Below are 55,748 nucleotides of genomic sequence, written 5' to 3' on the forward strand. Positions count from 1 at the left end.
ACAATTTTGCGACTGGGATTGTTTTAAGCCTTCTGCGTGTGTGTGTGTGTGTGTGTGTGTGTGTGTGTGTGTGTGTGTGTGTGTGTGTTGGGGCTTGATCCTCAGGACCTTGGGTGCTTTTCTGCTCATGGTTGGTGCTCTACCACTTGAACCATGTCTCCGCTTCTGGCTTTTGTGTGATTAATTGGAGATGAGGCTCACAGATTATTTTGCATCAGCTGGTTTCAGTGAGCCTCAGATCTCAGCCTCCTGAGTAGCTACAAATTCAGGCTTAAGCCGCCAGTCCTGGCTCTATAAATACTTTTAGTCTTCATAAACAAGTGGAGGTGTAGCAAAGTGAGTAGAACATTTGTCCAGCATTCTCAAGCCCACAGTTCCCATCCCAGCACTGGGAGGGTGGGCATAGAGAAAGAAATACTCCCCTGATACCTTTTTGTTTTTACTTTCATTATTTTTTATTTGTAGATGAAACACTGAAGTACGAAGAGCAAAAGTAAGGCACAAAGTGACATTTCATGCGAGTAATGAAGCCTAGTTGGAAAGAAATCTGGCTGGCACACAGAGCTCAGCTGAAGAAGGGCTGGGAAGACTGCAATTAGGTTCAACTCATTGCAAGGACCAAAATCTATACTAATGGGTAGGAACCAAAGTTCATTGCCACCTGGGTGATTGGGGTTCAGCTCATGGAGGCTTTTTGGCTTTATTTTTTCATGGTAGTACAGAAAGACCTCAGGTTCAAATTTTAAATCACCTAGCTCTGAGCCTAAGTTTCTCCAGAGAAGTTTTTTTTCCCCCTATCACACGAAGTTGTGAGCATTAAATAAAATTATATTTAAAAGGTAGTGTGGGAAGGGTTGGTTATATATAGAATCTTGTGCAGACTATATATGACCCAGAAAAACACCATATACACTTGTATGAGAGAGCTGGTTGTCATCATAGAGCAGGAAGTTAAAGCACAGTGAGATGTGACTTGGCCACGTCTGGTTACTACTACCCAGGGAACACCCAGGACTCTACATTCTATTGTTTAAGTCACAGCTCTACTCATGATCATGTTAAGTTGCTTTGTCCCTCTAATATCTTGTTTGAAGGTCCTTTTGGAGCCTGAAAGCTGGGGGGAAACCCCTAGTCTGGTGATAGATGGAGAGCCAGTCAAGGACTGATCTGAGTATGGTCCCCTAAGTTCTAGCTTCTCTTGGGTCTCAGGAGAACCGAAATGGCACCTAACTCAGTACAGCTCTTTGTGCCCACTATTTCCTCTGACTTCTCTGGCAAAAGTCAGCCTGCAATTTGGATACAGGTGACTTCCACAGAATCCTATGGTGGAAGGGCCACTGTGTCCCAAGAAGAGCCTAACCCTGACTCCCTCCCCCGGCCCAGAACTCTTGCCTTCACTTGACCTCATCACTTGGAAACAACGAATCATGTAATTGTGAGTTTGAAAACCATCTCTGTCCCCTTTGCACATTGGGACCCTTGGGCAAATCATTTCATCCTTTGCAAAAGGATGCTAGCGATACTGGTGTTGGAAACCCAAGGTGAGGACTGCCCTCTTGAGAAAGTGAGGTCTAGACCAAGAACTGAAGCAGAAGGAACAGAAAAGAATATTAGTAGAGCAAGCTGGGGGACCAAAAAAAAAGATTTTTTTCAGGGGGGAGACCCATTATATCTGCTTGTTTTAAAGTTATAGTGTCCTATAAAGGATTGAATTTGCCTTTCTAGAAAACCTTTTGCATGTAATGTGGAATTGGAATTGGGGTGAGGGGGTGGGAAGGAAAATGGCAGACCAACTCTGGGGCCAGTGCAATGATCAGGAAAGGGAGATTAGCTCTTGCCCTATAGTGTTGGCAGAAGAGAGAAGTAGATGGGATGAAGAGAAAAATGTATGTAAGGTATAAAACCAGCTTTGTAGAAACTCGGTGGTGGAAGGGTGGAAGAGAGGGAAAAAGTCAGAGAAACCCTTGGGTTTCTGGCTATTTGAAATTTGGCCAAAGGTTAGCTGGATAAATATTCCTGTCATTTTAAATGACATCAATATACCATGAATAATAACTTGTGCTTTGTTACACTTCTAATAGATCCAATTAGCTATTGTAATCAAGGATCTCCATGGTGCCTTTTGTGTCAAAACTATGAAGCATAGAATTTATAAGTTTCATTTCTCCTCCTCCTGCTCCTCCTCCTTCTCTTCCTCCTCTTCATTCTCCTCCTCTTCCTCCTGCATCTCAACATTTGTATTGCAAAGGGAATTCCCTTTGCCTTCTAAATTATCCCATTAAGCATACATTTCAAAGTATCCTAGTCACCGAAGAATAAATTTTTCTTAGAACACATCTTACTCCAAATAATAACTATTACCTAAGAAATAAGAATAGTATTGGGTAGATGGTTATTTCTAGAGAAGGTGGGTCTGGAGACCAGGGGGGAGGATTATGCGTTTGGTTTGAGTTCCTTTAATTTAAATACCTTCAAGTGAGTCTGGGGTCTTTCACAAGCATCTATTCAGTGTTCTTCAGCGGGGTGCAAATTCTGACCGTCTAGCAGCAGCAGTTCCTAGTCCCTAAACCCTAGTCCCTAAACCCCTGCCTGGGGCTGGGGGCTCCTGACGTCTACACTCTCTCCCTCCCCTGTTTCCGACAGTGGAAAAACGGAAACTGTGCACTAAGCGGGGCGCCGCCCGAAATAGCATCTGGTGCCTGTCGGTCAGCGCGTTGTCCTAGCGTCCATGAGTGACGCGGCCAGGCCAGGAAATGCCACCCCTCCTCCACCGTCCCCAATCTGGAGCCTCCATAGGTCGGGCCGGAAACCCGGAGCGCCTGGAGGTGGGGGTAGGGGGTGGCGATAGGGGAAGGGAGGTTGGGACCACAGACTGGTAAGTCTGGAGCTTGGGTGGAGAAAGCAGAGGACAGAAGAGCCTGGCTAGGCTTTGGCTGGAGACCTCGCCCCTCACCACCAAATCACCACCACTATGGCAGCCTGGAGTCTCCCCCAACACTCCAAAGCTCAGGCTTTAAAGTTCTTCCAAGTGTTTCTGTCTACCTGGGTACTGACTCTGAGTGCTCTAGGTCCCGAGTTTGTGGTCTGAAAGGATTCCATGACAGTCAGGCAGATGGACTATAATTTATATTGTGGTTTTGATGTGCCTAGTGCCACCCTAAGCTCTTTATATCAATTCTGCTAGTACTGACAGCAAACCAATGAGGTAGGGAGTCTTAAGACCTCCATTCTGTTACTAGCACAGACAGGTAGCTTCCAGAGAATGCCCAGCAAGTAAGTGGCAGAGGCACAGTTCAGACCCAGTACAGTCTGGCTTCAGGCCATGGTGCTTCTGAGCAGCAGAGCAGATTCAATAGACAGGTAGACCTGAGCTCCTATTCCTGCTTCTCCAGCTGGGGGAGTCAAGGCAAGATACTCTTCACCTTTTGATTCCATTTTTCTCATCTATAGAAGGAAGGTGATCATTGTCTATACCTCCTTCAGGGATTAAATTTTTTTTAATAGGGATTATTGTTGAGGATAAAAATGTCAATTTAAGTAGCTGACACTTTTATCTCCATTTTTGTCTCCCTTCTCCTGGCACTATTTGTTCTGAGCAGCAAGTAGTTGTTGAAGGTTTTTCCAAGACAGATCCTTGGTGCAGCTGTACATATCCAGACCTGGACAGGACCCTGGGCCCTGGAAAGGGACTACTAAAGAATTTGAGTTCATGCCTATCTTAGCACTCTAACCTCCAAGGAAGAAGGAGGAACAATGGGCCTGGGCTCTGAAGCTAGATGGCCTGAGTTCAAATCCTTGGGCACATCAACTCCTGAGTCTTCATTGCTCCAAGGGTAATGAAACTCAGGTTAAGGGCCTTTGGAGCCAGATGGCCAGGGCTTAAATCCTGGCTCCTTATATTGGCTGGGTGACCTTAGGACAAATTACTTAATATCCTTGTATCTATTTTCTCAGGGCCTTGGACTTGCTCAGCTAGTGTGGAGCCCTCAGCCGTCCCTGTTTCTATTTTCTCTTCTATAAAATGGAGAATAAAAATAATATCTACCTCTTCCAGCTATAGTGAAGAATATGTGGTGCAGGGTGCTGATGGCTCACACCTGTAATCCTAGCTACCCGAGAGGCTGAGACCTGAGGATCACGGGAAAGTCCATGAGACTCTTATCTCCAATTAACCACCAGAAAATGGGAAGTGGCGCTGTGGTTCAAGTGGTAGAGCATTCACCTTGAGCTGAAGAGCTGAGGGACAGCGCCCAGGCCCAGAGTTCAAGCCCCATGACCAACAACAACAAAAAAGAATGTGTGAGTTAATAACTCATGTGTTCAGCAAAGACTAATTTATTGTTCATGAGTTACGTGATTAAATGAAAGAATGTACACACTAATGCTTTTTCCTATGATCCTATTGGCCTAGATGCAGCAAGCCCTTAGCAGGCCGTTTCTGGTCTTTTTTAAAGGCCTTTGATGATAATCCCATCACCCTCTCAATATTAACTTCTTTCTACTGTCCTGAATCAGAACTTGGGCATTCACTTTCAAAGGTGTTTGTTTCAGCTCACTGTAACTGAATACTACAACATGTCTGTGGTCTGAAGCTGGAGGTTTCCTCTCTTACCATGAAGGACTGCTGTGCAGTGTAAATGAGATAGCAAGCATGACTCTGATCAATGTTAGATGAATATGATTTTGTAATATGTCAGAGTATGCATAAAGGCAGGGTCTAGCCATGCCTTCTTGTTCTTCTTTGTGCTCTCCAAAGACTAGAATCAGGCCTCCAACATAATGGAAGTGTGTAGATCTTTTCCATATAGCTTGTCACTGGATCAAGGGACAATACATGATCCCTGGCCTTGAGGAGCTCCTAGCCAGGGAACACAAAACCAATCAACAAGCTGGTTATAATGAATTCTCACTGTGTGTATGTATGTATGCATGTATATGTTATGTAGATAGGTAGGTAGGTATGTCAGTAGTGGGGCTTGAACTCAGGAACTGGGTGGTTTCCCTGAGCTTCTTTGCTCAAGGCCAGCATTCTACCATTTGAGCCAAACCTCTCTTTGCTGGTTAACTGGAGACAGGAGTCTTATTTTCATACCTGGGCTGGCTTGCTTAAACTTCAAACTCAGATCACTTGAATAGCTATAATTACATACATGAGCCATGGGTGTCTAGCTTTATAATAAATTCTTTATGAGGGCAAAAAGATCAGAGAGAATGCTATGGCATTTCAAAGTAGGAAAATATCACTTCCACTTGAGGATTCCAGGATTCTTGCTGATTGGGGAGAGGATATTGGGGGGGGGGGGCGGGGGGAGAGGGGATGGGAACGTGTAAGCTGAGTTTTGAAGGGTACATTCACCTTTGAACTGGTAGAGAGTTTAGAGGCAATGGAAACAATAGGAGCAAAGATGAAACTTCACTGAATTTTTGTTCCCTTTGTAGCATGACTGAGGGGCCAGAGAGGACCTGGGTTTGAATTCCTAACTTACCAAGTCAAATCTCATGGCAGATGGCATACTCTAGGAGGTTGGAGGCCTGAGCTGCAGTCCCACCTCTGTAGGCACTGCACTCTATGAAGTGGAGCAGGACCCATCTCCCCTTATACAATGAGGATCAAGTGATTTCTAAGGGTCCTGAAGCTCTGACACCTTTGGATACCTGATGTCATCTTTTCCATTACATTTTTAATTAGCACCTCCTGCCTCCTGGCCCAGACCTCCCATGGAGAGGCAGGACAACAGAGCTCTCACTAAATCCATCCTTTTCCTGGATTTTACCTTCCAACCAGGAAGCGGAAAAGCAGGATTTCCTGTTGAGGATGTTCTCTATAACCCAGACAGTTCCTGCTAGGGGAATGGAGGGGGGTGATGGGGTGATAGAGAGCATCTGGCCTTCATACCCTCCAACACCCTTTTTGTGAGTTTTATACTTTATTGACAAGTTCTTTAAAAAATGGGGCAAGTCCAAGAAATGGAATCATGGATTTTTATCGGTGGTGGTGGTGGTGCTTTTTTTTTTTTTTGGGCGGGGGTAATAAGGGGAGCATACAGAAAGGGAGAGGGGAAGGGCTAACAAATAAAATCATGCTATTTAGTATATACTATGTGGAAAATGACATGCAACTTGTGGGCAGGAGAGGGAAGCTGGAATAGAGTGAAGGGGTGAGATCCAAAAAAAAGAAATGTACTCATTACCTGACTTATAAAATGGTAACCCCTCTGTACAACATCTTTAATAACAAAATTATATTTTTAAATATGGAGAATGCCTAATTCAGAGCTGGAGAAAGATTTGCTGCAGGGATATATCCCTTCAGGCGAACAGGATTACTCAATGTTATAATGGAGGAAATGGAATTCCCTTTTTCCCTTCTCCATGGTGAAGTATGCTAACCATTATAAAAAGGAAGGAAAAGTTTTCCTCACTTACACACCTGTGAAAAACTTTCAAGATCTTTAATAGTATAACTCTAACACTGTCTCCTGCCGGAAATCCTTTCTCCTCCTGGACTTTCAAGCCTTTGCTCATGCTCTATTTCTTAACATTATGTACAATCACAGTGCATCAGAGTCACACAGGAGTAACCCTTTACCTCCAAGAGTAGGAAACTAAAGCCAGTGACTTGTCCTAATTCCTAAATTAATAGTCCTTTCTACTAGCATATTTTTGTTCCCAATCTTGGTTCCCTGCTCTATCAACTTTACCAGATCTCCATGCTTTCACAGCTCTTCCTTTAATCAATAATATATCCTGATCCCCTTCTCTTTCCTATTGCTTCCAAGGATTCAGGAAAAAATGTGACCATGTTTCTAGAACATTCTCAAAATAATTTCCTCCCCAATTCCTCTTATACTCTTACATCTTACCTGACTGTATTGCATATTTTTTCCAACTTTAGGTTGAGTTCCTATAAAGCATGGTTATTTCCCTTATGTCCAACATCTAGTTCAGGGCCTAGCTTGCTCAACATGATACAACTGTTGAATAACAAGGTTATAATAATGTGCTGAGGTGAGGAGCTAAGGTGAAAGGAGTGGTTGCCACTGGGACAGACCCTGTGGAAGGTGGGACACACTGCTGGTGTACTGGTGAACAGTTGTGCTTGACTTTGGCTTGGTGATAACATGGTATTTTCTTTACCTGTAAAGTCTGCTATGAATTTCAGTAGGGATTTGCTGTGAGAACTGTACGAACAAGTATGTAGGAAAGCACTTTGAGAAGTGTGCAACAATCTATAAGTCTAACTTATACTGCAGGTGTAAAGGCTACTCACATCACCTCAAGGGCTAGGAAAAGTTCTGCCCTTATAAACAATGCCTAGTGAAGGTGCAGAAACTGTTCCTCTAGCTTCCTGGAGTCCTTAAGTCAGTGTGTTTGCTACCAGGTAGTCATTGAAGTAAACCCTTGAATACTATCTGGGGGGTGGGGGTGCAGGGGTGGCTCCTTCAGGATGCATGAGCAAATAATGAAAGTACATCTGTGAATAATGATAACAAAATGCAACTCATTGAAAGCTATTGGGTAAAAGGGGCAGTGGGGCAGTACTATAAATGAAGGTGTGAAATACCTTTGAATAATTAGCAAATGTTAAAAACAATAAATGACAGGGAAGTTATACAGGTCCTTGTGTAGGATATAGGAATTAGAGGCAGTAAGGGCAAATGGAGAGGGTAAAGGTCAAAATATTCGATGTACATGTGTGAAGACAAAACAAATAGAGGCAGATGAGGTTGGTTTAGGAAGACGAGCATGATGGGAAGTGTCTGATCAAGGTACACTGTACATATGTATAGACATGTCAAAATTAAACAACTGATAGTAATTTAAAAATGTGAGGCAATGACAGGTGCCAGTGGCTCATGCCTGTAATCCTAGCTACTCAGGAGGCTGAGATCTGAAGATCGCAGTTCGAAGCCAGTCCGGGCAGGAAAGTCCACAAGACTTTTATCTCCAATTAACCACCAGAAAATCAGAAGTGACACTGTGGCTCAAGTGGTAGAAACGCTTGCCTTGAGCCAAAGAGCTGAGGGACAGCACCCAGGCCCAGAGTTCAAGCCCCACAACCAATTAAAAAAAAAGTGACACAAAAGGAGAGTAGTTGTGTGACTGTAAGGTGGTAAAATTTCACATATATGTAAAAGTGATGAATGTAAAAACTTGTGAGCAGAGGACCTACCACAGTGTAAATGTGCAAGGCTCTTGGGTTCAATCTCCAGCCTTCTGCAAGATGCTTGCTAATGTCAATTTCTTGGTTTTGAAATGTACTATATTGTGTAAAGTATTATCAGGGAAGGCACTGTGTAAAGAGCATACCTGAACCAGCTAGAGGAGTGCATGTGTCTGTACTCCCCACATTCAGGAGGCAGAAGCAGAGGATCTCAAGTTTGGAGCCAGCCTGGGCTATGTAATGAGATCAACCTTGAACTCAGTGGTAGCTCAGTAGTAGAGCACTTATTTAGCATGCATAAGGCCCTGGGTTTAATCTTCAGCATCAGAGAAGAGTGTATGAACTTATATATATATACACACACACACACACACACACACACACATATATATATATATATATTAATCTTTGTGGCAGCTGAAAAAAAGGATAAATTATAGCAGAGGAAAAAAACGACGAGTCCATGTAGATATTTTTATTCAGTTCTATTAAAAAAAAATAAGACATTTGAAAAAAACATTTACAAAAGGTACTTTAATTCAATTATTTTCCTATTCTGTGACAGTTAGTGCTATAGGTTCAAGATGTTACATTAACATCAACACATCAGACTGAAAAAATTTTATTTCCACAGAGTTTAACACTACACATCCTAATTAAGAGGAAACTCTTCCATCAAGGTCTCAAGTTATTTTAAAAAATAACTTTCCCCTTACACTCAAGAAGGATTGATTTTGCTAATTCAGCTGAGATCATGATAACTTGGTGTTGTGTTACTGGTACAGGGTAGATCCAGAGATGCAAGAAGCTAGCAAAGCAGACTTCTTAAAACACAGCATAAAATAATACTTCAGATTCAGACTAAGAGCTGAGTAGCATCTGTTTACCTTCATATGCTTAAATAACTGATCTTGAGAGCTTTTATTTTTTTTTCAGGTTTCAGTGATGCTGAGAAGCCCTACTTGAACAAGAACTTGGCTTTCCTATAAGCCAGTCATCCTACATCAAGTCACTTGTTCAGCAATTTGTAGTTGACTGCTGCCAAGAACAGATGGACTCCTTCAATGATTAGGGATCCCCAAGCTACAAGGCTTTGTCTTCAGGTATAGAGATATCCAATCCTCATCAGTAGGGAGGAGTCAAAGATTTAAAATAATTTTGGCAATTGCCTAAGACGCTTTACATCTAAAAAGGTGCCTACTGAATTTATGCTATTCATTTGCTTCAAAGTTTCAGAGGGTTGCAAGCTTTCAGGAAAAACAAGACCGTCCTTTTCATTTTCTTTCTCAGGATGTTGAGTAAACTCTGCTTTTCCAGATCGTAAGTTCACTGCAGGGCTTAGTTTAAGGTTCTTTAATAAGAAAGCTGGGTTTCCATTTAAATGCTGTGTTCCTTTTGGCCGTACAACTTCATTTGTAATATTTCTCAACACTGTATGTGTATCCTCGAATTCACAGTCATAACAATTAGGTATTTCATGGGCATTCCTAGGAGGGTCTTTCTGATAACCAATTTGTATAGGTATGGATGCAGCATTCTGAGCTGATAAATGGTCGCCCTTGCTGTCTATGTGGTTGGAAGGCTCCTCTTCGTCCTCACTATTGTCACTGCTTTGTATTAGTCCATATCGCTTCATGTATTTTTTTGTTGCAAATGACATGTTGTTTGGTGAAATTAAGCTAAGACCCACAGTGCTTCTGTCTGCATTAATATGTAGAAGGCTAAAAGATGAGTCACAGTTATTTGGGTTTGATCGAGTGAGAGACAGTTGTGAGAGCTGATTTTCATTTAAATATTTCAGAGCTATAGCATTTGCCTCCATGCTCAAATCCACCCCAGTGGGGCTTACACCACTCATGCCAACATTAGCAAATGACATGTAGTTTAATCCAGAGATCACTGCTTCTGGGCTGATGCATGCCAGCACACTGAAAGACACAAATTAGTAAATCATCTTTTATCTTATTCTGAGTAATAAGAATTTCATTCTAAATATGTTTCATTCTGTGAAGGTAACAAAGGGTTTCAGCCTTAAGCTCATGGTGCTTCTTATCTGAGTACTCAGACATTAAAGTCTTGATGATCCAGATATAAATTCAAGGAATAAGTAGAATAATGTGGAAGGCAATCTATGATTCACAGATTGAAAGTGAAATACAAACCTATTTGCATATACATATATATATATATACACACACACACACGCATATATGGTTTATAAACAAATACAATGCTCCAACTCTCAGGCATTTAATACTACTGTGTCACTTAATTTTCAACTATTAATCCTGAAACAGCATAATATTTCAATGTAAAGTAAAATCAATCACAAAAAACATCTAATGATCCAAAAGTATAAGCACTGGTAAACTGCACAGAAAATGATACCATAATTATGATTCCAGCACGTGGAGGTTAGGGTCAGGAGGATTTTGACTCCAGGCTACCCTGAGCGGATAGCTACACCTTGTCTTGAGCTCTACCTCTAGCCCAGACATTGTCATTAAATAAAAGATTAAAAAAAAAATTTCTTGTGTTGGTGTAAGAACAGAAGGAAAGATATTATATGAAAAAATAAATTAAAAAAAGACCATGTGTCCAAACAACCGATCAATCAAAGTAATTGTTCATAGTTGAAGAGATTTCATTTGTAATAATGAAAGGCCTGCGCGTGCATGTGCACATGTGCACACACAGCCCATTTTGGCTGATTTGTCTTTTCCTTTATGTCATGTATAAATTCACAACAGCTGCCAGTTCTCATTGAGTCCTTACATGTGCCAGTCATTCTGCTAAAGCTGTATGTGCATTAGTGTACTTCTTCCTTACAGTAAGCTTTCTCAAAGAAGTACGGCCTATCTATTTTGACCTTATTGCCTCCACCACTTCGGTTTAGTCTCCTCATTCTTTTCTTCAACACTTCCTATTCCCTTCCCCTTATTTTTCCTTAGCATTGATTGCTATCTATATATCCAGTACACATGTCTAATTCCCTCCTACGAGCCAAACAAGGAAGGACGTCTATCTGCTTTCCCCTATTGAATTATCTTCAGTGCCTGCCACACAATAGGCATGTATTTGGTAAATATTGAAAAAAAAGTGAGTACAATTATTATTTTTAAGTTGAGGAGACTGAGGAATAGATTTTAACCATTTCTCCAAAGATGAAGAGTAGTAAGTGGCCAGCAGAAACTGAGCCTACACCTGCCATCTTGCTGGGGGTTCTGTAACCACTCTGTATTTAGCATATTACATTTTGCAAGATGCAGAGTCTTTCGTGACTACTTGTGACATTATATTCTAGTCAAAGAATATTCTATGATTTTCTATATCATACCATAAAGAGCCTGAGCTATTTTACATGTACTATCAACAGCCTACATCTAAAGCCCCACAAAAAAGTTCAATACATACCAGTTATTTTCATTCTTATGAACACCTGAAATTTGGAAGAAGAAATTCCCAACAATTACTCTCTCCTGATACCAAATAATCCAAAAGTGTGCTCAATAGTATTAGGTTTTGTATGTAGTTCCTTTAATCTTCTTGGTACTTAATGGCTTGGGGACTACTTCAGATGTTCCCAATTTAGGTAGCCATTATTATTATTTTTTTTTAGTTTTAATTTTTTGTGAACATACTGTACAGAGGGGTTACAATTACATGGGCAAGATACTCATCCAGCATGTATTTATTGATCACCTATTATGTGGCAGAGCCTGTGTCAAGCGAGGGTGATCTACATGGCACTTGCTCTGAACTTAGAGAACTGTACATTTGAAGAAAAGACCGATAAATCATTAACATAATAACAGGTTTTAGTTAATATCATAATTTCTGATTATGTTACCATAACATGGGAAATTATAGAACAATATTGTTAGAGCAATGATATAAATATACCAGCAGGAAGATTTGAGGATCAAGGAATCAGAAAGGGAAAGTCTGAGCTAAAAGGTAGTGAAAGCAGTGAAATTCCTGAAGGAGCCAGGTGCTGGTGACTCACACCTGTAATCCTAGTTACTCAGGAGGCTGAGATCTGAGTCTATGTGATATCCTACCAGTCTAGCTAGCCTGCAGTAAGCATTGCTTTAGATTGGTTTAGCTAGCGTCTTCCTCACCCCCAGTGTCTTGTAAATACCAGCTCCATGGCTAATAGGTAGCCATTATTTTTAAAAATAATGTTATTATTATTTTTTGGCAATACTGAGCCTCAACATTGCTAAGGTAGGTGATTTGCCACTTGGGCATTTTTTGCTTTCATTACTTTTTTTTGGAAAAGGTCTTTCATTTTTGCCAGGGATGCCCCTAAAGTGAAATCTGCCTACCTATGCTGCCTAAGTAGTTGGAATACAGTTGTGTAAAACCACACCTGGTTTATTTGTTGAGATAGGGTCTTGGGAACTTTTTGTCCAGGCTGGCCTAGACCTGTGATCTACCTGATCTCTGCCTCCCAAGTAGTTGGCTTGTACTACCATGCCGAGCCATTTTTTGTTGTTGTTGTCTAAAGGATTTGACAAAACAGTATCAATCAAATTACTTCTTGTAAGTAACTTTCTACCTTAACTAAAAGAATCTAAAATGTGGAGATGATCTTATATTCATCCCATATATACTAGGCCCTATATAAATCATAATCAAATAATCTGAGGTACAAATTTATGCCTTTTCCCAGGAGCTTTCTACAATTTATCTAAAATCTATTCACTTTTTTTTTTTTTGGTCAGCTGGGGGCTTGACCTCAGGACCTGGGCTGTTCCTGAGTGCTTTTGTTCAAGGCTCCTGCTTTACCACTTTGAGCCACAGTGACACTTCCTTTTTTCTAGTGGTTAGTTGGAAGAGTCTCATGAACTTTACACCCCAGGTTGCCTTTGAATCATGATTCCAAGGTCTCAGCCTCCTGAGTAACTAGGATTACAGGCATGAGCCATCAGCACCTGGCTTCTATTCATTTTTGAAGCAAAATTTAACATTACCTGGCATGATCTACTTTATGTGCATTTTTCTTCACTTTAGTGGGAGAATCAATTTTTACTCCCAGGCTTCTTAGTTGTTTAAGAGTTGCATTAAGAACACAATCTTTGTCCACCAATCCTGAATTGTGATTCTTTGCATGATAAACATTTGGGGTTTTGGTACATTCATGGCTGATAACCACTGCTTTAGGAGATGGCTGCTCATTTTCATTTGAGGAGTTACTCAGTAAGTGGTTCACTTGACCCTGAGAAAAAGACAAAGGACATGTTTAAAAATCATTATCAATCTTAGGATAAACTGTTACATAATATACCATAATGAAGGGCTAGAGAAAGTAATGAGGTATTATCATCTCAATTTCACAAAATACATTTGCAAGTTTTTTTTTTCCTTTTTTCAAAGGATCACAGTTTGAGGTCAGTTCAGGCAAATCCTCAAAACTCCATCTCCAAAATAACTATCAAAAAGCAAGGCTTGAGTCATGGCTCAAATGACAGGAGGCCAGCTGATAGAACAAGCCAGCTGAACAATCTTGAGGCCCTGAGTTTAAATCCTGGTACCAAAACAGAGAAACAAACAAACAACACATTTTAACAGGCACAGTCATGGGCACATGTAATCCCAGATATTGAGAACTTGAGGCAAGAGAATTGTGAATTCACGGTTGGTCTGGGCTACATAATAAGACCCTGTTTCAAAAACAAGAGACAAAAAAAATTGCAAAACAAAAACCAAACCCAAATAACAAAATAGAACACCTATAAACTACAAACATCATGTTTAAAATTGTTTGAGTAATATTCCAAGTGTTTGCAAGGACTTATGCTAAGTTCCTTAAAAAGAAAAGTTTTGGAGTTTTTTGCCGGTTGGTCCTGGGGTTTGAACTTGGCTTGGGCACTGCTCCTGAGCTTCTTTGTGCTCAAGGCTAGTGCCACTTGAGTCACAGCAACATTTCGGCTTTTTCAGAATAGTTTATTGGAGATAAGAGTCTCAGATACTTTCCTGCCCTGGCTAGCTTTGAACTGTGAGCCTCAGATCTCAGCGTCCTGAGTAGCTAGGATTATAGGTATGAGCCACCAGTGCCTAGCTAAAAACTGAAGTTTTAAACTATGATTTTAGTCACAAAATGGCAGCTAAATGTTAGACCTTCATGGGGCTAGGAATGTGCTTTAGTAGTAAAGTGCTTGCCTAGCATGTATGAAGCCCTAGGTTCATTCCTCAGTACCACAGAAACAGAAAATGCTGGAAGTGACGCTGTAGCTCAAGTAGTAGAGTGCTAGCCTTGAGTAAAAGAAGTTCAGGGACAGTGCCCAAGCCCTGAGTTCAAGCCCCAGGACTGGCAAAAAAAAGTAAAATAAATAAATAAATAAATAAAAATTAGACCCTTAGGTTAGTTTTAGGATTTGACTCCTTCCTCTGTTCATTTTCTAAAAATCAGAATGACCTGTGATACTGTGTGATACTGTCTGTGTGTTCCTGAGACTAGAGTGCATTTTACTCAGTGAGCATATAGGACTAACCCCTGTCTAGGACCCAACAGGCAAATAATAAATAAATATGGGTTCACTGGTGACTTGAAAGGACCTTACAATGAAGGATGTTTAATCAATACAAATAGGGAAACCCAGTATTCCAAAACCAACAATTTGGACAGAAGCGACAATCAGCATCATTTCAACCTTCAAACTCCAGCTTAAATTCTAAGTTTTCCAAGGCCAAATACTTGTACAACTACTCCTTCTAGAATAATGGAATAATTAATGCTTGCCCTGAAATAGCACATAGAAGATCTGGCCTGAATGTTTATTAATAGACAACTGGGGTTTGATATATCATATATGGGTAGAACAGAACATTACGCATAGAATTCATTCTGTGCTCTTTGTGTTATGTGCTTCACCTGTCAAATGCTGGCTAGTCTTGCCTGTGTTATTTCCCTCCTCCCCCACCTCATGGTATCATACTCCGAGATTATATATTCATCCTTACATTATTTACTTAGTCCCCTTTTTTAAGACTAAATTAAATTTTAATAAATACCTGCATACCTGAAAATAAAATGACCAAATAGTACCAAAAACATCCTACTACTTTCCAATTTTAAAACTTTAAATAAATTGTTGCTGGCTTCTTTCTGTATAAATGTCAGTATAAATGTGATGTAATACCAGCATTTATATTCTAAAATTAAAGCTGATTTATTCTGGCAGAGTACCTGATGACTGGCAGGTATACAGTAAACGACTAAATTTATCACAGTTTATGAAAACCTAAAGGAAATAAATGATTGTTAACTAGTTAAAAAAATCTTCCTACCTCTAATTTGTATCCCCTATATTAAATAACCATTTCGCAAAAGATGACATGCTCTGCATTTCTTACCAACAAGTCCTGGTAAATTTTCTGGTTATCTGTTAGTTGTGGAGGCAATGTATGCATCACCTGCTCACTTTTCGGTCTCCCCAACATTGCAGTTGCAGTGTTGTCGCTGGCACCCTCTGCTGGTCCAGTGTGTAAGCACATGCTCACGCTCTCAGCCAGCAAAGCATTTGGGAAGAATACAGGCACATCGGGTTCTTTGGTTACCTCTGAAGAGCTGCTTAGAAGAATTTAAAAAGTAAATGTTAACTGTGTATTTTTTTTTTTTTTTGGGTCTGGTCATGGGGCTTGAACTCTGGACCTGGGTGCTGTCCTTAAGCTCTTCAGCTCAAGGTAAGTGCTCTACCACTTGAGAGCCACAGTGCCACTTCAGGTTTTCTGAGTGGTTTATTGGAGATGAGTCTCACGGACTTCTTCCTGCCCGGCTGGCTTTGAACTGGGTCCTCAGATCTCAGCCTTCTGAGTAGCTAGAATTACAGGAGTGAGCCACCGGCGCCCGGCTTTTAACTGTGTATTTTTAACACATCTTTCAAATGTAACTTTCAAAGAAAGGGCTAAGACTCAAGCAGCATATGGTTTCTATTTCAGTTCTTCCGTTTTGTTTTTTTTTACCTCTAAATAGCTGTACAAACAGGTTTCAATTCAACATGTCAGCTTATGAGTATGATGCCTCTGATTAGTGTTACCCCTTCTTTCGTTCTTCCCCAACTCTCCCACCCCCACCTACCCTCTTTGTTGCCAAGTTTCATTTTCATATATGAACACTGAATATTTGATTGTTTTCACCTATTCTTCCTCTCTCCATTAGTCTGGCCTTCCCTCCTCTTGACTCTACCTCCCCCCAACACATATGCCAGTTTCCTGGTTATTTTCAGTTCTTGAGTGATGTATATAAATATATCATCTTGATAGGAAGCATATAACTGTTTTTTGTAGGATGATGGGCTTGAATTAAGGGCCTGAGTATTGTCCCTGAGCTTTTTTTGTTCAAGGATAATGGTCTACCACTTTGAGCCACAGCTCCACTTCCATTTTTTTAGTTAACTGGTTAAGAGTCTCACAGACTTTCCTGCCTGGGCTACCTTTGAACTTCGATCCTCCTGAGTAGTTAGGATTACCGGTGTAAGCCACCAGAAACTTAGCTCACTGTTTTTAATATGTTTAAGAAAAGTATCTTTAAAGGTTGGAGAACAACCTATTTCTTCTAAACCTGATGTAATGAAAACATTTAAAACTTAAAATATATTATTTGTTTACCTCAAGTTTTAAAATAATAAAGATCCTTATCAAATAAAAGTTCAGAAGGTGCTATTTATAACTATGTTTTACACGTGGTGGTATTTCTTTTCTTCTTTATCCTTTGATGTATTCCTTTCAATTTTATACAATGAGCATTTATTACTTTAAAAAATTTTAAATACATATTTAAAAATAACTAGGGAAAGTATTTCCTTTTAAACATTTTTATTAGCATACACTAATTGTACAAAGGGGTTTCACTGTGGTATTTTCATACATGATATAATGTGCTTTGAAAAAAAACATTATTTCTTGAGGCTGGGTAGAGCACTTGCCTAGTATGTACAAGTACCAGGGTTTGATCCCTAACAATACAAAACAAAACAAATCTCTTATTAGAACAGTAATCTTTGGCTACTGTAGGAACCTCTTTGTACAAATAATACATCTTAAAAAAAAGCAAAAACAAAAAGGACAGAATCATAAATAATTAAAACAGGCTATGGTAGGGGGCAGGTGCCAGCAGGATGGGTGAGGGGCAATGAGAAGGATGACTATAGTTGAAGTACAAACTTGTAATTATTTTAAGAAAGTGGGAGAAGCAGCCAGGTGCTGGTGGCTCATACCTGTAATCCTAGCTACTCAGGAGGCTGAGATCTGAGGATCATGGTTCAATGCCAGCCCAGGCAGGAAAGTCCATGAGACTCTTATCTGTAATTAACCCCCAGAAAACCAGAAGTAGAGCTGTGGCTAAAAGTGGTAGAGTGCTAGCCTTGAAAGAGCTCAGGGACAGTACCCAGGCCCTAAGTTCAAGTCCCACAATAGGCCAAACCAAAAAGAAGAAGAAGAAAAAAAAAAAGAAAGTGGGAGAAGGAAGAGAGAGAGAGGTAGGGGTAAGAAATGCAGTTTCCAAGCCAGGTGTGATAATGTGTATAATCTGGCATTTAGGAGGCTGAGGAGGATTGAGAGTTCAAAGCTACCCCATCTCAAAAAGGGGGGAAAAAGTGAGAAAAGCAATAATAAGTATTGGTAGAAGTGTTATTATGGGCTAGGCATTGTTTCATCTTACATGAGATAGATTTACTATTCCCATTTGACATATAGAAACATTGAGTCACAAGAGTAGCTAACTAATATGCACCAAGTTATAGCAAACTTGAAGAAAATAAGTTACAGACAATTTAATATCTAACATTTTTCTTCTGATTTTATCAGTTTTAGAATCTGCTTTTCAAAACCTAATATTATATCCTATCTTCTCATTTTACTAAATATACTTTTATATATATATATATATATATATATATATATATATATATATATATAAATATAGACTAAATATGCATTTCTTTTGTTGGTGTTATTTTTTGATACAGAACTGAATTTGAATGCAGATCCTCAGGATTGTTAATTAGTCTTCAGGTAATGTGTTTTTGCCTGGCCTACTTTGGACTGCAGTTCTCCTATACCTATAACCTCACTTAAGATGGGACCATAGATATGTGTGATCACACTCTTATATCACTACACCCAGCTTTTTAAATGAGATAAGGTCTTGCTAACTTATCTAAGTTGGTCATGAACTGTGGATCCTTCAGATCCCTGCCTATGTACCAATGATTACACAGGCATGAGCTACTGGGCCTATCCAAAAACAAGTTTTAATCATTATATAGTATTTCCTTGTATAGTTACAGGATCATTTTTCTAACCGCAACTCTTTTTTGATTATTTCTAACATCGTATTTTGTTGTTCTGTTTTTGGTGCTGCACTTGGGGCTTGAACTTAGGGCCTAAGCTCTACTTCGAACATTTTGGTGGCTAATTGGAGATAAGTCTCACAGACTTTCTTGCCCAGGCTAACTACAAACAGTGATCCTCAGATCTCAGCCTCTGAGTAAGCTAGGCTTATAGGCATGAGCCATCATGACCAACGAATGAACTTTAAACATTTTGACCTCAAAAAGATTTCAACTGTGAAGTGCTAAAGTAGTTGATCAGCTTGATTTAATTACTCTATACTATAAATATACAAACATATAAAAATTACATTCTATTTCATAAACAATTATTATTTGTCAATTTAAAACAAAATGTAAAAAAAGGACTCAAAGACATCTTACTTGGATTCAGAAAGTGGCTCATTAAGTTCTTCTTCTATAGCAACACTGCTCTCTTCAAAACTGGGAATGTCAACTGCTTTTAGTGAAGATGCATTATCTGGAAGATTTGTGTCTTCATTAATCATATCAACAGAAAAATTCATATCCTCACTGGAAATCTTGGTATCATCTTGCTTCAGCCGAGAGTGTGGCTCTTGACCATCATCTGCTGCATTCCAAAATAAGCTAGCACCTGGGAATTAAATGATGTAACACACAAACAAAGGAGGAGGCTGCAATGCTTGGTAAGAAATGTATGCATTATCCTGACCATGTAATTGTAACCCCTCTGTACAGTATGTTCTCAAATAAAATAAAATAAAATTAAAAAAAAAATGATGTAACACACACTGAAACAAACATTCACCTATGAAAATAATAAACATGAAAACTACTAAAGCCAGCTATATGAGCAGCTATTCTATTTTAACACAATTGCTTATAACTGTTTTCATATTTTCCTCAGAAATGTCACAAACAGGTAGTGTAACAGACAAAACCTGGGGCACAGGGAATGGGTTCATTCTGAGTCCTGCTTCTTTAAGAGGAGTCTCTGATTTATATTTTAAGGTCCTGACAGCCAGGTATGGTGGTACACTTGAACTCCCAGCATTCATAAAGCTAGGCAAGAGGATTGAGAGTACAAGGCTAGCTTGGGCTATATATGGATTTCAATGGAAGTCCAAGCTACACAGCAAGACCATGTCTCAAAACAAAACAAAACAAAGGAGTAGAAAAAAATATACCAAGTAACAAGTCCCTAGGTTCTCTGGTTTTTATCTTAAAATGCTACATTAAAAAAACTATATTAGAGATGCACCAAATATGTCAGGTAAGTATTTATGAAATGTTTCAGCAGGGTGCCCAGTGGCTCACATTTATAATTCTTTTTTTTTTTTTTTAATTTTATTTTATTTTATTTGAGAACATACTGTACAGAGGGGTTACAATTACATGGGCAGGCACATTTATAATTCTAGCTAGTCAGGAGGCAGAGATCTGAGAATTGTAATTTGAAGCCATTCTGACTAGGAAAGACTGTGAAACTCGTTTCCACTAAACTCAAAAAAGCCAGAAGTGTCACTGTGTCTCAAATGGTAAAGTGCTACCCTTGAGCAAAAGCAGCTCAGGAATAGCGCTCAGATCCTGAGTTCAAGTCCCAGCGCGCACACACACACACACAGAAATGATTCCCAAACTTTATGGACTATTTGTACATATTTATAGGCCTTTCTTATATATTAGTTGCTTACTTTTTTTCATTAAATTATTATTATTATTATTATTTTGTTGGTCATGGAGTCTGAACTCTGGGCCTGGGCCCTGTCCCTCAGCTCTTCGCTCAAGGCTAGCGCTCTACCACTTGAGCCACAGTGCCATTTCCAGCTTTTTCTTATTATGTGGTGCTGAGGAATTGAACCCAGGGCCTCATGCATGCAAAGCAAGCACTCTACCACTGAGCTACCTTCCCAGCTCTCTCTCTTTTTTTTTTGTTGGTCATAGGGCTTGAACTCTGGGCCTGAGCTCTATCCCTAAGCTCTTCAATCAAGGTGAATGCTCTACCACTTGAGCCATAGCGCCACTTCCGGCTTTCTGGTGGTTAATTGGAGATAAAAGTCTCATAGACTTTTCCTGCCCGGGCAGGAAAAAGATAAAAACCAGAGAACCTAGGGACTTGTTACTTGGTATATTTTTTTGAACTGAGACCCTCAGATCTCAGCCTCCTGAGTAGCTAGGATTACAGGCGTGTGCCACCAGCACCTGGCTAAATTAATTCGTTTTATTTTTACCTTATCTGATCCTTCTTTGTGAAATCATAGACTTGATATTACCCCAAATTCTCTTTTGAACCATGAGTTATCTGCATGCTATACTTTGGGAAATAATAGTATATACATAATTGTTGAAAGAAATGGTTAAAAATGTTTTTAAAGCTTCTTTTATTTCTTTTTTCTTTTCTTCACCCTTGCCCTTGGGACAGGGTCCTAGGCTACAAATCCTCAAACTTCCTGCCTCAGTCTCCTGAATGCAGAGATTATAAGTATGTGGTATGCACCATACCAGCCTTTTAAACAATTGTTTATACTTTGGAGATTTACTTTTGTGAATTTATTTTTAAAAAATTAATGAAAGCAAGATTTAACTTTGTATTTATTATTTTTTCTTTCTTTTTTTTTTTTTGGGTCCGGTCGTGGGGCCTGAACTCTGGGCCTGGGCGCTGTCCCTCAGCTCTTCAGCTCAAGGCTAGTGCTCTACCACTTGAGCCGTAACGCCACTTCCGGCTTTTTTCTTTTTGCTTATGTGGTGCTGAGGAATTGAACCCAGGGCCTCTAGCATGCAAGGCAAGTGCTCTACCACTGAGCCACCTTCCCAGCCCTATTATTTTTTCTTAAAAAACAAATTTGAAAAGTTACATTGGTCCTGCCTACTATTCCTGACTTTCTTTGTATATATACATACAGATACATACATTTATGGAGACAAGAATATGTAGAACTGATGTACTTCTCTAATAAACATTATTTCAAGTAACTATTAATTTTTACTGGGATGCTACTGAATTATGCCTATAATCCTAGCTATTCAGGAAGGTGAGACCTGGAAGATTGAGTTTTGAAGCTGGCCCCAGCAGTAAAATCCAAAAGACTCTATCTCCACTAACCAACAAAATGCTAGACTAGCAAGAAAGCCAAGAAAGAGCTCTGGGCCCTGAGTTCAAGCCTAGGGACTAGCACCAAAAGAAATCTGAACAAATAAAAAAATAATTTTTATATGAACAACTCTGAATGTTAATAGACAACATTTTCAAATTTTTAAACTCTGTATTTGTTTGAAACCTTGTCCTCAATCTCAGAATATCATTCAAACATGAGTCAACACCTTTGGTGTATGAGTAAGCCAGAATCCAGATCTCAAAATCTTATAGTCTCGTGATGGACATGTATGAGAAAGTTTAATACAGTAAACACAGAATTAAAAAATTTTTAATGGGTGGTCTGGGAAGGTGGCTCAGTGGTAGAGCGCTTGCCTTGCATGCCTGAGACCCTGGGCTTGATTCCTCAGTACCACATAAGCAAAAAGAAAAAAGCCGGAAGTGGCACTGTGGCTCAAGTGGTAGAGCACTAGCCTTGAGCTGAAGAGCTGAGGGACAGTGCACAGACCCAGAGTTCAGGCCCCACAACTGGACCCCCCCCCAAAAAAATTTTTTTTAATGGCACACAGAAAAATACTCCACTTTTTGTATGTTTACTTAGCTCACAGTACCCACAAGTTCCTGTAATACTACCTCTCCAAAACACAAATGCATGCAGGCATAGTTTCCCTAAGAACTGTTGCCTTTGCAATGAACAAAGATGGGACTCTAACAGATAAATTCCTGTTTCTCAATATCCTTTCCACTAAACCAGTGGTAATCTAACATGCAAACTCTAGGTCTGCCACATTTTAAAATATATAGCAGTGAAGCCAGATTACAGATAAAAATGGGTGAAAAAGCCAAGTAGAGTCCTACTGGTAGCATAATTTCTAGCTGTACTCTTTTCCTAATGTCCTATGTTATTTACAGTCAAAGAATTTTCACTAATACTAAATAGTACCCGTGACTTAAAAATAGGCATCTCTCCCTTGTTGCTCCCCTCAATATAATAGCTTAGGAAACAAGTAGGTTCAAGACCAGTAGAAATTTTTGTTCTTATATTCTCTCTTAAATGTTTATTCTGGGGGTTAGAGGTGTGGCTCCGTTGATGAGAATTCCAGCCAATAAGGGAAAGCATCAGGCACTGAGTACTCAGATAAAAACAAAGCTTATTCTGTCACTTCAATTCATCATTTGTTGTTTCTGCCAGTCCTTTATCAATCATCTCACACTCCATTTCATGACTTTTAAGAATAATGACATTTCCCATAGTAGCCCAGTCTCTGGATTTTTAAAATTGATCTCCATATTCTCTTCTGTACTTCTCTAACTTCTTTTTAACGCTACTAGCATTAGTCAACTTAATTTTGGAATAATTCTAGACTTACAATAAAGAATAAAGTTCCTGTACACCCTAACCTAATTTTCCTTGTTGTTAACATCTTTTTTTTTGGTTGGTCATGGGGCTTGAACTCTGGACCTGGGTACTGTCCCTCTGCACTTCAGCTCAAGGTTAGTGCTCTACCACTTAAGCCATAGTGCCTCTTCCTGTTGTTAACATATTACCAATATCTATATTTGCCAAAATTAAGAAGCTAACATTGGTACATTACTATCAAATTAAAACTCCAAGCTTTATTTGGATTCCATCAATTTTTCAACTAATGACCTTTTCCTTTTTCAGGATCCAATCTAGGCCATCACATTGTGTTCTGCCAGAATAATTTTTCAGTTCTCAATCTTCAATTGCTTCATCCAATTAGTTATCAAATCTTATCAGTGGCTTACATGGCCTTTTATACTACATGATTTTTCCTCCTAATTCTTCTCCTAATTCCTTTCCTCCTCTCCTTCTCTTTTCTGTCAGTCACATTTTAAAATATAAAGCAGTGAAGCCAGACTCAAGAAAAAGCATATTTACAAACATGAAATACTCATCTGTATACTATTTCAAATTCCCTGCTCTTTTCTCCTCACCTCCACTCCTCACTTTTTTTGGTGGTACTGGAATTGAACTCAGTGCCTTCACTTGCTAGGCAAACACTCCATCACTTACTTCAGCGATGCCCCCAGTTCTTTTGCTTTTGTTTAGCAGATAAGACTCTCATGAACTTTTGCACGGGCTGCCTTGAACCAAGACCCCTCATCTATGTCTTCTGAGTAGCTTGGGATACAGCTGTGAACCACACACTTGGCCCTCCTTTCCATTCTTAGCCCTACCATAGCTACAGCTAAGAGCCCTGTGTCTTCTTAGTGAGCCTGTCTTACGATTCCTCAATTTCTTTCAAGATCCAGACTCACTAACAATATGGAGATGAAACCTTTCCTTCATCCTTCAAACCACAGACGTTTCTCTTATTAGAACTCTGTTCAACCCAGGAAAGTAATAAAGCCCAACTATATGTCATGTGATAAAGTTTTGTGTCTGCTTTCAGGTGCAAATTTATTTAATAAAGAATAAAATTACAAGGAAGAAAAGCTGTGGCTTTTGCCTTCAGCAAAAGAACCTCAGGGATAGTGCCCAATCCCTGAGTTCAAGCCTCAGGACCTGCACCCTCCAATAAACAAACAAAAACAAATCAAGAAGAAAATTACAGCCAAGTGCTGGAGGCTCACACCTGTAATCCTAGCTACTCAGGTGGCTGAGATCTGAACATCCCAGTTCAAAGCCTGGGCAGGCAAGTCTGTGAGACTCTTATCTCCAATTAATCACAGAAAAAGCCAGAAGCAGAGCTGTGGCTCAACTAGTACAGCACTAGCCTTGAGCAAAAGAAGCTCAGGGTCAGTGCCCAGGCCGAGAATTCAAGCCCCAGGACCAAAAAAAAGAAAGAAAGAAAAAGAATTACACACTTACACATTTAAAACAAGTTACACTCTTATCAGCTCTGTTTTAGATCTACTGTATTGTAAACCAATGAATTAAAAACAAACAAACAAACAAACATTACCTGTGCTCACAGCAATGCTTACACTTTTTCTCAAGTTTATGCCAGGTGAGTCAGAGGGTGTTTCCATGGATACCAGCTCGACTTGTCTTGCATCTTCACCAGCAGCTGTCTTAGAAGAGCCAGCCTTCAGAGACTGTGCTTCCAATAAACGCTGAATCTGTATCAATCACAAACATGCTTTTAACAATGAAGTGGTCAACAAAATTGATAGCAGAGTTTAACAACAAATTACAAAGTGACAAGTTATAAAGAACACACTTTTAGCTATTTTATCACATTACAATTAGATCATACCATGAAACTTCAATATAGAGAGCCATTATCATTAGTTATTAAGAAGCACTTAAAGTCAAGTATAAATTAAAAAGTGAAGTATAAAGATTGTCATTTATGTAGAAAAGTGTAAATGCCAATATTTCAAATTGACATTCCTACTGCCCTATAAAGCAAGTAAGAATGGAGTAAACTCAGACTCTGCATACCAAAGGCTGAACACTACAGATTGTTTTTATAAAGGTTAATTGGAACTGCCCATATATGGCTATGCTGAAACTAGAAGTATTAATAAACAATAGCTAATAATTACTGAGTTGTTTCTTGTTTGTAAGACACTATACCACAAGCTATTTTTTTTTTGGGGGGGGGGGGGGTGTCAGTCGTGGGGCTCCAGTCTAGGTGGTGCTGTCCATGAGTTTTTACTCAAGGCTAGTGATCTACCACTTTGAGCTATGGCTCCACTTCCAGCTTTTGAGCAGTTAACTGGAGATAAAAGTGTCACAGGGACTTTTCTGCCTGGACTGGCTTCAAACTTTAATCCTCAGATCCCAGCCTCCTGAGTAGCTAGGATTACAGGTGTGAGCCACCGGTGCCCAGCTTCCACAAGCTTTCATGAATGATTTTTGTTTTTTTATAATTCCATGAAGAGTGTATTGCTATTACAAAGATAAGAAAACAAGAGGTACTCAAAGTTACTTGTTCAGGTAGCATACATAACTAACAGAACAGTAGCAAAACTTAGATTCAAACGTCAAAGTCTCCCACTCTTCTTTTATAATTGAGATATGTTACATACCCATTGCTAATTCAGTAGTTCTTATTACATTCACGAAATGCGCAACCATCGTCACCACAAATAATTCCAGAATACTTATATCAAACTTCAAAGACTCTATTACCCATGAAGCACTCACTCCTCATTATCCTTCTCCCCAGGACCTAGCTTCCACTTACCTACCTACCTCTATGAATTTGCCTATTCTGGATATTTTATTTAAATAGAACCATGTGGCTGGCTTTTTCAATCAGACTAACACTTTCAAAGGTTTAACTATGTCATAGATTACCTACTTTCTTTTTTATTGTCGGTCGTGGGACTTGAACTCTGGGCTTGGGCGCTGTCCCTGCACTCTTCAGCTCAAAGCGAGTGCTCTACCACTGGAGCCACAGTGCCACTTCTGGTTTTCTAGTGGTTTACTGGAGATAAGAGTCTCTCGAACTTTCCTGCCCAGGCTGGCTTTGTACTGTGATCCTCAGATCTCAGCCTCCTGCGTAGCTAGGATTACAGGCGTGAGCCACCAGCACTTGGCCTTATCTGTACTTTTAATAGCTAAAAATTCCATTGTATGGATATATCACATTGTATTTATCCATTCATCAGCTGATTGACAACTATGTTGTTTACAGTTTGGGCTCATGTGAAAAATGTTGCTATGGACATTTATATATAAGGTTTTGTGTGGATATATTTTTTCATTTCTTTTGGATATATACTAAAGCCACCCTTTTTACATACTGTTATCTTCTACTTCCTATTAATGATATTATTATACTTAACTTCTCATTATTTTTAGATTAATGTAAGTACTATCAATATATTATGGTCAGTAGAAATACACATAAAATCAATATAACATGTATTTATAGTATTTTGTAGTACAGATTTTGGTGTTACGAAAATGTACGTCTAAATCTTACGCTGCTACATTTTGGATAAGCTAATTAACCATTGTAAGCTTTAAGTAAAACGTAATATGTGATAATGAAGGAGAATATTGAAAGAGATGAATTGGGTATACTATTTATGAATATTGCACATGTATTTGTACAGTTAGAGGATCATGGAAAAAATATGGAGAATACATTTCAAATTATTTCCACTGGTTTGGGATAATATACAGAGGAAAGATTCTAATGAGGAAAGAAAAAGAAAAGACTAAAACAGCCAAAAATGCCCAGCAAAGACATATTAAGACACTAAAAGCCTCAAAGAAAGAAAACATTTCAGAACCAAGCAAATGAAACAAATCTACTACACACATGGAGAGGTTCTGGATTATTTAAGGTGCAGTGGACTAAGAGTTAGTATGAATACTAAAGGGTTGTCAAACTAGAGCTATGTTAGCATTTGCATTTAGTCATATATAAGGGTTTAGCAAATTACATAAGCAATAAAAGCAAATGATTTTATAGGTTAGGGTATGTACAGATAAAGAAAAAGAAGTCTTGCTTTCTAGTCTTAATATGCTTTCTAGTTTTAATATGCATAGAAAAGTGGCATGAGGTAAATTATTCTCTGAAATCCTCATTTTATTTATTGGTAAAATAAGAACCAGATTTCAGTTTTTAAAGTCTTTCTACCTTCTGATATTCTGCAGTTCTATGCTCTGATATGTAATTCTATGAAATATAGTCACTGCAAGTTTTAGTTTTTTAAGAAATCACTTCAAGTGGGGTGCCAGTGGCTCACGCCTATAATCCTAGCTACTCAGGAGGGTGAAATCTGAGGATTGTGGTTGAAAGCCAGCTCGGGCAGGAAAGTCTGTGAGACTCTGATCTCCACTAAACCACCAGAAAAACAGGAAATGGTGCTGTGGCTCAAGTGGTAGATTGCTAGCCTTGACCTGAAGGGCTGAGGTACAGTACCTAGGCCCAGAGTTCAAGTACCACTACTGACAAAAAAAGAAAAGAAATCACATCAATTCTAAGAATTTGACAAAACAGAAAGTTCCAGGCAAACCTGGGCCTGAAGTAGTCTCAGCTGTCTGTCTTGCTCTGTGACAAACCGATATGCATCTGGTGATAGCCCCATCATTCCATTATCCGAACCAGTCTTGGGTGTGTGCATGCATACTGGACAAGGCTGTGGGTTACATGAGTCAGCATGTGGAGGTCCTGCCACTGGAGATGGTTCTACATTGTTGTGAGGAGAACAAATGCCCATGCTTCCTTGAGGTCTTGAGGTGATAGGACTACTTGAAGAATAGACTGCATTGTGGTACAGAGCTGGGCCTCCAGTTGGGTGAAATAAAGAATGCTTTTGAAGGGCTGCAGACTGGAGGTCTTGAATAGATCCTGCTGTATTTATTCCTTGCCAAGAATTGATTGTACTGTACTGAACATGGCCATGATGCTGACAGCAACTGCAAACATTTGTGGGATAGAAAGATGGTAGGGAGGGAGAAGGTATCTGAAGTTCCATTGGTCTTCCTGAATTAGGTGGTGAGAACATAAAATTGTGTGGGTGAGACTGTGGGGCAAGAGAAGACTGCCTAGAATTAAATGTGGATGCTCTTCCGGGATAGTCTTCTTTTTGTTTATTCCCAGCAGAAACTGCTTGAAGCTTCTCAGATATATCAGGAGGTAGCACAGTGTGAGAAGATGGTTTGGTACTGTTGTTCCTGAAATAGGGGTTTCCTTTCATATAGGGAGATGAGTCTCTTACTTGGCAATGTCTCAAACAAGCAATGCCCTCGTTTAACTGATTGGGAATCCCTTTCAACGAAGGCTCTCCAGCTTCAACTTCTGGGCTATGTTTCTCATCATAAAGCTCAGGTTGCAATGGCTTCAAGTGTTCAGAGTGGTTCACCAGCAAGGGAAGATTTTCAGTGTTTGGCATTTTCAGTGGATTAGACAGGTGATTTGACTCTATGTAATTGCCATCCAACACAAGAGAAAGTTCAGGAACTGATGGTTGGATCTTAGAAATCTACAAAAGGGGAAAAGAAGAAAATTTTAGAGAAATATACATACTTTACTTTCTTAGGCCAGTATTTCCCAAATATTCTACTTCGTTAAAAAATTATTCATTACTAGTCCTAAGTACTCAGGATGGTGAGATCTAGAGGATCATGGTTTGGGACCAAATGGGGCAGAAGAATCCATGCAACTCCATCTCCAACATAACCAGCAAATGCCAGGTTGTAGAGTGGCTCAAGTAGCAGAGCACTAGCTGAGCAAGCAAATCCTAGTACCATAAAAAGCAAACAAATCCAAACCTAGTAATTTCCCAGATTTACTTAATAGTGAGATTGACCCCTAAGCCAAAGCTTTGTGAAAAATCTTGAATTTATGGGGAGGGAAGGTGGGAAAGTGTGTACCTAGCTGTCCTTTCCCTGAAGAAGACTAAAGTCTCTATGGGCTTTCATGATCCCAGCTATGGGGGTATTTTATTTCATAATTGATTTTGCTGTATCTCAGTATTTCCTTTCCCATTTTCAAATCTTTGTTTTTTGGTAATACTTGCTGACTCTTCCCTTCCCTACTTATTGATATTCAAAAAAAAGGAGGAGGGATTTCTTCAATAGAACATTAATTGACATTGTTTAAATCGCAGAGTGCAATATAGGAAGCTGTTTTATGTAAGTTTTTACCCTTACTCTGCCAAAAATAATTATTTCATGTAGAATATTCCAACAGATCTAGATCCAAATGTTGATGCAACTCAAATAACCAGGGATTCTTCAGAAAATGATTTAGAATATTTTTCTACTAAGTGAAGTTAGTCATTTCTTCTAATATCAACTAAAATGAATGGAAATTTGCTTCACCGTCATATTAATTTTTAAAAATTGTTATTTTATATGTGAGTTTGCTGGTACTAAGGCTTGAACTTGGGGCCTGGATGCTATCCCTGCTGTCCCTGAGCTTTTTTGTTCAAGGCTGGTGCTCTACCATTTGAGCTACTTTGTTTTTTTGTGATAATTAACTGGAGATGAGTCTCATGAACTTTCCTACCCAGGCTGGTTTTGAACTGTAATCCTCAGATTTCAGTCTCCTTAGTAGATAGGAATATAGGCATGAGAAACTGGCCCTGGTTTCCTATTCCTTTTCTTTGGAAGTAATAGAGTTTGAACTCAGGGTCTCATGTACTCTATCAATTTTAGCTGTGCCCCAACTATTTTTTTTTTGCTCTGCTTCAGTTATTTTTTGAACACGATCTCCCATTTTTGGCCAAGACCAGCCTCTGGCCTCAATCTTCCTACCTACTCATGAGAAATTGGAACCATAAACACACATATCTGGTTTGTTGGTTGAGATGAGGTCTTAAGTTTTTGCCCGGGCTGGCCTGGAATGGCAATCCTCTTGATCTTCATCTCCTGAGTAAGTAGGATTAGAGGGATGTACCTCAAGTGTGTATACACTCAGCCTTCCATTCATTTTTCTTCTAAAAAGATAACCAGTTCAGTTAAGATAAACAACAATTCTAAAATAACCCACTGGTTTGCAGTAATTGAAAAAATACAACAGTGGTTATTAGCAACTCACATCTGAATACAAGTAGATGTTTCCTCAGAAAATAGTAATAAAATTAATGTCAGGTGGCTTTGGTAATAGTATAGATAAAAGATTCTAAAACAAAATCACACTAATCAGAATCTCAGGTTCACTACTCACCAGTTACGTGATTTTGGACAGGGAAATAAATCTATGCCTTAGTTTTCTCTAGAAATAATAATTATATGTATCTAAGGAATGTACCCTTGTATATAGATCCAAATAGCTAGAATAATGATATATTTTATTTATTTATTTATTTATTTATTTAGGTTGGTAGGTTGTGGGTTCTGAACTCTGGGCCTGGGAGCTGTCCCTCAGCACTTCAGCTCAAGGCAAGCACTCTACCACTTCAGCTACAGTGCCACTTCTGGTTTCCTGATGGTTTAATGGAGATAAGAGTCTCATGTCCTTTCCTGCCTGGGCTGGCTTTGAACTATGATCCTCAGATCTCAGCCTCCTGGGTAGATAGAATTACAGGCGTGAGCCACCAGTGCCCGGCTTTAGAATGAAAGTTAAGTAAGTTTTAGTAGTATTACTGCTATAACATGAAGAGACTTTCAGGCCTCTCACCACAAAAGTAATTCATTAGAGGATCAGTGATACCTTCTGACTCACTGGATGAGGACTAGGAATTGGTCTTGGAGAAAAATCTTCATCTTCAACACCAGAGTCATGATCATTTATTGGTATTTTCCCAGGAGGTAATTTTTGGGAAGACCTAAAGAATAGAAGAAGAAAAAAGGAAAATGTTCAAGCTGAACATAGTCACACATACCTATAGTCCCCCAGCACTCAAGAGACAGAAGCAGCAAAATTGTGAGTACCCTGGAATACATGACAAGACTCTATTTCCAAAAACAAAACAGAGCAAAACAAAATTTTCTTTCTTCCTTTTTGAAACTGAATAACGTCCTTTAATCAGTAGTATTTTGAACGTCTAGTTTCGTACCTAAAGGCACAGATTATTTTTTAGGTCAACATAAGTTTATCAGGAAAGCTAATCTACTCCAACTCCTGCTTACCTATTATCTTTTGCCTAATTGTGATAAGCTTAATCTTTAATGTGAGAATAAATCAACAGTCACTGAGACCCTTCTGGCTGACCACACTGAGGAATATAGAAAGAAGACGTGGTACTTACTATAAAAAGCTTATAATGTGGGGATAGACATGTATACTTACTATATTAAATATACTATATTAAACATTGACTGTGCCACTAAAGAATTACATTTTCCTATATACTTATATGTGTAGTGGGAAAATACTCAGACACAGAGGCATCACCTCCAATTTAGTCACTGTATCATAAATGGTAGGCTGCAGCTGAAAATTTTTGACAGGCCTGGAGATGTAACTCAACGGAATAGCACTTGCATAACAAATGCAAGACCCAGGATCAATCCCTAGCACTGCAAAAAAGAAAAATGTTGAGTGTTATATAAATGTCAAAAGCTGAAATTAGGAAATGGAGCTGTGGTTCAAGTGGTAAAGCCCTAGCCTTGAACAAAAAAGCTCAGGGACAGTAAACATAGTCCTGGGGTTCAAGCCCCTCCATACCACACACACACACACACCACATACACACACACCCCTCCCTCCATAACACACACAAACACACACACACCCCTCCCTCCATAACACACACACCACACACACACACACACACACACACACACCCCTCCCTCCATAACACACACACACACACACACACACACACACACACACACACACGGACAGTAAACATAGTCCTGGGGTTCAAGCCCCTCCATAACACACACACACACACACACACACACCACACACACACACACCACACACACACACCCCACACACACACACCACACACACACACCCCTCCCTCCATAACACACACACACACACACACACCCCTGAAATTAGAGTTTAAGATTTCTAAAATGTGATGTTTCTGTGCATCCTAAGTTAGATGAAGTGTCAATAAGATGCTGCAAGGAAAAGATAAACCAAAAGTAAACTAAGAAAACAGAATTAATGAGGCTCTAAGAAAGCATCTTATTTCATACAAGTTGAATTCTTCCTAGAAGTTGTCCTTCTAGAACAACAAGAAATCTCAAAGCAGATTTAAATCTCTGACAGTAGAGATTTGTAGACCAAATCTTGGTTTTCTCTAGAGACACAAAAATCTTCCTGTATAGGGTAGTGCAATGAAGCAATGAGAAGGTGTGTGTGGTATATTGAAGCAGATGGATCGGGTCTGCATCAGTTCTACAAGGTACGAGAAGGACAGGGAAAATATAGAGTAGTATCTCATGTGCTCAGTGCATCATGGCCATGACACAGAAAGCCAATGATCTGAATAGGGTTATAACAGTAACCTGCACAAACCTCTGAAAGACAGAGATGCAAACGTGTCAGCAGATGGATGAGAATTCTATCATTCTTCTCATCAGTTCTGGTAATACTGTTAGTCCCCTCCACATTACACATAACTCTAGCAGAAAAGGGGTTAAAAAAAAAAACCTTTGAATTGACTGAAATTTATTTCTATAACCCAGTAGAATGAACATGGGTTCTAAATACTATAGGGCTAGAACACAGTACCCAGACATTAGTCAAACACTACATGAAATGTCTCCATGGAAATATTTTTTATGAGACTAACGTTTAAATCAGGAAACTCTGAGTAAAGCTTTATTCTTTATAATATGGATAAGTGTCATTCAATCAATTGAACATCTTAAAAGAAAACCAATAACTTCTCTGAGGGGATAGGGAATTTTGCAAGCAGATGGCCTTTATTCTCAAAATATAACTTTTCCTTGAGTCTTCAGCCTGCTAGCCAACCTTGCAGATTTTGGACTTGCCAAATCTCCCAAATTTACAGGAGCCAATTCCTTAAAATAAATATATGACTCTACCTACAATCCTACTACTTCTGTTACTCTGGTGAAGCTTTAGTAATATGAATGAGTACCTTCTTTACCACAAAGGTAGACTATAATGACTATAATGACCCAAAAGTCACAAGACCTTATTTAAGATTCTCCAAATGTATGTCATTTAAAAGTTTCTAAACAAACTTGTTCTTTTTTAGGTAAAGGAGTTATTTTTATGGTGGTTTATCTGATAGACCCATGATTAAAACTACAAGAAAGGAAAAAACAAAGAAAAGACACTAAATTTAAAAAAAAAAAAAAAAGTATTTCTTTTCTTTTTTTCTTTTTCTTTTTTTTTTTGGTGCTAGAACTCAGGGCCTAGAAACTATTGTTGAGTTTTTGTGCTCAGGGTTAGTACTCTACCACTAGAGCCACAGCTCCATTGTGATTAATGGGGGATAAGAGTCTCCTAGCCTACCCACCTGGGGTGGCTTTGAAACCTTAGCCTCTGTAGTAGTATTATGGGTGATAAGCCACCAGTGCCTGGCAAGAGAGATACTTCTTTTTTTTTTGGGTCCGGTCGTGGGGCATGAACTCTAGGCCTGGGCACTGTCCCTCAGCTCTTCAGCTCATGGCTAGTGCTCTACCACTTGAGACACAGTGCCACTTCCGGCTTTTTTCTTTTTGCTTATGTGGTGCTGAAGAATCGAACCCAGGGCCTCAGGCATGCAAGGCAAGTGCTCTACCACTGAGCCACCTTCCCAGCCCCAGAGAGGTACTTCTTAAGCCAGGTAATTTCTTTTTCTTTTTTGTCCGTCATGGGGCTTGAACTCTGGGCCCGAGCACTGTCCTTCAGCTCTTTAGCTCAAGCTAGCACTCTACCACTTGAGCTACAGAGCCACTTCTGGTTTTCTAGTGGTTAATTGGAGATAAGTTTCACGGACTTTCCTGCCCGGGCTGGCTTTGAACCGCGATCCTCAGATCTCAGCCTCCTGAGAGCTAGGATTACAGGTGTGAGCCACTGGCACCCGGCTCCAGGTAATTTCTTGACTAATACCTTTTGGCTTTCTTGTACAATAAATCAACTCACATGAAGACAATATCAGAGTTGTCATTTCATCAAAACTGCCACCAACAACACGGTGGATTAAAAAACATTCATTTAAAGCAAAGGCACTTAGGGTCATAGATTTATTTTTTTTTTACCGTTTTTTTAAAATGTCTATTTTATTGTAAAGGTGATGTACAGAAGGGTTATAGTTATGTAAGTAAGGTAATGAGTATATTTCTTTTTGAAGTGTTACCCCCAGGGTCATAGATTTATAAACAGTTTTAGCAGAAATAGAGAGCTATTTCACTACCAATGAGTACATTTAAAAGAAAAAAAAGTACACATTATAATAAAGAGTAATTTTTTTTTACCTTTTAATGGAAATACCCTTGGAAATCTTGCTGAAAAACTCTGTTTCTACATCTTGGCTTTCAGCACTCAGTTCGAAATGGATTGGATTTCTGTCAGAAGGCTCAACATTCTGAAATGAAGTTAAGTCATACTTTGAGATCTCATGTAAATTAAAATACCAAGAAACTATAGTTAGACGAAAAGTAGCTCTGAAGCATGAAGGAGGGTACTTCTAATTTCTGTAACTGTAACCTCTTTTAGAAAATGTCCACTTCCCTGAATTTTAAGTAAAAACTTAATCACCTGACTAAGGATTCAATAAATTTGACAAGTATAAAGATACCATCTAAAGAACGAAATGATAAATGATGTCTCAAAAATAGAAATAATTGTCATTTAAGATGATTAAAATTAAAATTTTATTCCTGAACAAATGTAACCAATAAAGGAACTCAAGAAAAATGTTAAGATGGGGCTGGGAAGGTGGCTCAGTGGTAGAGCGCTTGCCTTACATTCCAGAGGCCCTGGGTTCGATTCCTCAGCACCACATAAGCAAAAAAAAAATAAAACATTAAAAAAAAAAAAAAAAAGAAAAATGTTAAGATAAGATCTGGGTGGATGGAGCTGGTGGAGCTGGGAAGATGGCTCAGTGGTAGAGCGCTTGCCTTGCATGCATGAGGTCCTAGGTTCAATTCCTCAGCACCACATAAGCAAAAAGAAAAAAGCTGGAAGTGGCACTGTGGCTCAAGTGCTAGAGCGCTAGCCTTGAGCTGAAAAGCTGAGGGACAGTGCCCAGGCCCAGAGTTCAGGTCCCACTACCGGACCCCCGCCCCCCCCCCCCCAAAAAAAAAAAAGATCTGAGTGGAAACACAAGTTTTTTTAGAAGCAGTTAGTGTTTTTATAATAAGAGGTGTATTTTTCTTATTGGTATAACATCTAAGATATAATTTTATTAAATAATAATAATCTTAAAAAATAATAATCTTAAAAAATAGTATTTAGCCAGGCACTGGTGGCTCCTGCCTATAATTCTAGCTACTCAGGAGGCTGAGATCTGAGGATTGCAGTTTGAAGCCAACCAGAACAGAAAAGGCCCTAAGACTTTGATTTTCAATTAACCACCAGAAAACTGGAAATGGTGCTGTGGCTCACAGTGGTAGAGCATCAATTTTGAGCAAAAGAGTTCAGAGCTCAGGGACATACCCAGGCCTAGGAGTTCAAGCCCTATGACTGACCAAAAAAAAAAAAAAAAGTGATCTTTAAGATTTGGGTACCAGGGGCTCATGTCTGTAATTTTAGCTGCTTAGGAGGCTGAGATCTGAGGATCGTGGTTCCAACCAAGTCCATGACACTCTTATCTTCTTTTTTTTTGTCAGTTATGGGGCCTGAGCTCTGGGCCTGGGCGCTGTCCCTCAGCTCTTCAGCTCAAGGCTAGCACTCTACCACTTGAGCCACGGTGCTACTTCTGTTTTTTTTTTTTTTGTTTCTTTGTTTATGTGGTGCTAAGGAATTGAACCCAAGGCCTCATACATGCAAGGCAAGCACTCTACCACTGAGCCATCTTCCCAGCCCCATTCTTATCTTCACTTAACCACTGAAAAGCTAAAAGCAGAGTTGTGGCTCAAGTGGTAGACAGAGCACCAGCCTTGAGCAAAAAAAGTCAGAGACAGTGCCTAGGCCCTGAGTCTAAGCCCTGGACTGGCACATAAAAGTAATCTTTAAGCTAGAAGTAGTAGCATGAATACTAGTACTGCTCTAGGCTGAGGCAGAAGTACAAGGTAGTAAGACTGCCCCTTGTCAAAAAAAAAGAAGTTATCTTTAAATTTAGATATTTCTAGTTTCAAAGATGTACTTTTTCTGTGGTCATTATGGACACAATTTTATATATTTTATTAGATAAAGCAACAACTTATTTAGATTCTTTGAATTATACTGTATAAATACTGACTTTGAAGTGTGAAAAATTTTACATACTATTCAAAAAGATAATATAGTTATGAGAAAGAAAACACCAAAATCATGAGATCCTCAGGAGCAGAAATTGATACAACTATAAACTATATATAATTTTCAAAGATTTCAGAATAACATGGATAAGTTATTCTGTGATAACCTTTAGTCTATGGCCTAAGATCTACTAAAGAAAAACTAGCCATAAGTAAATAAATCTACTATTCAATAAATAAGTAAAGCTTAACAATTTAAATTAATATTTTTAAGGATAAAGGACAATGAATTTCAACAGTCCAAATGTAACCCATAATAGTCATAATATATTGGAGACGTAGGTCACTTACATTGAAAACACGTAATGTTTCCTTGCTGGATAGTAAGTGAAATTGAAGGTCAGAGGTCCTTCCATCGCATGGGAGGCATTCATAAAACTCAGGTTCCTTATGTGTCAACGAATAAAGAACTATGACAAAATGTCCAGATTCTGAAAAAACCCTGCATAAAAAATATTGTTTAAATGTTAGAACTTTAAAACTTAATGAAGATAGCAAGATTATACTGAAATAACTCCTATGTAAGTCTCCAAATAGATCAAATAAACAGTATAAGTTTTGGAAGAAAACTGGAAAGCAAGTCTATGTTTTCTTTTTAATTTATTTTTTATTTACTTATTTTTTTGTCAGTCATGGGGCCTGAACTCTGTGCCTGGGCCCTGTCCCTCAGCTCTTCAGCTCAAGGCTAGCGCTCTACCACTTGAGCCATAGCACCACTTCCAGCCTTTTCTGCTTACGTGGTGCTGAGGAATTGAATCCAGGGCCTCATGCATACAAGGCAAGCACTCTACCACTGAGCCACCTTCCCAGCCCCCTTTTTAATTTAAAAAATGCATTTCATTATGTAAAATGTATAGGAATGTATAAAATGGAAAGTGAAAAAGACACTCTTCACTCTCCTATTTAGTGGAAGTACTTCCAGAATTCAGGCATGGTAGCACACATCTGCAGTCAATGCCTACATGGGAGGCTGAGGCAGAAGATCATGTAAGCTAATAAGTTGAAGACCCAATTGAACAACATACCAAGACCATCTCATCTTAAAACATTTCCCTGAGTATCAACACAAAAATAAAAAAAAATATTGTCTCATGCTTCAGACTGAACACAGAATGAGAGATAGAGTGCTTCAAAATTCATTTTACTGAACATTTACTGTCAATAGTAACTTACAACAAAATCAATATTAATGATAAAACTATACTAAATCATAGCAAAGAATCAATAACATTTACCTTGTCTTGGTTTTATCAGTAAGTAACACTTAACTTTTTTTTTTTAATCAGTTGTGGGGCTTGAACTCAGGACCTGGGCACTGTCCCTAAGCTCTTTCATTCACAGCTAGTATTCTACCATAGATTCACTTCTCATTTTTTGGTAGTTAATTGGATGTAAGAGTCTCACAGAGTTTCCTACCCTGGCTGGCTGTGATTCTTAGATCTCAACCTCCTGAGTAGCTAGGATTACAGGTGTGAGCCACTGGCTGCCTGGAACATTTAACCATTTTATTTGTTTTAAGATCTTGTAACCTAATCAAGGCTGGGCTAGAACCATGTATGTAGCCAAAACTATCCTTAAAGTTAAAATCCTCTGTCTCCCAAATGCTGGGATTATAGGCATGTACCACTGTCCTGAAAAATAAAACTATTTTGCAAAAGATGAAATAAAATGTAAAAAAATCTAACTACGAAACCAGCTATAGCACCAGGCATGGTGGCACAAACCTATAATTCTAGCACTCAGGAACTGAGGCAGGAGGATCTTGAGTTTGAGGCCAACCTCCAGGACAGCCTGAATTCTACATTAAGACTCTAAGCTGGCCTTAGTAGCATATGTCTGTAACCCTAGAAATGAAGGAGGTTGAGATCTAAGGATCAAGGTTGGAAGCCAACCTGGGCAGAAAAGTCCAAGAGACTTTATTTCCAATTAACCAGCAAAATGCTGAACTAGAGAAATGACTCAAATTGTACAGCACCAGCCATGAGCAGAAAAAACTGAACAAGAAGGCACTGAGTTCAAGCTCCAGTACCAATATTAAAAAAAGTATTTGAAGAAAATATAAAAAAAATACAAAAGATACTTTACTCAGTAATACTTCTAAAATAGGAAAATCTTTTCTAAGTAAGACAGAAAAAATGATTTATGGCCTGGGGATGTAACTCAGAGGTAAAGTGCTTGCCTCACATGTACAAGCCTTTTTATGTGAGCTCCCAGCAGGGAAAATAAATAATAAATAAATAAAAATATTATATAAATTTTAAGTGAAACCAATATAAGATAAATGGGTAAAGACAAAAATAAAATACGTAATAAAATAATATTACTTGCCTTTCTTGAATAGAAGAATTGAATACATATCTCAAACAGCAAGCCCATACCTGAGGACTATAGATGTGTATAATTCCAGACAGCCAACTAAAAGAAAAAATGGAAATTAAAATCTATGGTAAAGTTGGATATGGTGGGCTGGGAAGGTGGCTCAGTGGTAGAGCGCTTGCCTTGCATGCATGAGGCCCTGGGTTTGATTCCTCAGCACCACATAAGCAGAAAAAAAAAAAAGCCGGAAGTGGCGCTGTGGCTAAAGTGGTAGAGCGCTAGCCTTGAGCTGAAGAGCTCATGGACAGCGCCCAGACCCAGAGTTCAGGCCCCACTACTGGACCCAAAAAAAAAAAAAAAAAAAAAAGTTGGATATGGTGACATACACTTGTAATCTAAGCACTAGGAGCTCAGGCAGGAAGAGTTTGAGATCTTTCCTCAAAATAATGAACACAAAACAAAACAATATAGTCATTTAAAGATGAACATTTTAGATTAGGTATTTCTCATTATGTATTGGAAGATCTTTGATATTTGCCAGCAATATATTGAAAAGTCCTCTCAAATAAGGAATCTATCAGCATTAGAGGGATAACCTATAGACATCTAGTATAGTATCAATATAAATAAATAGTATCTACATACAGAAAAAACAAGTATGTGTTTCTTTCTCTCTATCCTCTTCCACCTGAGATGTAAAAGAGAAAATGGTGCAGAGGTGAGAGTAGAATGCCAGAATGAATTAGCTTGGACTGTAAAGATTGGGAACTAGAGGAGCCTGAGTTGTAGATATGATTCAATGCTGTAACATACAGAGATGGCCTGAAATACAAGAGGGTCTTAATGTTTACTTAGTAATCAATAAGCCACGGATAATACCAGAACTACAGCACAAGACTACTAACAGATTTCACAGTGTAGCGAACCCATATCCATTTTCATTAGCTTTGTAATGCCATTTCCTAACATGGATTCCCTTTCCTGTCAATCCAATCTATGCAAGGTCCAGCTCAAGTTTATTGTCTATAAGAAAATGTCCATTATTGCTCTATTACAAATACTAACAGTGTTCATTTTCTACAGTGCTCACTTCACAGTAACTTGATCATTTATTTTTCTATGTGAATATTTTATCATTTCACTTTTGATTATAAATTCCTTGAGAAGGAGCTTCAAACAAAACATAATACCAAGCAATAATGTTAAGCATGTGGAAAACACTAAATAAATACTGAATAAATATAAATTCTTGAATAATATGTCTAAATGCCATTAGCCACTAACTAAAAAGAAAGCTAATGGAAATTTCTGCAAGATTGCCTGCAGTACATTTTAAGTAGCATTATTTTGACTACTGGGCTCTTCAGTGTAACTACTTATAAGACAAGAGGTAATGTCAGAATAATGCAGGTTCTAAGACTTTAACTTCAACGATAAGGATTTAGTTTTGTCTGTTTTACATATAGGAGTTCATTCTAAATCTGGGTCAAAATCTTATTTTAGCTGATTCAAAATCCCTATTAAAATAAGAAAGCTGCCTCATGCCTATAATCCTACATTTGGCTAAAAAGGCTTTCATGAACAATATAGTACTTACATTCCCACTAGTGGTAGAGAACAAACCTTGGGATCTGATTCCAGTAAAAGTAACAATTTTCGGGTTTCATCCATGGTAAGATACCTAAACAGAAGATATTTAAGTAAAAATAATTTTAGCTATGTATTTTTGACCTTGAAGAGGTAATGTCAGAAATGGAGTATAATTTAGGTAGGGGATATAATTCAAAAGAGTAGTCTCAGATACATGTAAACACAAAGAAGAATTCAACGCACTTAACTCTAACAGAGGATTCTAGTAAGAAAGGATTAAAGAGATTTAATTTAAAATTCTACCTACCTATTAATAGGTTTTGGGTTTGTTTTTTTGTTTTTGTCAGTAATGGGGCTCAAACTTAGGGCCTGGACACTGTCACTGAGTTCTTTCGCTCAAGGCTAGCATTCTACCACTTTGAGCCAGAACATTACTTCCTATACTATCTATTAAAATGATCATTAAAGATATACTTTTAAAAACGTTTTATTCCTTAATTTTACTTACAACTTACTTTAACCTGAGTGTAAACATCAAAGTAGGCAGTATCAGAACTAATTAGGTTACATGGGGAAAACTGAATTTTTTGCTCCAGGAAGTGTTTTAGCATCTAGGTAATTTGCCAAGACTTCACACTGAAAGTGCCTGAGTTAGGAGAAGTATTAACCAAGTATTTATGTGCCATATTCCTCCAACTTCTCCCAAAGGGTATGATAAGAAAACCCAACACTTATTTTCCCAAAAGGACAATATACTATATTTATACTTAGTTATAACAATTGACAGTAGGTTTTAAGTATATGAAAAATCTGGATGGGGTACAATACTGTACATTGGCATGCCCAAGGGCTACAGATCAATAATTCAAAGAAAGGAAATTTTCTGCTGCATAGGTACAAAGGGAAACTAATTTTGTGGTTCACGTTAATAATAAAAAAATTCCCAGTTAAAAAGCACTTCATTATTCCAAAAGAATTAAGTGTTCTTTCAAATACTTTTTTGAATATCAGGTCTTTGACCATTCCCTGATTATGGAATACAAAATTATTTCTTTTGTGTTCCTCTAACTAGCAACTACCACTCTGCTCAGATTCTGGGATTGAAAATGAGAGTTGCTTGCTACTACAGGGAGAAATTCTTTTCTTTTTTTCATCCTCTTTTAAAGGATAAGACTTGGAGTTGAGTGTACCTTGGCGAGCACTTCTCAGGCCTCGTGAGACTTAACAGGAACTGAGGCGGAGTCAGTGGGACAGGAAGCCAGAAAGGTAGTGAATGCCAGAGCTGCTACTTGTTAAACTTTAAAGCACAAGGTGCTTGTATTGTTCAACAGATAATTGATAAAGCAGATGAAGATTCAGGGAAGCAGCCCTGCTGAGAACTAGAATGCATGCATTTTGACTACATTTCCTAAGGAACTAAGGGATAACAAGCTGGAGAGGACTCTACTGGAGCTATGTAAGGAAATCACCCTCAAGTAGCTGGCAAGTTGGTATGTAAGAGTATTACAAACTTTTAATGATCTCCTTTCTCTGCATATTATACATGAAACATTCAGCTTCTCTTAGGTTCAATTAGTCAGATTGTAGTTAAAAAAAGAAAACAAAGGCAAAGATGACCTAAAACCTAAGAAAACCCATCAATTTTAGTAATTTTACCTAGTTAAAGAAAACTTTATTCTGAAATCAGCTGGATTGTGGTTCAGTGGTAGGTGTGTACATATATGTGAGACACTAGGTTCACTTCGCAGCACACACACACACAAAAACCAAAACAAATCTTTTTTTTTAAACATTCCCCTAGTTATTAATCAAATAATCAGATCCCTGATATATAAACTGGTTACACAATTGTCTCATATTACATTATTCAAAAAATACACCAATGGAACCAACTTAAAAAGTTTACATTAACGTAAACTTACCCATATTTATAGGTACCTTGAACTTGAGAAATATTCAGATTACTAGCCAAGTTTCTTGCCAGGGCTGTTGGGATAATAGGAATGGGCTTCACGGGTGTGCATTTAAACTTATTTGCTGGAGTTACTGCTGCCCAATGCAAGTCAAACTCCACAGTGTCCAAATCCTCTCTGGAAGTGATCTGAGCTCTGAGAGAAAGCAGCTTACCACAGTCCAAGGAATCTTTGCTACACACGTGGTGTTGTATGGCCTGAGGATCAATATTATACAATTATTTTAGATTTGACATGTGTGCATGTCTTTTTTTGTTTGTTTGTTTTTTTGGTTTGGTCGTGGGGCCTGAACTCTGGGCCTGGGCGCTGTCCCTCAGCTCTTCAGCTCAAGGCTAGTGCTCTACCACTTGAGCCACAGTGCCACTTCCAGCTTTTTTTTTTTTTTTTTTCTGCTTATGTGGTGCTGAGGAATCGAACCCAGGGCCTCAGGCATGCAAGGCAAGCGCTCTACCACTGAGCCACCTTCCCAGCCCATGTGTGCATGTCTTTAAGGTTATTTAACACTAGTACCTATACACATATGTCTTGTGTTAACAAAATTAAATTAGTTCTGATTTCTGTCAGATATTTCTTCCATGCAATGAAATGGTTGTATGAATTATTACATGAAGGCAAATTAAGAATTCTGTTCCAAGCTCCAAAACATACTTCCAAATAAGTTGTCCTAATAGCACTTCCAATTCCTTATGGTGGTATTGGGATTTGAACTCAGGACCTCATGTTTGTTTGGTAGGCACTCTGCCTCCAGTCCTTTTTAGTACTGGCTATTTTTGAGATAGACTCTGACTTGGTGCCCAGGCATAAGCCTAGGTTATGATCTGAAATCTATTTTAGGCTTCCTGTATAGCTGTGATGACAAACACACATCACCATGCCTAACTTCCTACACTGAGATAAAATCTTGTGAACTTTTCTGCTTGGGTTGACCCAGAACCTAGATCCTCTCAATCTCAGCCTCATATGTATTTAGGATGACAAGTATATGCTACTATGCCCAGCTATTGGTTGAGAAAAGGTGTCATGTGTATGCCTATACTGGCCTCAAACTATAATTCTCCTGATCTCAGTCTCCTAAGCAGTTAGGATTATAGCCACCAGCATCCAGCTAGTACTTCAAATTCTTATGTTATCCCTTATAAATATTAACCACATAAGAAAAAAAGGATATAAATTCTGAATTCAGCTTCAGAGAATCTCACAATTCTTTTTTTTTTTTTTGGTTGGTTGTGGGGCTTGAACTCTAGGCCTAGGCACTGTCCCTCAGCTCTTCAGCTCAAGGCTAGTACTCTACCACTTGAGCCATAGGGCCACTTCTGGTTTTCTGAGTGGTTTATTGGAGATAGAGTCTCACCAAGTTTCTTGCCCCAACTAGCTCTGAATTTTGATCCTCACATCTCAGCCTCCTTCGCAGCTAGAATTACAGGCATGAGTCAGTGCCCAGCTACTCTTCCTTTTTTGATTTCTTTCTTGTTACAGCAATTTGCCAAGCATTTACTATGTCCATGGTATCATTTAAAGTTTTAGTGCCACTATTCTACTGTAGGCTAACACATCCTCTTTAACACTAATCTCACTACTGAACCAGCCTAACTTCAGATAGCCTGCTCTACCAGATTAACTGTTTCTGATTGATTTGATAATATTTTCCTCTTTTCAGAAACCTTAATGAGCCCAGCAAGGTGGTTCACACCTTAGTCCCTCTACACTGCAGACAAAGACACAAAGACATTAAGATTATAATGAGGTAGCCCTGGGCTATAAAGGGAAGCACTGTCTCTAACATAAGCAAACCCCAGGGGACTAGCCACCTGAGGCAGAATACTTTCTGGCCTCCTAACTACGTGTTTCATCCCCGTACTGAAAGAAAATTTTAAAGGCTACATGGCCCCTATAACATAGTTCAAATTCCTTAGACTAATACTCAAGGTTCTCTATAGTCTGGCCAAACTAATATTCCAGCTTGAGCTAACACAATTCCACACCCTTATAGTTACCCCCTCAGTACAGCTTGAACTTTCCTGTCTTGGTCACACGGCTTCTTTTTCTGGAATGTTATGCATACTAGGATCTCTACCTTCAGAAACTAATATATTGGATTTCAGATCCACAATAATTCAATAAAAAAATTACTGAGTACCTCTCAAATATGAACTTATTAAAATAATTTTTACTATATATGATTCTTCTGTGGATTTAATAAAGTTATCAATGAGTTTTCACCTTAAAAGCTGAACTGAAGTCATCTGCATTGTGAACTGCTACTTCTCTTGAACAAAGTCCTTGAGTACGAACTTTGCAGTTGACCAAAAAGTCCCCAGGAAGAGAAGCAGTAGGAGTTCTTTCTAAGCATTCAGGCACTTCTCGCCCAGGATCAAAGCGATCTACTGCCAATGTCACACCTTCTTCATCTAAAGAACAAGAATAATAACTATTACTTAGCATGCTAATTAAAAACATAAATTAACAAAGCAAGACAAAATTTTAGCAAAACCCTTTGTTCATTCCAACAGTGTACTATAAAATCGTACTTTGAAAAGTGGTTTGGAGCTGGGGATGTAGCTCAATTGGCAGGGGGTTTGCCTAGCAAGATTCTGGGTTCAATACTCAGAACCAAAACCTAACCAAACAAAACCAAACCAAACCAAAGTTTGCTTCTATATTCTTTTACCTGACTATATTGTGAAGTTTGTGATGGGTAGTTTTACTTATTTTTGTATCTTTGGTACATAGTAAAGAAAATTAGCACAAAGCACATACAATAGCTGGCTGAATCAACAAAAATGCATTGTATTATGGTCACAGAAGTAATTCTTTAAAGTACACTACCTTCATCCACTGTGAAAGAACCAATTAAAAAGCACGGCGTATTTTTTTTATTCTGCTTAGCATGACGATAAGCAAGTCGGATGATCTTTTCAGTCACCATAAGTTTTGGATTTCTGAAAAATAACATTAGTCTTTTATGAATGTTGTGAATTGGATTTTCTAAAAAATATTCATGTTATGAAATGTCACCTAGAATATAGCACATAACTTTTACAGTGTGCACAAAGATCATTGTCAGGAAATCCCAAGGTCAAAGGCAAGGAGTAAAGAAGGCCACTTGGAAACTAGAATGGCAATAGCTCATCCAAAGCAATAATTATCCTGGCACTTGCCTAACTTTAGGAACCAGAGCATGAATTGATAAACTATGCAGACCATTTGCTTTCGTAAAAAAAGTTTGATTGTAATAATCAGATCCATATGTTTACACATTATTTAAGAACTTCAGCATTAGTGCATAAAGAATATAAATAAACTTGATTAAAATGTTTAAAGATAGGGCTGGGATGTAGCTCAGTGGCAAAGCGCTTGCCTAGCAAGTGCAATGTCATGGGTTTGATCCCCGGTACCAAAAAAGAAAAGACAAAAAAAAATTTAAATGTTTAAAGAACTATAATCAAAATATGTGCAAGAAATAAGAAACTAAAAAAAAAGAAGAGCCAGGTGCAAGTGGCTCACGCCTGTAATCCTAGTTACTCAGGAGGCTGAGATCTGAGAATCGCAGTTCAAAGCCAGCCCAGGCAGGAAAGTCCATGAGACTCTTATTTCCAATTAACCACCAGAAAACTGGAAGTAGAGCTGTGGCTCAAAGTGGTAAAGCACTAGTTTTGAGTAAAAGAGCTTAGGGAAAGAACCCAGGGCTGGGAAGGTGGCTCAGTGGTAGAGCACTTGCCTTGCATGCATGAGGCCCTGGGTTCGATTCCTCAGCACCACATAAGCAAAAAGAAAAAAAGCCGGAAGTGGTGCTGTGGCTCAAGTGGTAGAGCGCTAGCCTTGAGCTGAAGAGATGAGGGACAGCGCCTGGGCCCAGAGTTCAGGCCCCATTACCGGACCCCTCCCTCTTAAAAAAAAAGAACCCAGGCCCCTGAGTTCAAACCTCACCATTAACGCCATTGCCATTATCATCTCCATCACCATCAACACCACCACCACCAAGAACAACAACAACAATGAAACCACAAAAAGGCATACATTTGAAAAGAAGCATTTGGAACTTACAGAGATTTAAAAAAATACACTATCAATTAAAAATTCAAAACATTATATAATCAATTGGAGACATGTACATGGGTATTATTTTATAAATGAAGCATACTTATGATGAATATTCTTTCACACAACACATACACACATACATATACATACATATATATATATATATATGTATATATATGGAGTATGTACTTCTTTTCTTTTTGGTAGTGGGGCTTGAACTCCGGGCCTGTGCTGTCCCTGAGCTCTTCAGCTCAAGGCTAGCACTCTACCACTTGAGCCACAGCACCACTTCTGGTTTTCTGGTGGTTAATTGGAGATAAGAGTCTCACGGACTTTTCTGTCTGGGCTGACTTTGAACCATGATCCTCAGATCTCAGCCTCCTGAGTATCTAGGAGTATAGGCTTGAGCCACCAGCACCTGGCTTGAATATGTACTTCTATATTTAATAAACCCAATCCGGGGATATGGTTTAGGTACAGTATCTAGAATTCTTAAATCAGGACTTGCTTATGCAAGTTGTGGGGTAAAAAGCAGGGGTTCCATCCCCAGCACCATACCCCCCAAAAATAATACTATGAAATGGGTATTATTACTGAACCTTGGACCCTCTTTTAGGTCATATAAATAAGAAGTTGTAAAATCTGAACTTACCACTCTAGATTGTCTAACTCCATTTAAACTACCTGAAACCAATGTAGCAAAAATCTATGTGACTTATCTCATAGTTTAATCTATGAGCCATTTCCAGGCTGCAGGTGTGGCTCAAGTGGTAAAGCACTAGCCCAGCAAACATTAAGGCCCTCAGTTCAAACCCAAGAACTGACCAAACAAAACCATGCATCATCTCATTGTTAACTGTCTCTAGGCCTTCCTACTATTTCCATCCTTCATAGAATACTTTCAGCAAGTCTTCATACAGAAAATCTCAATGGATCTATTTTGTATTACTTTAAGTCTTAAATGTCTCTCTTCTGTGTCTAAGACCCAGATATTTTATATTCCTTCTAGTTCAATCTACTCAAAAATGGGTAGAGCTCAGTGGCTCATGCCTATAATCCTAGCTACTCAAGGAAGCTGAGATATAAGGACCCAGGTTCAGAGCCAGCCTGGGCAGAAAAAGTTCCCATGAAACTCTTATCTCCAATTTACCACTCAAAAACCATAAGTAGGAAGTGGCACTGTGGCTCAAGTGATAGAGCACTCGCCTTGAGCTGAAGAGTTCAGGGACTGCCTAGGCCCAGAGTTCAAGCCCCACGACCAACAAAAGAAAAAAAAAGAAAAAGAAAAACTGGAAGTAGAGCTGTGGCTCAAAGTGGCAGAGCACTAGCCTTGAGCAAAAGAGCTCAGGGACAGTACCCAGGTCCTAAGTTCAATCTCTGCAACCATTCAAAAAAAAAAAAAAAAAAATCAGTTCAAGCTTCCTAATGTTCTACATGTTTAAGCATGATGAGAACCTTTCAGGTTTTATTTTGAATATGGTAATGCTCAGAACTTTAGATGTTCAGAATTTTCCCATGAAACTGAAATTCTCATTTTGTTTAAGGGAATTTCATGGAAAAAGTAAACAAATAGGGACACAGGTTGAACGCCTTTTATCTGAAATATTTGAGACCAAAAGTGTTTTGATCTTGGGATATTTGCATATTTAGTGAGATATGCTTGTTGATGGGACCCAAATCTAAACATGAAACAAATTTATGTTTCATACATATAGCTTGAAGGTAATCCTATACACCTGTGTGTTGTACATCTTCATTCTTCATCTTCTCTCTCACTGGTATCTGTGCCACAATGTTGCCATCAAACACATTTTAATTTTTGGAGATATCAGATTTCAGATTTGGAAATTAGGGATCCTCAACCTGTAATTGGTCATGGTACTCAATTTTGCCTTAAACATCCTTTTATGACTTAGGTTTATACTAGCTTGGTTTGAAAAAAGAAAAGTTCTTATACCTGTAGTAATTAAGATGCAAACAGACAAAATCTCCAATTGGTGTTGGGTTCCAAAGGGCTAACTTGGATGGAGGAAAGTGGAAAGGTACCATCTTGCTTGAAGGAAGCCTTTAAAAGAAAATTTAAAATTAAAGTACAAGGAAAAGAAAATTGGTAGAGATTTTGTATTAAATAGTTAATTATCTTTGTCAGGCCAGGTTGTATTCACCCACTTATTTAGGAGGGCAAGGCAAATAGATGGCTTGAGCCCAGGAGTTTTTTTTTTTTTGGCAAAAGATTTGAACAAAGATGAACAAATGTTGCTATAGATGTGGAGAAATGAGAGCACTTATACATTGTTGGTGGAACTATAAATATGTACAGGCATTATAGGAAATAGCATGGAGTTCCTTGAAAAAATTAAAAATAGAAGTATCACAATTCTGAAATATACTCAAACGAAAACATCAGAAAATGCTGTATTCCATAGTCACTGCAACACTATTCACAATAGCACAGATATGCAATCAATCTATGTGTCATGCTCAGAGAAATAAGATACAGTATATATGTACATATATATATATATATAATATAGCTCTAAAGAATATTTTACAGAATAAAATCCTGTCATTTGTGCCAACACGGAGGACATATGGTACACAATTTTAACTGAAATAAGCCAGACAAAGAGCCAAATATCTCACTCTGATGTGGAATTTGAAAAGCTGATCTTATAGAAGTACAAAGACCAATGGTTATCAGAGGCAAGGCAGGGTAGCGGGACAAGGATGATGAAGAGACTGGTCAATGGGCGCAAAATTAGTTAGAATAAGTAATAGTGTTCTATAGCACAGTAGGGTAGCTAGTCAACAATAGTATAGTACATAGTTCAAAAAGTGAGGAGAGGATTATGAAGGTTCTTGACAAAAAGAAATAGTAAGTGTTTGAGGTACTAGGTATACTAACTAAATACTGGGATTTGATGGTTGCATCATGTACACATTAATCAAAACCACACTGATTGCAGTAGTTTAAGTCTATAATCCTAACTAATCAATCTGATAATAAAATTTTAAAGAGAATATACTGAACTTGTTACACAACTATACTTCCCAAAGGACAGAAGGTGACAATTTTTCAAATAACAGATGGCACAGGTGAGATGAAGCACACCTGTAATTCAGCTTTCATAAGGTGGGGCCAGGAAGATCTCCAGTTCCAAACCAGCTTGAGCTATAGATCAACATCTTCTCTTTAAAAAACAAAACAAAAGTTAGGAACATAGCTCAAGTTGGCAGAGTGCTTGCTTAGCAGGCATGAGGCTCTAGGTTCAATTTTCACTACCACCAAAAAAATATACATATACATACATATATATATATATATATAAATTAAAACTTTTTAAGAAGAGGTGGAGTATAACAGATGGGACAAAATTAAAGTAACAGAAACATGATAGCCTCGTTGGGCCGTGTTTCCCATTGTCTTCATTAAGAACATCTGGTGCAAAGGAAGACAGATAATAAAGAGAAAATACTGACACCCCATGGGTGCAATTCTAGTTTTTAAGAACAACAAAATCCACATGTCAACATTAATTGTCCTTCCCTAGGGGAAAATGGAACAATACATGATCCAAAGAACCAAATAACACAAGCCAGTCTGCCTGGTCCCCAAAGTAATAACAGACTGAGTAAATCAGGAGGCAGGTAGGAAGCTCCTCCTTCTTATTCCACTTAATAGGAAAGGTTAGGAACATTTGAGGAAACTTGGTATACCTAATGTGGATTACCACTAATGAATCAGTGCTTAGAAAGAAAGAACCCAGTTACTTTTGCAATCTTCTAAATGTAAATAAACACCTATGTAGATTTTAGTCTCAGGACTTCAGATACTATTACCCTTGATTAAAAAAAAAAGATCTCCTATGCAATTAAAATAAGTGAAGGAAGAAATGGAACTAATATTTGCAAGTGCTTACTAGTATAAGTAGATCCTTTAGCATAATAATCCTATTTAACCTTTCACAGTAATCTGTAAAATAGAGACTTCCATCCCTGTTTTACATGAGGAACTGAAGCTTATTAATTAAGTTGATTAGGGAATCCCACCTTATATATGGAAGAACTGGCATATGTGCAATAATTTTCTTGATTCTGAAGACTATATTCTTTCCTCTCTTCCAAAGTACCTTTGCAAGTTAAAGTGAGTAGCTGTGAAAAAAATTATACAAGTATTTCTATGCTGCTGTGATGTCATGTGCCAGTCCTAGCCTTTGAGGGTTAGGTGAGAGGATAACTTGAGTCTACAAGTTTGAGTCCAGCTGGGGCAACATAGTGAAAACTAGTATTGAAGGAGAAATAATTCTATACCTGGTTTTCATCTGGGCCTTCCCAAGAGGATATACAGGTTGCATGGTATTTGGTGAATGATTTATGCAACTTAAATCCTCAATGTCCTAGAGAAATAAGAAAATATTACTAATGACAAAAAAACCGTTGAAACATGATTTAACCACATATTAATAAAATTACAGGCAAAATTAGATTAGTTATATTTGATGTGACAAGAGGTTAATAAAATTAAATGCTTGTGGTGCTGATCATTTTCACATGTTAGAGTCATTCTTCCTAAAAACGAATGTTGATTTCACGCAGTGAAATCTTTCAGTATATCTCTATTAATTAAGGAAAGTCCAGATTTTTTTTTAATGATAGGCTAATGTTTAATGTTCAGTAAATTGGACTTTACCTTAATATGTTTGTTGGAGTACATTCCCCGGAGAGGCTGAATATATACACACAAACACATAATTGCGTGCGTGCACACACACACACATACCAATGGCACATTAACAAAAGTTAATACAGTTATACAAAAGAAGAGGTATCCAAATTAAGCAAACTGAACAATTACAAATGTATCTGAATTCACCCCCAAGAAATCTAACACAGTTGTAAATCAAAGTAGAAACACAAGAAATGGGAAAGCACAGATTTTTATCTTACCATCTATCAATTTTAACTTCGTGAGCTCAGCAAGACATATAACAGTTCACAATCCTTATGATCCTCTTCCCCACATAAATGTGCTTCCCATGACACCACCTTAGCTGAATTCAGCAAGCCCTCAAAGAAGTCACTGAAATGTTCCCCAGAACAGCTAGACAAATCTGATCAAGTTATTCTCGAGATCCAGAGTCAAAGACCTCTATGATTCGATTCCTTTTTAGCCTTCCAACCATCCCCCCTACCTACTCACGCCAAAGGGAACTACTTGCAGTCGTCCGGGTCCAGTTAGCACAGGCTGGCCCTTTACTTGGCCTGTCCTGGTAAATGTCCATCCTCCTTCCCCATCCAACCCGAAGGTCCGTACCTCCTACCCAGGTTCACAGGATAGTGATCCGCCTCGCAGCTGACACCGTACTTCCAGGGACCTCTCCCCTCAACTTCAAAACACCATGCCAGGCACTGTAAGGCGATTCAGGATGTAAGTTCCCAGATTTCCACCGCGAAAAACTTTAAATGGCAGGTGCCCGACGGCTAACTCTTCCATACAACTCAATACACATAATGCCGAATGAGTGTGGGGTCCACTTACTGTCACCCACTAGCTCTCCATCTGTTCTCCGCCCCCGGGAGGAATGAAGTCAACCCACTACAGGGCCCCGAACATTTTACCCGCCGACCTTCCTCCGGTCCCACAAACGTCCTACTCACCGTTACCTCGCCCATATGGGGTGTGTTTGTTGGATCAAAACAGAGGTCGGCTCCTAAGGAGCAGCTCAGGTGGCCCGGGCCCCGCCTCAGATACGTTGGGGTCGCGGGAACCAAGGCGGCAAACACCGGCTCGAGAAACCGAAGGGCGCGCCGCCCCTCCTGACTGGTTGGAATCCCCGCCAGTCAGGAAGCAAGGGCGGAGCTAAAGGCGTCTCGTCAAGTCACCACAACGTGCTACTATGACAGCCAATCAGAGCTCTTCATAAGTTCCGCGCTCTACCAATCCCAAGGTTCTTAGGAGAGGTGAGGAGTTCCTGAATCAGTGTTCCGAGGATTTAAAACCTCATTGCGTCAACGGTTAAGTTCCGGGGTAAGGCGGGCTTTGCGCGCGTAGTACAAAGCCCAGCAGGCTGGATCAGGAGGGAAAGGAGGAAGTGCTGGCTGCACCGGTGCTCCCCGGACACGAGAGCTCGCGTTCTGGAGACGTTTCCGCAGCAGCTTTCCCACCCTCGCCTGCTCCGCAAGTCAGTGGTGCTTTTCCTCTCCGCTTTCTATTTCTCCCCACTGTTGCCTGTTATACTGAAGTAGGTCCTTTAAATACAGATAACATGAGCAGCTCGCCGGGCGCCAGTGGCCCACGCCTGTAATCCTGGCTACCCGAGGGGCTGAGGCTTTAGGATGTGGTTCGGTGACAGTCTGAGCTGGACAGTTCGTGAGACTCTATCTCCAATTAAGCGCCAAAAAGCTGGACAGCGCCCAGGCTCTTGAGTTCAAGCCCCAGGACCTGTACGAAATAATAAACAAAAAACAAACTGTCCCTGAACCCTTAAAAATGCCTTATAGTTGCTCGCTTCCCTTAAAGCCCTCTGCTTGTAATTCAAGTGGCAGTGTGACTGCTTACCTAGCCGGAGGTCCTGAGTTCAAACCCCCATACCGCCGGAAGGAAGGAAGGAGGAAGGGAAGGAAGAGAGGGGGTAGTGTTGCTGGTGGCTCACACCTGGATCCAAGTTTGAAGCCAGCCCAAGCAGATAAATACACTATTATCTCGCTGGAGGTAGCGTGAAAAAGCCAAATGAGAGCATGAGGTCCTGAGTGCAAGCCCCAAAGCTGGCACCAAAAATAAATGTAAAATGAAACGATTATTTTTATTTCTGAGTAAGAAGTGAGAAAGTGTCCTAAGGAAAAAGTGTGACTTACATTTTTAAACTACATTTACCTATCCTCTGTGTGTGTGTGTGTGTGTATGCACGTGTATGCACGTGCGCACACGGGCTGGTTCCGGGGCTTGGGCACTGTCCCTGAGGTTTTTTTTTGTTTTTTTTTTTGCTCAAGGCTAGCACTCCACCACACTCCTTCCGTCTATTTTGGTAGTTAATAGGCCACAAGAGACTCTGAGTAGCTACGATTACAGGCATGAGCCACCAGCATCCAGCTAGTGCTATATACTTAAATATCTTATACTTACCATGTACTTATACAATATGGAATATGTAGTATTGATATTTTGTGTGAATAATATATTGATATCAGTATGATCATTTGTAATTATCTTAATAGCTAATGTCGGTTTTGCTTTTGCTTTGTTTTTATTTTTTACTGAGACAGTCTTGCTATACAGCTCTGGCTGAACTTAAGATGGTCTTAAAATTGGAGTATTTGAATATAATCTATGCACAACTTTCACATATACTTTAAATAATTACTTACAATGACAAGTACAATGCAAATGGATACTGTATCATTTAGGAAATCATGACAAGGTTGGTTGAATGTGCATACTGCACCCTGAGGTTTCAAAGAACTAACTTATATAACTTATACTCAACAGGCAAATAGGCAAGTAGTTATTATTCTTATTTAACAAAAGATAAAAGGTCAAAGATCTCACAAGTTGTGTTGCATCCGAATTCTAAATGCCACTTACTTTGGTAAACACTCTATTTTTGTTCATTTCCTGAGCAATATGAGACTATCTTATAGTCTGTGCTGTGTTGTAGTATGACCTATTTGGAATAGGTGTCCCCTCTTGAAAGAGTGAAAATATACAAAAAAAAAGTCAAACTAGCCAAGAAAGATGTACTCTATAGACTATCATTCTCTTTCCTGGAAAATTTCTGAAATCTAGGAGAACCCCCCCCCCCTTTTTTTATTTTTGGTCAGTCGTTGGGCCTGAGCTCTGGGCCTGGGTGCTGTCCCTCAGCTCTTCAGCTCAAGGCTAGGGCTCTACCACTGGAGCCATAGCACCACTTCCAGCTTTTTCTGCTTATGTGGTGCTGAGGAATACTTACATCTGTACATCTCAAAACTGTTCAACTGGACATGGTAGTATACACTTATCATCCCAGCTATTTGGGAGGCTGAAGCAGGAGACTAGCTTAAGCTTAGGTACTGAGAGGCAGCTTCAGCAACATAGTAAGGGTCCATATCTCCTTTTTGAAAAAGTTAACTCATCAACGGAGAATCTGAAGAACTACCAAAGTCGAGAGAAGTCAAAGAGATAATGACAACTAAATCATGGATAGAGTCAAATCATTTAAAAAAGAGAGTAGTTAAAGCTAAAGAAGGCTATACAGAGACTTCAGTTAGTAATACTGGTTTATTAACTGTAAAAATATATGTATTAATATGTTTTAAAAAATAGAGGAATTTGTGCAGGAAGTATAGGCTCTACACTAAGTTCTCAATTTTTGTCTTTATTAGCTGTTTGAGACAGAATCTCACTACATAACCCATGCTGGTCTTGATTTTGCAGTGCTCTAGCTTCAGTCTCCTGAATGGTGGGATTATAGGCAAGTACCACCATGCCTAATTTTAATTTTCCAGTAAATCTGAAGCTATTCTGAAAGACTAGGAATATAGCTCAATGGTATTGCTATTCATCTTCTAGCCAGGCACTTGTGGCTCACACCTGTCACGAGGCTGAGATCGGAGATCCGGTTCAAAGCCAGCCAAGGCAGGAAAGCCTGTAAAAATCTTAGCTCCAATAAACTATTCAGAAAAGTCACAAGTGGAGCTGTGGCTCAAGGGGTAGACGACCAACCAAAAAAAAAAAAGCATATCACCCAGGCCCTGTGTTCAAGCCCCAGGACCGACACACACGCGCGCACACATACACAATCTTCTAAAAATAGTTTCTTAGAAGAAAGAGAGGAGTTGAAACACATACTTTTTTGAATAAACTAATAAAAATGCTGGTATCTTCCCATACCAGCATCCTTCAGCTAAGCATTTCATTAACACATGATTCCAATCAAGATATGCCTGTAATTCTATGCATAAACCCTTTGATCAGAATAAAATCAGTTATTGGTTTTATATTCTGGTTTTATACCTGTTATTGGTTTTATATTCTGGTTTTATACCTAAGAGGCAACTGAAAAAGTATGTAGATCCATATATTTATTTTCTTCAAATGCAACAAGTGTTTGAGGATCTGCCCTAATTCTGCCATTTACTCCATCTAAAACTGATTTTTCTCATTTTATACTGTACATTATCATAAGGTTAATACATGAGTATTGGAGTTAAAGAATATGCCCCAATATTATTACTACTCCAGGCTTACTGACAATTAACATTATTAATAAGGAACATTGAATGCCTTACATTCAAAGAGAATAAGAAAACTGATTTGGTAAGCTTTTAGAAAAAGCATGTTTTGAAATTTACAAATGCTAAAGAACCTATTACACATAATTTTGTTCTAGATAATATTGAAAGGACATAACAAGAATAGGATAAGGAAGGTACAATTTTATAGGGTAGGTAATTATCCAAAGCAAATATGAAGTGACTGTTAGACTGCTGGCCAGGTTAAACAAAGTGAATATATACCATGCTATTC

General features: G+C 38.8%; 1 protein-coding gene across 5 annotated transcripts; it reads right to left on the reverse strand.

Annotated features, from left to right (window-relative positions):
* Positions 1 to 8,624: 8,624 nt before the first annotated feature.
* Positions 8,625 to 52,428, reverse strand: Stil (STIL centriolar assembly protein). 5 transcript variants are annotated; one of them, XM_042676357.1, is made up of 18 exons: positions 51,905 to 52,428; positions 51,561 to 51,655; positions 50,558 to 50,643; positions 48,204 to 48,311; positions 45,032 to 45,144; positions 44,426 to 44,613; positions 42,155 to 42,402; positions 40,240 to 40,323; positions 38,655 to 38,741; positions 36,618 to 36,768; positions 34,341 to 34,450; positions 30,664 to 30,778; positions 27,521 to 28,489; positions 24,505 to 24,661; positions 18,883 to 19,114; positions 15,524 to 15,740; positions 13,141 to 13,385; positions 8,625 to 10,092 (listed from the first exon to the last, which is right to left on the reverse strand). In XM_042676357.1, the coding sequence occupies exons 3-18, from the start codon at positions 50,599 to 50,601 to the stop codon at positions 9,312 to 9,314; spliced, it is 3,849 nt and encodes a 1,282-aa protein (XP_042532291.1). In that variant the 5' UTR covers positions 50,602 to 50,643; positions 51,561 to 51,655; positions 51,905 to 52,428; the 3' UTR covers positions 8,625 to 9,311. The 5 variants fall into 5 exon arrangements, with proteins under 5 accessions (XP_042532291.1, XP_042532283.1, XP_042532276.1 ...); XM_042676349.1 differs by lacking the exon at positions 51,561 to 51,655 and adding an exon at positions 51,194 to 51,347 and having other exon boundaries at positions 51,905 to 51,933; XM_042676342.1 differs by lacking the exon at positions 51,561 to 51,655 and having other exon boundaries at positions 15,524 to 15,737.
* Between the last annotated feature and the right edge of the window lie 3,320 nt (positions 52,429 to 55,748).

The sequence above is a fragment of the Dipodomys spectabilis genome, unplaced genomic scaffold (genome assembly GCF_019054845.1).
Source record: "Dipodomys spectabilis isolate Male_0828 unplaced genomic scaffold, ASM1905484v1 ptg000002l, whole genome shotgun sequence".
NCBI lineage: Eukaryota > Metazoa > Chordata > Mammalia > Rodentia > Heteromyidae > Dipodomys > Dipodomys spectabilis.

Bases quoted from the DNA above. Each gene is read 5' to 3' on its own strand.
- Stil (XM_042676333.1), bottom strand. The intron at 40,324-42,154 runs GTAAGTTTACGT...TCTTCTGTTTAG, and splicing joins CAAGGTACCTATAAATATGG to GTATCTTACCATGGATGAAA. The intron at 13,386-15,523 runs GTAAGAAATGCA...TCTTTTTCTCAG, and splicing joins AAATTTACCAGGACTTGTTG to GGTCAAGTGAACCACTTACT.